Below are 72,089 nucleotides of genomic sequence, written 5' to 3' on the forward strand. Positions count from 1 at the left end.
CTTTTACAAAACAACACAAATATCTGGTAATCTGAATACCCATGTTTTCCAGACTTAGTTATTTTTTCTACTGGATAGTCCTTTGCTAAGTGATTTTCTTATTGTTCAGTTGAGCTGATTTTATGAAGATAAGGGTCCTTGATTTATTAGCTCAATGACTCACCTTTAAAAATAGGACCAGTTTGGTTCATACTTCTTCATTCTCCTTTTTTTTTAGCTAATTTCCCCAATTGTTCTTTAGTATTTCCCAAGTCACCTTTTCATTATATCTATAAGCCCTATCATTGAGAAGGGGGTGAGAGAGGTTAAATATCACAAATCACTGATCTCAATCATGATGGTTGGACTTACCCTTTTTTGCTTGTCTCAAATTGTAGAAAATTATATCTTCATACTCAGCAATATATCACCTGTTACCTCTCTAATACTATAATACTACTGAAATGCATCTGGCTAACTGAACAACATTTTCTGGAAAAAAAAAGGCAAGGAGATAGATAGATGACAGATAGATAGATAGACGATAGATAGATACTTTTCTACTAATTTTTCTTAACCAAAAAAGCACAATCCCATGTATTTAATGCATTGCGAGATTATACTACTGAAGAAATAATTCAATAACTGGCATCTCTCCAAACCCATAGTAATGGAAAAAAAACATTGATATTCATATATTTATAATCTTTGTGATTTTTAATTTGGACAGGGTCATGGAATATCTATTGTTTGCATAATGTTAAATTACAACAGGACCAGTCTTCACCCTACCAGCTTTCTACTGCTTGGCATTCCAGGATTGGAGGCTGTTCACATATGGATTTCTATCCCTTTTTGTCTAGTCTACCTCGTGTCACTAATGGGAAATGTTGCCCTTCTATTAATTGTCAAGACAGACCACAAACTACACGAACCTATGTACCTCTTTCTATGCATGCTTTCAGTGGCTGATTTGATTCTTACTTCTTCTACACTTCCCAAGATACTTAGCCTCTTCTGGTTCAATTACAGAGAGATCTACTTTGAAGCCTGCCTCACTCAAATGTATCTTATTCATTCTCTGTCTACTATGGAATCTGGATTTATCCTGGCCATGGCTTTTGACCGCTACATAGCCATTTGCCACCCATTAAGACATTCCACTATCCTGACCCCTGCAGTGATTATAGGCTTCGGTTTGGGCATTGTCTTTAGAGGAGCTGTACTCCTCAGTCCACATCCCTTTCTACTGAGGTGGCTTTCCTACTGCAGAACTAATGTCATCTCCCATACGTACTGTGAGTTTATGGCTGTGATAAAGCTAGTTTGCACTGAAATCAAGATTCGTAGAGCCTACAGCCTAATTGTGGCATTCCTGACAGGGGGATTGGATTTCATATTGATCATCTGTTCTTATGTCCTTATTCTTTTTACTGTCTTTAATCTGCCTTCGAAAGCTGCCCGCCTCAAGACCTTAAGTACATGTGTCTCCCATGTATGGGTCATCTTAGTGTTTTATATACCAGCCTTTTTCTCTTTTCTCACTCATAGGTTTGGCCACCACATCGCTCCACATATCCATATTTTTATAGCCAATATATATCTTCTTATTCCACCTATGATGAACCCTATTATTTATGGTGTAAAAACCAAGAGAATCCGGGAGGGATTCTTTAAATTCTTAATAATCAAATGTGTTTGAAAGCATATATTGCTGCTTTCAAGATTCTCCCTTTGTCTTTTTCTTTTAAACATTTGACTGATACTTTAGGTAAGGATATCTTGTTTTCATTCTGCTTAGAATTTGTTGAGCTTCTTGTTTGTGAGGATTGAAGGTTTTTTGGTTTTTTTTAATCAATTTTTGAAAAATTTCAGCCATTATTTCTTCAAATGTTATTTCTGTCTCTCCTGTCCTTCTAGGATTTTCTTTATAGGCTTTTTTTTTTTTTTTTTTTGTATCCTACAGGGGTCTTTGAGACTTTTTCATTTTCTTCTTCTTCTTTTTTTTTTTTTTTTTTTTTTTTTTTGCTTTTCAGGCTGAATAGTTTCAATTGGCCTCTCTTCAAGCTTGCTTATTCATTTTTTTCTCTAAGTTTAAATATGCTTTTGAGCACCTATTGTGAATTTTACATTCATTTATTATACATTTCCATTATATTTGGTTCTTTTTAAATAATTCCTATTTATACTCTGTTTTTGGTGACACATGATTCTCAAACTTTTCCTTTTCTTCTTTAGACTTGGTTTATTTTAGTTCTTGGAACTTATTTGTAATAGCTGATATCAAGTCTGATTCGTAAGCAAGATTTTTACTTTGGGTGGGTTTTGTTTGTTTGTTTTCTTTTGTCTTGTTTTTGAAATCTTGTGCAGGCACTATGCACATGGGTAGGTGGCCTTCTATATTCCTAAAAATATGTTGGAACTTTTCAGATCCTCCTATGGATATCTCATTCTCTGTTTTTATTTGTTTGCTTGTTTTTGTTTTGTTTGTTTGTTGGCTGGTTTGTTTTGAGTTTTATAGTCAGTCTTTTGTTAACCCAATTAGTAAGTTTGTCTTAGGACACTTTAATGTTAAACAATTGCCATTACAAATGCCTTTTTCTCATAGGTTGATTTCTGGGTCATGTCAAATGAAAACAAGCCTTTTGAATAGAGCATTTTTCAAGCTTCCTGTTGTGTCAAATAGTGACAGTTTATTTTGATGGTGATTTTTGGACTGCCAAACCAATTTTGTCCCTTCTTTTGGATGCTGGGATGCTGGTTTTCAAAGATATAGAATGCATTTCTAAAAACTTTAAATGCCTGTGTCGATTAACTTTAATATCTGTGTCATTTCTGGGTCAGTTTCAATTGATTAATTTTTCTTACTTATTATGAATTTTGTTTTTCTATTACTTTTCATGACTTATATGTTGGAATGGATTATATATATAATTATATATGATAATATATAAAACATATATAAACATATAAAATATGTAAAAAACAATATATATTTTACCCTGTGGGATGCTAAATTCTTTTTTGTATTTCTATGTTTTCAGGCTTTGTTCTGGGACTTGATTAGATTGAATATTGGTCAAGCTTGTCAGGTTTTGTTTTAGGCTGTACAGTGTGAAACCAGAGCAATATTTCATCTAGTACTCATTTTGTCTCACTGTTTGGTTTCCCTGTATTTTCCTATATCACAATAAATTATGAAAAATTCCTCAGTGACTTCTCAAAAAGGGTTGGCTTCAAATATTGTCCCAATTTTGTGTGTGTGGTTTTGGGTAGATTGGTTCACAGAAGTTTTGCTCCAACTAATCTGAACTATTTAGTTCACAATGAACTAAACAGTATTGAAGTAATTTTTAAAGCAGTCCTTCTGAAGAACAAAGAAGTTGTCTCTCTGCAGATTTCTTCTCTTTGGTACACTGATTTACTGTTTCTGTTTTATTCTTCCAAGAATCCCAGATACAGGGGCACCTGGGTGTCTCACTCAATTAAGCATCCAACTCTTGACTTCAGCTCATGTCATGATCTCATGGGTTCATGAGTTCAAGCTCCGCATTAGGCTCTGCGCTGACAGCAGGATTCTGTATCTCCCTCTCTCTCTGCCCCTTCACCACTCACTCTCTCTCAAAAATAAAAATAGAAATAAATTCCTTTTTTTTTCAAAAATTAAAAAAAAATGTTTATTTATTTTTGAGAGACAGAGAAACAGAGGATGAGCAGGGGAGGAGCAGATAGAGAGAGACACACATAGGAAGAATCCAAAGCAGACCCCAGGCTCTGAGCTGTCAGCACATGATGCAGGGCTCAAACTCAATGAACTGAACTGTGAGATCATGACCTGAGCCAAGCTTGGAAGTTGGACGGTTAACCGACTAAGCCACCTAGGCACCCCAAATGAACAAACAAACAGAAATCTTAAAAGAAGGAGAAGGAGAAGGAGAAGAAAGAAGAGGAAGAAGAGGAAGGGAAAGAAGAGGAGGAAGAGGAAGAAGAAAAAAGAAGAAAGCTGAAAGAGGAAAGAAGAAGAATCCCAGCTCCCGATCCTGAATTTAAGAATCATGTTGTACTCTGCCTGGGCTCTACCTTTCCCTAATGTGTTTTGGTAACTTTCCCTATGCAGTAAGCTTGGGCAATTGAAAGGATAACCTCATTAGTTTCCCATCCCACAGACCATTGTCTTTCATTATCTGATGTCCAATACCTTGAGTGCCTTTACTTCATATATTTTATGGTACTTTAATTCTTTCATGCACATTCGTGTTACTCCAACTTGTCCAAAAACAATTGTCCCCACATATTCCTTTAAGTTCAAATTTAGAAATCCTCAACCATCTAAATTCTTGTATCTGATTCTTCACTATACAAATTGTGAAACATTTTCCCATACTGTTCACTAATTGAGTAAACACACACAGACACACTCGTATGCACATACAAACACACACAGTGTATCTGTATAGACTGATATAAAATACTTCAGTTGATAGGGTGCCTGGGTGGCTCAGTCGGTTGAGCATCTAGCTCTTGATTTCAGTTCAGGTCATGATCTCACATTTTGTGAGTTCAAGCCCCAGAAAGGGCTCTGTGTGGACAGTGGGAAGTCTGCTTGGGATTTACTCTTTCCTTCTGTCTGTGTCCCTCTCCTACTTGTTCTCTCTCTCTCTCTCTCTTTCTCTCTCTCTCTTCCTCTCTCTCAAAAAAAATAGATAAACTTAATAAAAATTATTTAAAAAATTTTTTTAACATTTATTCATTATTGAGAGATAGAGAGAGACAGAGCATGGGAGGGGCAGAAAGAGGAGGAGACACAGAATCTGAAGCAGGCTCCAGGCTCTGAGCTGTCAGCACAGAGCCTGATGCGGGGCTCAAACTAACAAACTGCGAGATCATGACTTGAGCCGAAGTCAGATGCTTAACCAACTGAGCCACCCAGGTGCCCCCTAATAAAAATTATTTTAAAAATATTTAAAAATAAAGCAAATACTTTGTTTTAAATATACCTTTATTAAAAATAGAGCTGCTTTTGGAGGATGTTGCTTTCATCTGCATGAACTTTGCCTTTATTTTTATTGTAATGAAATCTAGACGTAATTACCAGTCATCCATGGTCAGTGCTTTATTGCTATCCATTTTTTATTAAGTTTATTTATTTATTTTGAGAGAGAGAGCAGGGGAGGGGCAGGGAGAGAGGGGGAGAGAGAATCACAAGCAGACTCCACACTGTCAGCACAGAGCCTGACGCAGGGCTTGAACTCACCAACAGTGAGATCATGACCTAAGCAGAAACAAAGAGACGCTTAACCGACTGAGCCACCCAGGTGCCCCTGCTATCCATCTTTGTATGTCAAATTTATAGCCTAGACCAGCTGACATAATTGGAACTCCCTAAAGGCAACTGGGTGTAGGGTGTAAGGGATTTCACTTTCCAATGAGGAAATCTTTAAATCCAATGAGTCTCAGAGGAGGACAATCTATGTACCATTTATTATTACCACTTCAGTTCCCATCATGATTAGTTGCCACTACCACTTATTAACGTGATTATTATTTTATTCATTGTATTAAACACCATAACCATATTAATTCATTTAAGCTTCATATAGACAATATGATATACGTACTACTAGTATTCATATTTTAAAGTTCAGGAAATTTGAGATTGTAAAGATGAAATTATATGAAAACAGTTATACAACCAATACTAGCAGAGCCAACTCTGAAGACAGGTCTTCCTCTACAGCATGAGGTTCATCACATTTTACCTAAAGACACTAATGCTGGTGTTAACACCAAAGGGAAGCTCTGTCCATTTAGAAGCATTAGCCACTTAATTCCCTCCGTTTCCAGAAGACTAAAAGCCTTTCGTTCAAAGTATTCTAGATTATTTTGGTAATCAGAGATGTAGAAATATATGTCTGCATATCTATCTGAATATCAATATATCTATATCTTTGTAATTAAATATTTAAAAAAAGAAGAGAAGAAATAGGATATGGAATCCCTGATATTTAACGCTATCTATGGAGTAGACTCCTGGTGTTAGTAACACTATGCTTTCCTTGTACTTTACACATCAAATAGGGGCCTTTTACACCATGCTGACTGAGAAAAAGGAAACAGGGAATTTTGTCTTTAAGAAGGGAAACTCAGAATCTGGGATAAAATATGTTATATAGCACTATATATATATATTTTTTTCCCTTCCATTCAAGTTGACATATTAAATCTCACAGTGCTAAATGTGTTCTTTTGAGACATCCTTAGTCGCTCTTTGTTTTATTTTGGCAAATCATTTATCCTATGAGCTCTAGTGAAGCTATCTCAATGGATAATATAAACATCAGAGGCAAAATAAATGGTACAGTGGATGGCAAGGGAAGTCTGCAAGTGTAGACTGGTCAGAGAAGACTAAGGACAGGAGAAGTGGTGGAAAAGGGGACAAAATGCCTCATTATGTTTTCTGTGTTGGCTTATGTCTGGTATACCTCATCCATTGGTCATCAGCGTTTGCTAATTCTAATTTCACAGATTCCTTCCAATGCTAGCAACTAAAGAGCAACAGGGAATTTAATTACACTACTTGACATTGTTACCTAGTCCCTCACATCCATTTGGAAATGGAAATCCCAGGCTTACATTTGAAAGGCAAAATTAAATAACGAAAGTAATAGTAAATAAAAAATGACTTTTTATTTGTCCAACAGTAAATGGGGAATTTTGTTGTATACATTATTAATTTTCATATTACATAACTCCTGAAAAGAAGATATTATTATCTTCCTCTTTAAGATAAGGAACTAACATCAACTAAGCTGTTATAACTCATGCAACGTCTGGGGAAATATGAAATTTTAGGGAATATCTGGGTAAAGATGATCATTTCAGGTGATTATGGGGCAGGCACTGCATGGGTAACACTTTATTCACACTGCTTTAAACAATACTGACTTATAACTCTGTTGGAAAATGTGGGACTATAGAAAGTTTATTCAGCTTCATGCTGTGAAGACCGATGTTTTCCTTATACAATCTGCAATGTTCAGTTCCACAAAAGTACAATTAAACAATCATCATTGTGACCCTAGTACCCACACACTCTTTTGATTTTTCGTTCCTGAGGTTAGTCCTCTAATGACTGCAAAAGTCTCAGAAAGCTGTAATCTGTCTGGTCAGTGAGATTCCTCTAGAAGAACAAAGAGAGACATTCTCATTGGTGATCATTGACAGCCATCCCCATGGGGCATTCGTTTTGCATAACCCTCCTAAAACCTATGGCTCCAGAGCAAGAAGCAGCAGGCAGCTGGTTTGTCTTATAGGCGTCTGCAAGATGAATGCAACCCCAGGCAAAACCCAGCCAGATGAAGAAAGAGGACTACGTGAGACAGGCATTTCTACTCGAGAGAAAAACAGAAGAATTAAAAATACTTAATAGTTTATATGACAAGGATAGTGAGCAACAAATGGACTCCAACCATAGCACAGACGCAGCATCAGGAAGGTCTCCTGCCATGCCAGTCTTTACTTCCATGGCTAAATTGTAGGGGCATCTACAGGGTCTCCCATAGAGGGTAAGGTGACTAAAGGAAAGGCAGCACTTAGGGAATTTAAGATGGAGACTATTTATAAACAAGAACAGAATTAATTAAACGTAATATTTTATGGGCTTACTGGTGCATGCAACTGAACAAAATGTTTTCTAAGTTTGAAAGATATTTGAGACCAAAAGTAATGGTAAATGAGGTAGTTAAACTCTGAAGTAGTGCACACTGCCTGCCACTCTGGGGATGCATCTGAGAGGTATGGCTAGATGCTTTGTTTAAACTTTATAAAGTGAGAGTAACATAAAGATCAAGTAAAACCATAAATCAAGGTCCGTTTAAATGGCCCAAATATTCATATTTGTCTTTGCATATCAGTCCGATCACATTCACAGAAATTGATTTATGCTAGGTTCAGTAAGTGTTTTCAATCCAAAATAGCAATTTGCTTTTATAGACAGTTTCTAAGTAAAACGACAGTTTTCCAATGAAGAGAAAAAATAAGCCTGATAGGAGAAAAGATGTTTTAGAGACATAATCAGGGCAATAACTATCTAGTTTTCACTTGAAAATCAGCCTCTTTTTGTTCTTATTTATTTGTGTAGTGAAACTATCAGCAAAATAAATCCATGCTGTTTTCAGTAATTACGGGGCGCTGTTTATGAAGTGGATATACGGAGCAAAATATGACTTTAGGTAGTGTGTTTTCTTTCCCTAGGGTAACGTTTACGCTTTCTTTCACTTTTTGAATTTTAAGATTAAAACAAATATTACTGGCTAATTCCAAAATCCTCACCCTCCATACCTGTTTCTGGCACAAACTTTCCTTCCTTCTATAGATTATCATAAGATATGGGTCACATATTTGAGGTACAAAGAGTATTTTTTTAAATATTTATTTCTTTACTTTTGAGAGAGAGGGAGCACAAGCAGGGGAGGAGCAGAGAGAGAGGGAGACACAGAAACCCAGGTGCCCCACGAAGAGTTTTTTTTTTTTAATTTTTTAATCTTTATTTTTGAGAGAGAGATAGAGAGAGCATGAGCAGGGGGAGGAACAGAGAGAAAGGGAGGAACAGAGAGAAAGGGAGGCACAGAATCCAAAGCGGGCTCCAGGCTCTGAGCTGTCAGCACAGAGCCCGATGTGGGGCTCGAACCCATGAACCGTAAGATCATGACCTGAGCTGAGGTCGGACGCTTAACTGACTGAGCCACCCAGGCACCCCAACTACCATTTTACTCCATTTGCTTTTAAGATCTCTATGATTTCTGAAACTCTATTAACTTTTTAAAAAATGTGTCTATATGGAGATGCAGTTGATTTATAACATTGTATAATTTAAGGTGTACGGTTGTTAATTTGGCACAGTTATATATTACATTATGATTACCACATAGCATTAGCTAACACCTTTAATCATATCTTTTTTATCATTTCTTATTTTTTTATCTCATTTTGTATATTTTTATTATTTTATTACCATTTCTGTTTTGGAGTTAGGAAAAATTAAAATCTAATCTCTTAGCTACCTTGAAGTTTATAATAGCAACATTTTTGTCTATAATCATTTTGCAGTGAATTAGATCTCCAGAACATATTACTAGTTGCAAATTTCCACTGACTCTTTGTTAACTTTTTAAAGTTATTCCTGATTTTTAAAATCCATTTTAAAGTCTCGCTCAAATCAAATTTCATTGTCCACGGACATCATGTGATAGAGTAATTGTGTACTTCCTCTGGCACCATTTATACTTCTCAGAAGCTGCAGAAACATCTGTTGTGGTGCTTGAGCCGCTGGGACTCTCCAGTGGAGCTATAAAATCTGAAGTTAGCATTTCATGAGGGAATAATTCAAATCTCTGAATTCCTGGCTTTAATTCAACACAACACAATTAATCTGGAGGGATATAGACAACTTGTCTATGTTTACTCAAACCTAAGACATGAGAGAGGCAGTGATGAGGGTACTATAGCATATTGATGTGAAGAAGGACTTTCTAGAACTCAGGCATAAATATTCAAAATTACTTTGGACTCTTGAGAGTCAGCTGTGCTGAAAATAAACTGAGAGCATGCAATAGAGGAAGACATGGTGGTCCCTCTGAAGATAAGTTGGAGACTTCTCTGGATTGCCTCCTTGTTGACAGGTAAATTGGTGTAGTCCCACCACATAGAACTAGCCACTAATAAGTTAGATCAGGATGCTCTTGGCATTTTCCCCAATCATCCTTTAGAAATTCTAGTCCACAAGGTACCTGGTACCAACTCTGGAAAAGTAAGTGTATGCAGGTATATTCTCTGGGCTTAAGAATAATTTAGTAAGAAATAACATACTAACCATTAGTTTCACATTGAACAGCTGGTATCAACTGAGATGTTGGAGTGTAAATTTTATATTATATATTTGTATATTAGATATTATATTAATATTGTATATATTTATTTATATCATATATATATATATATATATTTGTATGAATTATCATGAAAGCATGGACAATCTGCCAGAGTAACATTTTTCCAGGGATCCTGGAAAATCCAGGGAGCATATTTTTTGGATGTAAGGTCAATGACTTTGTTGCTATCTTAAAGCTATTATGCATTTAAGTGGTCAGATGCTGGTTCTTTTATGGCCAGAAATTCACCAGGGCAGCAAATTTCAAAAGTATTGTCCTTTGAAGCATTGCAAGTGTGGAATGCTTATTATTCCTTCATGTCTTGCTTTTAAAAATCTCTATTTAGAATTTATCTCATGCCAAATTCTCCAACACCATAATTACTTTGGAGGGGTACTTCTCAGAGGAGGCATTGTTACAGGTTCCTTGTTAGAATGCGAGGAACTTGAGTTATTTATCAGAAATTTTGCAAAAGGAAGGAAGGAAAGAAAGAAGGAAGGAAGGAAGGAAGGAAGGAAGGAAGGAAGGAAGGAGAAAGAAAGAACGAAAGAAAGAAGAAAGAAAGAAAAGAAAAAGAGATTTTGCTCAACCTGGCTATCACAGACAGAAGGAGAAGACTTAGTGTCAGGCAGAATGTTGTGGAGTTTCTGAGCTTAAGGAGATAGTCTTTACTCAAGCTAGTCCTTAATGAGATTAATAGCTGACAGTGAGTAATGCAATACATGTAATTTCAGAGAAGCTCACCAAGGAGGACTTAAAATATGAATAAAATTGCTCAGTTGCACTTTTACCTAAGTAATCCTACTGTATATTTACCAGAGTATATATGCACTTGACCACTCCAGGGACAAAGGAAGGAAAGAAAGCAAGACTGTATCTTCACGTAGCCAGAATCACCATGATTGACTTTAACTCCACTGCATTCACCAATCCTAGTACCTTCTTCCTGATGGGCATACCTGGCCTAGAATATTTGCATATTTGGTTAGCCATCCCTTTCTGCTCAATGTATATTGTGGCGCTCATGGGAAACATACTTATCCTTTTTATCATCAAAACTGAGACTGTTCTCCATGAACCCATGTTCTATTTTCTTTCCATGTTGGCCATCACAGACCTCATCTTGTCAACCTCCACTCTTCCCAAGATGTTGGGTATGTTCTGGTTCAATTATCATGAAATAGGATTCCATGCCTGTCTCACTCAGATGTTTTTCATCCATGCTTTCTCTGGGGTGGAGTCAGGGCTTCTTGTGGCCATGGCACTTGACCGGTATGTGGCAATCTGCAATCCGCTGAGACACAGATCCATTCTTACAAATGCTGTGGTGGCTCAAGTTGGCATAGTGGCACTTCTACGTGGGTTAGTACTAATGACACCACATCCATTTCTGGTAAGGAGATGGCCATATTGCCAGTCCAATGTAGTCCCCCACACATACTGTGAGCACATGGCTGTGGTGAAATTGGCTTGTGCTGACATTTCCATCAATAGTCTTTATAGTTTGGCAGTCATTGTCTTAATTGTTGGGACTGATGTGACATGTATCTCTCTGTCCTATGTACAGATACTTCGTACTGTATTTAATCTGCCTTCTAATGATGCCAGGTTGAAGACCCTCAGCACTTGTGGGTCCCATGTGTGTGTCATCCTCACCTTCTACATCCCTGCTCTTTTTTCCTTCCTCACCCACCGTTTTAGTAAGCATATACCACGCCACACCCACGTCCTGCTGGCCAACATGTACTTGTTGGTACCACCTATGCTGAACCCTATCATCTATGGAGTAAGGACCAGACAGATCCAAGAATGTGTCCAACAATTATTCATGACTAAAATCAGCTGAGAATTCTGGGTCTTATTTTTCCACTTATTCCCATCCTCCTGTAATTCTTTCGTATAAATTTCTTGGATTCTAGCTTCAGCAAGACCAAGTATTAGAATCTTAATTCTTACTATTTCCATAAGTGGAAGTTATATTTAACTAACATGCACATGTAAAACAGATACAGCAATACCTATGTCATAAGTTAATGGTTACAAAGTGTTTACTACTGTTTCTAGTATATTGTAGCACCTAATAAAGATATTATTTCAGTCTGTGAAATAATTCTGTGTGTTATGTGTTTGTTTTCTCAGTGTCTTTATGAAACATGTTTATTAGTTTATTTTATAAGATTAACCAAATAAGAACATCAATCTGACTGTGGCTTTTTTTTTTTTTTAAGGTTTATTTATTTTTGAAGGAGAGAGAGACAGAGCATGAACTGGGGAAGGGCAGAGAGAGGGAGACACAGAATTCTAAGCGGGCTCTAGGCTCTGAGCTGTCAGCACAGAGCCTGATGCAGGGCTCGGACTCAAGAACCATGAGAATGACCCAAGCCAAAGTCTGACGCTTAACTGACTGAGCCACCCAGATGCCCCTTTTTATCTTTTTTAATGGGGGAATTTTCACCTAGATAATCCAGATGGCAGTCTGCATTGGGTTGATTTGTCCTCTCACTGTAACCATAGGGAAAGTTGGTGAGAGATGGGCAGAAGAGAAAAATGTTGGGTAAGCCATAGAGCTTTCAGCTTGCAACTTATGAGAAGGGTGCATGTTAGAAACTCCCTTGAGAATTGATATGGATTGCAAAGTGAGTCATTCCCACTGCTAGTGCAAACACTGTGTATCTTTCAAACTTGTGGAAAATTTCAAAGAATTAGAACTGTTATTCCTGAAATGAGCAAATAAAATAAAATGATGACTGATTTTGCATTCATCTATCCACTCAGTAAGTATCTAGTATCTGTAATGTGCCCAACACTTCTATGGGCATAGAAGACATGACAGTAAACAAAAGAAGCAAAATTATTTCCCTTAGTGAAGCTGATAGGCAATACGTAAAGATGGTAAATGAAAGTAATTAATGTATACTGATTATAAGGGGGACTTTTCTAGTAATATTTAATGTTACAAATTTTAGTCTAATCTACTTCTGGTTGTATCCCACACCTTTTGATTGCTGATGGATACTGAAAGAGGAATCTTAAATTTTCCAAATACAATAGTGGATCTGACAATATTTTCTTTCATTTCATCAATTTTCTTCATGTAATTTGAACTCTGCACTTAAGTGCATATGCATTTATCTTCTTTTATCTTGATATAATACCCGTCTTTATCCTTGACAGTATCTCTTATTCTGAATTCTACTTTGTCTTATATTAATATAGCCACTTCCTCCTCTTTTACATACTGTCTGCATGGCATGTGTTTTCCAACTTTTTAATTTAACCTATCTATGTATTTATATTTAAAGGAGTTTTTTGTACACAAATACAGTTGGATCTTGTTCTTTTATCCGATTTCACTATCTCTGTCTTAAATTGGTGTGTTTAGACCAGTACCATTTAATGTGATTAATGATATGGTTGAGCTTAAGTTTACCATTTTTGTATGTGTTTCCCATAAGTCTGATCTGTTTGTTGTTCTTATTCATCCCCTCCCCCCACTGCTTACTTTTGAATTTAAATAGTTTTAGTATTGAGTTTTAATCTATCTATTGGTTTTTGGCTATAATCTAGTTTATTTTATTTTATTTTTTAGGGATTGCTCTAGATCACAGTTTTCCAACTGTGACACTGTTACTATTTTCAGCCAGATAATAATTTGATGGAAAGTTTGTCCTGTGCACTGCAGGATGTTTAGCACCTTCTCTGGTCTATGGCTGCTAGCTACTGCTAACAACTAATGGTATCTCTAGAAATTACCAAATGTCTGACTGGGAGCAAATAGGACTGAGAACCACTGATATACAGATTGTGACATACATACCTAACCTTTCACAATTGACTTAGAGTTAATATTTTACCACTTCAAGTGAAATGTAAAAGAACCTTACTTTTATGGGATCCTGTACTTCCCTACGTGTTGCAGTTGTCAAATGTACATCTGCATGCATGGAAACCCCACAAAAGCTATGTAAAAGTTATCTTAAACAACTGGAGCAAGTGAGTTTCATATTTAACCATATAATTATAATTTCTGTTGCTCTCCCTTTACTACTGATCTCCTAATTTTCAAATTTGTATAACCTCTCTTCAACCATAAGTCATTTTAGAATTTCATGTTGAGACTGGCTGCTGGTGATGGATTATCTCAGATTTTCCTCAGCTGGCAAAGCCTTTATTTCATCTGCATTCCTGAAATATATTTTCTCTGTGTACTGAATTTTGAGTTAACTGGGTTTTTTTTAATAAATTTTAGCGCTTAAAAATACTGTTCCACTGTCTTCTGGACTTTAAGCTTCCTTATGAGAAATTACACTCATTCAAATTGTTCATCTTCACATAATGACTTATTTTTCTGGCTCTTTGCAATAAATTTTCTTTATCTTTGATTTTTACCAATTCAATATGTTCTTTCTATATGTATGCTGTTCTTTAAGTTTACTTGTTTAGGGATCAAGAAGTTTTAAAAGTCTATGAATTTATATCTTTTACCAAGTTTAAAAATAATTTCCTATTGTTTCACTAAATATATTTCTCTGCCCAGTATTTTTTTTCCTCCTTCTGGGACACCAGTGACATGAATATTAGAGATTTTTATGTGTTCTACATCCTTGAAGTTCTGTTCATGATTTTAATATTTTTTTCTCTATTCTCCAGATTGAATCATTTTCTTAATTGAGTTTACACTTTCTTCTTCATTCTGCTATTGAGCTAATCTGATGAATTTCAGATTTAAGACTTTTACTTATAAAATGATGACATTGTTCTTTTTTTATACTTTGTTATCTCTGTGTACGACCTCTCTTTCACATCCTTCAACAGTGTTTACCTTTAAGTCATAAAGAATAATTGTCATAACTGCTTTAGAGTTTTTGTATGACAGTTCCAACGTCTGACTGATATTGGGATTGGAATCTGTGGATCATTCCTTCCCTTGATAGTCACATGTTTTCTGGTTTTTCATATGTTTAATATTTAAAAAAAAATTTATCATGAACATTTTGAATATAGATCTTGTTAAAATCCTTTGTATAAGGTTGATTTTATCTTTTCCGGGAAATCAATTTGGTTATGTTCAGACTGCAAGTCCTATCTTGCTTCCTGTGATGGTTCTAATGGATGCTTTTGTCCCTCATCCTGAGATTTGGAGATGGTTTATATAGTAATTGAGTTCTCAGTGCCTTTACTGTGTTTTGTTGGATCTGTCCTATGCATGTGCAGCTCAGGAGTAAGCTCATAGTTGGTGTCAGTTCATATACAGAATTTAAGGAGCTACTTATTCAGCTCTCTCTTCTCTAGGATTCTTTTCATATTCTGTAGTTGTCAGGAGTCACCTCTCACGTCTGCATGACCAGAAAGACAGCCTTTCTGGTAGAATTTAGCGGTATGTATCACCATATCATCAAAACGGGTACCGCCCTTGGGGAAGTAGGAAAGGAAGGAAGGAAGGGGAAAAGAGAAAGAAAGAAAGAAAGAAAGAAAGAAAGAAAGAAAGAAAGAAAGAAAACAAAGGATAACAATAAGAATTTCATACACATTCTCAAATATTAGCCTTCTCTTTTCTTCCCTTTCCCCCTTCCTTCCTCCCTTCCTTTCTTCCTTCTCTCTTTCCCTTTTTCTATCCATCTCTTCCTTCCTCTCTCCCTCCTTCTTTTTTTTCTTTATTTCCTTATTTCTTTATTTTCCTTATTTCTCTTTCTTTTTTTATTTCTTTCTGGCCAGAAAGATAAACCTTCTCTTGGGGTTTTAGCTGTTTGTATTATTCTGTGACTGAGATATAACTTTCAGTCAGATCTAGTAGAAAACAAAGAAGAAATAGGAGGATCCTCCTCTTTGTCTCCAGCTCACAGACGCATTTCTCCTGATTCTCTGTCTAGAAAACAATGAGGTATATCTTGCATTTTTGCTCCCTGTACAATCTATTGTCTCTCTGTTGGATACTTGCTTTCTAATCAATGGAAGGAAACACATAGGGGAAAAATTTTCTTGAGAACCTACATGATACAAGTTGCTTCTTCAAAATTTACTTCCTGTTTTGACTTGATTGATTTGCTAACTTTATAGAAATCTGTGGCAACTGTTTTGTATTTTGTTCAGATTTTAGTTTTAATCTGTTGGAGAAATTGGCTATAGTGGACTCATTGCATTTTGGCAAGACTGGCCTGTATTATCAATACAAAATTTTAAGCATAAATATAGTAAAACAGAGATAAATGCTATGGAAAAAAATAAAGATAGCAGACTGAGAGGTTATTGTGTATGTGGTGGAAGGTATATTTCTATTTAGGGTTATCAAGAAAACATCATTTAGTAGATGGTATGTAAGAAGGTATTTGAAAACAACAGAAGATTTAACAGGGCAAACTCTGATAAGAGGAAATAGGAAGAAAAAAGCACTACATTTTTCACTGTCTTTTAAATCTAAAAGAAATGAGGAAGCGAATATAGTTTGAGAGTCATATGGAGAATGCAAAGGAGAAATAGTAGAAGAAAAAGTTCAAGGATATTTCAACCCCACATGTAGAACACCCAGGTAATGCTAATGTCTTTGGCTTATATTATGAGTAAGAATGGCAGTCACTGAGGATATTTTTCATATGCTTTTACAAATTTATTCCTTTCTGATATACAGTAGTGTGAATACATTTAAAATATACAATTTAGTATATTTTTCCATATGTATTCAACTGTGAAAGATTCCCAAGATAATAAACATACCTTTTATTAAATTTCTTCATGTGACTATGAAATACACACTTATTGTCTTGTCCTGAAATCCATCCTGCTTTCCCAAGCAATAGTAGTTCATCTGTAGATTAGTTTGGGGTTTTTTGTTTTGTTTTGGTTGTTTTTTGTTTGTTTGTTTTGCTTTCAAATTTTATATAGATGTAATTATACAGTATGTCTATTTTCTTCTGGTATATTCTTTTTTCACTAAGCATATTATTTTAAGATTTATCCACATGTGGTATGTATCATCAACTTATTCCTTTATAATTCTGAATGGTATTATAGTATGTGGATATACCTGAGTTTTTCCATCAAGTCATAACTGATAAATATTTGAGTTGGCTCCAGTTTTTGGACATTGTGAATAAAGCAACTCTGAATGTATGTGTATAAAACTGTCTGTGAACGTATGATGCAATTATCATAGGTAAAATTACCTAGCGGTAATAAGCAAGGTTGCAGGATACAAGGTTAATATACAAAACTCAATTACTTCCCAGACTTCTTGGAAAGATGGCAGAGTAGGAGGACCCTTGGCTCACCTCATCCCACAGATACAACTAGATATCACTCACATCAGTGGTAATACCCCAGAAAATGACCTGAAGACTGACAGAAGAAACTCCACAACTAAATATAAAGAAGAGACCACACCTAAAAGGGTAGAAAGGCAATGCAGTTGGAACTAATAGACTTTTGGAACTGTCCACAAGAGTGAGGGATGCTGCAGGCATATAGAGGGGAAAGAATCAAACCCTCACAGCAGGGGGGCCACATGAAGAAGACAAATCACCATAACATTACTATAACACCAAATTCCTACAACCAGAAGGACTTAAAACCTGGAATTAAAAAACAAACAAACAAACAAACAAACAAACAGTGTGTTGGCCTCTGGGAGAGCCTGGAAGGAGAGGACACTGAGTCCTTGCCCTTAAAGAGACAGCACAACAAACAACCTAGAAGCAGCAGTTTGAAAGACGCCTAGGAGTGAGTTATTTACTAATCTCAAAATGTGTCCCGGAGGGATAGAAATCTCTAGGGAACTCCTCCAGGAAGACAACTGGCAAACACCATTTCCCTTCCCCGGGGTAAACACAGGGTCAACTGTGGACTTCCAACCTAACTTGCTAGCACTGCCTCACCCTCCACCCCTCCACACACACACTGTTGTTCCACCAATCCACCCCTCTGGGCAGCCTGCCTCAGTCTGGGTGATGTAGGTGCCCTGGCACATGGCACCCTGCTGCATTGTACTTCAGCAGATCTGCCTTCGCCAATATGCTATCGGCAAGAGCCCATACAAAGAGGTGCCATAGACCAGGCAGTGTGCAAGCAGCACTAGAGTGTCAACACCATTCCTAAGTGAGTCCTGACCTAGAGAAAAGGAAAGATAACCCCATATACCAGTTCGATAGAGACCCAGCAGTGGGCTGAAAGGAGACAACTGGTCTAATTGCAGGCTCCACCCAACAAAAAAAAGCTTCTTAGGACACCACAGGAAAAACACCCTTTGGTGCTACTGTGTCTCTGGAAAATGCCTGATCTGAGTCAACTAAAGCCCACGGTATCCCCAGACTGGCCCACTAACACCACAGGGACCAAACACTGCCCACAAAAGGTGAAGAGAGCCATTGCAGATGACTGGACTGAAGGAAAAAGTGTCCCAGCCACAATAGTAGGGCACACACATCACACATAAAAGACACTTATGAAGTGCCAGTTTCCAGTGAACAAAGGACACTGCACAGCAAAGCACTACAGGACTTCTTCATAAGGCCATTACTTTCAAGTGCAGGAGATATAGCTATCTTTTCCAACACACAGAAACAGACACAGAGTTAAACAAAATGAGGATACAGAAGAGTATATATCAAAGAACAGGACAAAATCATAGCAAAAGACTCAAGCAAAATGGAGGTAAGTAATATGCCTGATAGAAAATATAAAGTCATGATCATAGAGGCACCTGGGTGGCTCAGTCAGTTAAGTGTCTGACTCTTGATTTCAGCTCAGGTCAAGATCTTGCAGTTCATGAGTTTGAACCCAGCACCAGGCTGTGCACTGATGTTGCAGAGCCTCCTTTGGATTCTGTCTCTCCTTCTCTCTGCCCCTCCCTTGCTCTCTTGCTCTCTCTCTCTCTCTCTTGCTCTCAAAAATAAATAAATAAACTTTAAAAAAGTCATTATTATAAAGATACTGGACTTGAGAAAAGAGTAGAAGGCATCAGTGAGACCCTTAACAATGGAATAAGAAAGAACCAAACAGAGATGAAGAATACAATAAATGAAATTAAAAATACTCTAGATGGAATAAATAGTAAATTTGGCAAAGCAGAAGAACAAACCAAACTGGAGGACAGAGAAATGGAAAGTAATCAAGCAGAGCAGGGGAGAGGAAAAAATATTATGCAAAATGAGAATAAACTTAGAGAACTTGGTGACACCATCAAGTGTAATAATATTTGCATTATAGGAATCTTAGAAAGAGAAGAGAAAGAAGAGGGATCAGAAAATTTGCTTGAAGAAATAATAGCTTAAAACATTCTGAATTTGGGGACGGAAACAGAAATCCAGATCCAGGATGCACAGAAATTGCCAAACAAAATCAACCCAAAGAGGTCTATAACAAGACACATAGCAATAAAAATGGCAAAATGTATTGATAAAGAGAGAATTTTAAAAGCAGTAAGAGAAAAGAAAGCAGTTATAACTGCTTTTCCCTTATGGGAAAACCCATAAGGCTCTCAGCTGATTTTTCAGCAAAAACTTTGCAGGCCAGAAGGGAGTGGCAAAACATATTCAAAATGCTGAAAAGAAAAAAAAAATCTACAACCAATGGAGCACCTAGGTGGCTCAGTCAGTCGAGTGTCCTACTCTTGATTTTGGCTCAGCTCATGATTCCAGGGTCTTGGGATCAAGCCCTGCATTGGGCTTTGCACTTGGCATAGAGCCTGCATAAGATATTCTCTCTCTCTTCCTCTGTCCCTCTCCCCCACTCATGCTGCTTTGTCTCTCTCTGTAAAATAAAAAATAAAAAATAAATAAATAGGAAAAATCTATAGCCAAGAATACTCTATCCAACAAGGTTATCATGAAGGAGATATAAAGAGTTTCTCGAACAAAAAAAGTTAAAGGAATTCATGACCCCTAAACCACCCCTACAAGAAATGTTAAAGAAGAATCTTTGAGTAGAAAGACCATAAGCAAGAGTTAGAAAAGCAAGAAGCACAAAAAGCAGTAAAAATAAGCATATCTATAAAAATCAATCAAGGGACTCACAAAATAAAAGGATGTAAAGTGTGACACTTTTTCCCAAAAAGTGGTGGGGAGGAGAGGAGTAAGAATGGGTTCAAACCCAAGCTACCATCAACTTAAATATAGACTGCTATATATGGAAGGTGGTATATACAAACTGAATGGTAACCACAAATCAAAAATCAATAAAGATATGCAAAAAATAAAGATATAGCCATCTAAATATATCACTAAAGAAAACCAACTTACTGTGAGCGAAGAGAGCAAGGGAAGAAAGCAGAAAAGAATTACAAAACAACCATAAAACAGGCAGAAAAATGGCAATAAATACACACCTATTAATAATTAGTTCGATTGTAAATAGACTAAAAACATCAATTAAAAGGCATAGGGTGATAGAATGGATTTTAAAAAAAAAGACCCATCTATATGCTGCCTACAAGAGACTCATTTCAGACCTAAAGACACATGCAGATTGCAAGTGAGGGGATGGAAAAGCATTTATCATGCAAATTGATATGAAAAAAAAACCAAGTCAGCAATATTTATCTCAGACAAAATAAACTTTAAAACGAAGATTGTAACAAGAGACAAAGAAGGACACTATACAATCATTTAGGGGGCAATCCAACAAGAAGATGTAACAATTATAAATATTGGGGCACCTGAGTGGCTCAGTTGGTTGAGCATTTGACTCTTGATTTTAGCTCAGATCATGATCTCACCATTGTGAGATCAACCCTTGCATCAGACTCTGTGCTGGGTGTGGTGGAGCCTGCTTAAGAGTCTCTCTCCTCTGCCCCTCCCATTCACGAGCTCTCTCTTTCTCTTTAAAATAAAAACAAAACAAAAAACAATTGAAAATATTTATGCACCTAACAGGAAAGCAAACATAAAGGGGCACCTGGTGGCTCAGTCAGCTGAGCATCAGACTCTTGATTTTGACTCAGGCCATGATCCCAGGACTGTGGGATCAAGCCCCACACTGGGCTCTGCGCTGGGCATGCATCCTGCTTGGGATTCACTCTCTCCCTACGCCCCTCTCCCCTGCTCTCATACAAACTCTCTCTCTCTCTTTCTAAAATAAAAAATAACCAATAAATTTTTTTTAATGAAGGAAATAATTGATAGTGATACAATAACAGTAGGGGACTTTAACATCCCACATACATCGATGGACAGATCATCCAAACAGAAAACCAACAAGGAACCAGTGGCTTTGAATGTCACATTGGATCAGATGTATTTAACAGATATGTTCAAAATATTCCATCCTAAAACAGCAGAATACACATTCTTTTCAAGTGAACATGGAAAATTCTCCAGAATAGATCACATAGTAGCTCACAACACAGGCCTCAACAGATTCAAGAATATTAAAGTAATACCATTCATCTTTTCTGACCACAATGTTAATGAAACTGCAAATAACCACCAGGAAAAATCTGGAAAGGCCAAAAACACATGATAGTTAAACAATATGCTACTAAACAATGAATGAGTGAATGAAGAAATCAAAGAGGAAATAAGAAAAGTGCATAGGAACAAACAAAAATCAAAATACAATGGTCCAAAATCTTTGGGATACAGCAAAAAATTTCTAACAGGGTAGTTTAGAGCAATACAGGCATACATCAAGAAGCAGGAAAAATCTCAAATAAACAGCCTAACCTTACACCTAAAGGAGCTAGAAAAAGAAGAACAAAAAAACACAAACCTAGCAAAATGAAGAAAATAATAAAGATTATACTAGAAAAAATTGACATAGGAACTAAGAAAATAATAGTTTCATTATTATTATTGAACTGTTGTTCAATGAAACAGTTGTTTCTTTGAAAAGATCAATAAAATTGATAAATCTGTAGCCAGACTTATAAAGAAAAGAAATAAATCAAATAAACAAACTCACAAGTTAAAGAGACAAAATAATAACCAACACCACAGAAATACAAATGATTGTAAGAGAATATTATGACAACTATATGCCAATAAAGTAGACAACTAAGAATAAATGGATAAATTCCTAGAAACATATATCCTACCAAAACTAAAGCAGCAAGAAATAAAAAAAAATATGAACAGACTTATTAGCAGCAAGGAGATTGAATCAGTAAAAGAAAACACAAACAAACAAAAACAAAACAAAACAAAACAAAGAAAACAATAAACAGAAGTCCTGAACCAGATGACATACTGTCAAGATGTTAGATCTTCCCAACTTGATGTATAGATTTCTTATAATCCCAATGAATATCCCAGGAAGTTACTTGTGTATACTGGAAAACTGATTTTATAGTTTATATGAAGTGGAACAAGAGCCCCAGAGTAGCCAATGCAATATTGAAGGAAAAGAACAAAGTTGGAGAAGTTACACTTCCTGACCTGAAGACTTTCTGTAAGTCTACAATAATTAAGACAGTATGGTATTGGTAAAAGAATAAATACATAGGTCAATGGAACAGAATAGAGCCAGAAATAGATCCCCATAAATATAGTCAACACATTTTTCCATCAGTATCTTTAATTTTTGGACATCATAATAGTGTGTTGTATGTCACTGAGATTTTAAATAGATTTCCTAATTACTAATGATACTGAGAATGTTTTATGCAGTGATTTTCAATCTGTATATACCTTTTGATGAAAAATTCACTAAAATATCTTTTCCAATTCTATTGAATGGTTAGTTTTCTTTAATTTTGAAACTACTCTGTGTATACTAAATGAAAGTCCATTATCACATATTTAATTTGCAAAATTTTCTTGAACTCTGTAACCTGTGTTTGTATTCTCTTAATTGTATTTTGGAAAAACAAAAACTCTTAAATTTTATGAAATTCAGTTCAATAATTTAAAAAGTATATCTGATTATTATTCTTTAATATAATGTGTCCTAGAAGTTTTTTTAATTTTAAGTTTTACATTTAAATTTATGATCCACTTTTACTTTATTTTTGTATGGGATGTAAGGTATAGTTTGGGGTGCATATTTTTGTATATGATCATCTAATTGTTCCAAATCTATCCATTTTGTATTGAATTACCTTATCATTTTGTTGAAAATCAACTAAGACTATATGTGCAGGTCTATTTGGGGGCTTCCTATGCTAATTTAGTGATTAATTTTCATATCTTTATGCCACTAGCATTCTGTCTTTATTACGTCCTCCAATTTTGTTAACATTGTTCAGTTACTTTACATTTCTATATAGATTTTAGAATCAGCTTTTCAATTTCTATAAGAAAAAGTCTGCTGGAAATTATATTGAAATGTGATTAAATCTATATATCAACTTGGAGAGAATAGAAATATCCACAATATCAAGACTTGGATATATGATGATTGTATATGTCTCCTTTTATATATGCCTTCATCAGTTTATCTTAGCAATACTTTTTGGTTATCTCTCTTCAGGTCTTACTTTTCTTTTTTTATCAAATGTGTCCCTAAATATTCTCTTTTTAGGCTATGGCAAGCAATATTTTTATTTAACTTTCTAATAGAATGCCATTAAAATAAGAAATTTAACTGTTTGTATAGTAAACTTGTATCCTCTGAACTCGATAAACTCACATATTAGATCTAGTAGGTTTAGTATGTTACATAAGATTTTCCTACATAGAAAAAAACAGATCATCAGGTAATTTCTTCCTAATATCAATGATTTTTATTTCCTTTTACTCACCTTAATGCATTGGCTAGAATCCCCAGTACAAAAGCAAATAGACATTATAAGAACAGGCAGCCTGGTATTTTTTTATAACAGAGACAAAATATTCAGTCTTTCTTCACTGTGATGTAATCTGTCAAATTTCATAGGCTTCCTTTATCCTATTTGTAAGTTCCTTTCTCTTTCTAGTTTTCTGAAATTTTTATCAGGAATTCATGATGGATTTTGTCAAACGTTTTTTATGCATTTATTAACATCACATGTAGTTACTTTTGTCTGAAATTATGGGGGGAAACATTAATTGATTTTTAAATGCAAAAATTTCCCCTGCATTTGTAAGATAAGTGCTTCTTGGTCATGATACAGGATAATGTTATATATCATTAAACTCAATTTGCATAATTTTGTTAATACTTTTTACAGCTGCATTTATGAAGGAATTTGATAACTAATTTTATTTTCATGAATGTTTTCCTCTGCCTTTGGTATCATTATAGAGGTAGCAATATAGAATGGGTTCAACTCTTTAAGAAGATAAATTGAGTGATAATTAGCATGCACATTGCAATAACCCTCTGAGTGAAATTAAGAAATAGCTCCAAGATGAAAGTAACATTGGCAGACAAATAGGTAGTTGAAGGACATATTCTAAAATATTGATGCATGAATATTTCCAAAACTTGAAAAATTTTATACCACCAAAATCTCCTTTTTTATCAAATCTGTACATAAATTTTACTGCTGGCATGTCCACATGCATTCAAGAATTTGATTACATCTTTTACAAGGCCCCACAATCTTCTCTCACCTTCAGTGAGAAACAGTAGTATATAATCTATTGAAAAAATGGAAATTACATAAAGGCACCAATGAGTGTGAGTTTAAGAGACTATAATAAAGGCTGAAGTAATGTCTGAATGACCTTTACATAATCCCAATTTGGGACACCCTGAGAGATGTACAAGTTGAAGGTTAGCCTAGAAGAATTTATTAATTTTTGAATACATTTGGGTCATTCTTTATTTACAAATATTTTCACAACTCGGTCCTGAATTTGCTTTGTCCTGATTCCATAAATGACTGGATGTAAACAAGGGGGAACAACCACATACAGATTGGCCAGAAGGATGTGGATGTAGCAAGGAATATTACTACCAAATCAGTGAGCCATAAAAGAGAAAAATGCTGGTGTGTAAAATGCTAAAATGACACAGACATGGGAGCCACATGTGCTGAGTGCTTTGAGTCTGGCATCCCTGGAAGGAAGGTGGAAAACAGCTCGTAGGATCTGAACATAGGAGAGGGCAATAAGGATCAAGTCAGAAATCAGGGCAGCAATGGTATATAAGCCATAGATGATGTTGACCCTTATGTTAGCACAGGAAAGATGCACGATTCCCATGTGTTCACAGTAGGTGTGAGGAATAATGTAGTATCCACAAAAGGGCAACCATTTGAGAAGAGGGCAGAAAGGGATGACAAGAAGGACTGGCCTCCCCACTACAACAGAGGCCATGATGGCTACCACTCTGTTGGTGAGAATAGTGGTATATGTCAGTAGGTAACAGATGGCAACAAAGCAGTCAGTTGCCATGCCAGCAGTACAACGGATTCCATGCCAGTGTAGGTATGGATAAAGAACATTTGGATGGAGCAGCCTTCAAATTTTGTCTCCCTGAAGTTGAACCAGAAGATATCATCTTGGGAATTGTAGAAGTGGAAAGGCCTAGATCAACAAAGGAGAGAAGAGCCAAAAATTAGAACATGGGTTGATGAAGACTCTGCTCAGTCTTGATCACAACCAGGATTGTGACATTTCCCACAAGTGCTATCAGATAAACAACAAAGAAAGGGAAAGCAATCCAGATATGGAAAGCTTCCAGACCAGGTATACCCAGCAGAAGGAAGGCAGAGGGATTTGAAGCAGTGTCATTGACAGAGGACATCCTGCTGAGAACTGTTGGAAAATATTCTATGGTCTTCTTCAGTATTTCTGGGGAGACATAAGGCAATATATGGTGTTTGGATATCACTATATATAGTAGCATACCAATTAGACACTAAAAATCATAATGGAAAGTCATTTGAGGACAATTGACTATTAAATTCAAATTATTGACTATCCCACTTAATATTCCATGGGAACTGTAGAAGTTAGAAACAGTCTTTTCTGGTGGTAGTGTGGTATAGTGATCCATGATCATCTTTAGCTCATTCTTTTGTGAAATCCTCATCTGTATTCACTAGTACCAGCTGAAAATGCTGCCAGTAAGCAAAACTTGTATTACATTTTCAAGTTACTTTGATTAGTTGAGTGGAAACATAAGAGAAAACTACAATATGTTGTGAAAAACTACAATATGTTGAGGAATTGGAATGGGAAGAAACTTTGGATATGAGGATCAAGAATGTCTACATATAAGGCTTATTTACCTGTCATAGTCCCTTCTTTGTTAAGTGTTACTTTTCCCTTTATTTGCTTTAATGAGACTGTGTTTGTATATATATATATATATATATATATATATATATATATATGTATCTTTTAATAAAATGGTGCTTTTATGCTATGGTTGGTGAATTTATTATTAGTATTTTTCTACTTTTACAGTAAAAAAATTCACCACATAAACAACTCAAAGAAAAGATAATTTTAAAACAAGTAAAAACTAGTAATTAAATTTAGCATCCATATATGATACTTTAAAAAAGAAACTTTAAGCAAATTAGGCAAAAACTAAAAGTGGTTCAATTTAGTGAAAGGAATATATGAAAAATCTGCAGCTAATATCATACTGAATGGTGAAACACAGAAAGATTTGTTTCTACGATTGGGAATAAGACAAACATATCGACTGGCATCAATTATATTAATATTTTACTGGAGGTTCCAACAAGGTCAATATATCAAGAAAAAATAAATAAAAAGACAGTAAGATTGGAATGAAAGAAGCCAACTTTCCAATTCATAAGTCACATGAACACTTAGATAGAAATCAAAGAATTTAAAACCATTTAGCTTATCAATCAGGTATAGAATCAATACTTTTCTATATACTGTTAGCAAACAATGAGAAATTAAAATTTAAGTTAAAATTCTGTGAAAATTCATACTACCACTTACAGTGGCATCAAAAGCATGGAGTAGTTAGCCATAAGCACTTAAAATTATAAAACATGACAGTAATTAAAAAGACCTAAAAAAGTTTTAAAAGTGGTTTGAAAGACTGAAATATGTTAAGATGTCAGTTCTTCCTAAGTTGCTTAATAAAACAACTTCAATCAATAACCAAGAAATTTAAACTCATTCTAAAATAATTATATGAATACCCTAAATTCATTGGAAAAAGAATAACAAAACATCGGAACTTAAAATAAAAGACTTCAAACTTTAAACAGTATAGTAAGTCATTATGATAACAGACAAATAGATAGGGAGTGCTTAATAGAAAGAACAGAATAGACATATTTTACATCTTCAGTTAAATGTTCTAAAATGACCAATGTAGTAATTCAGTGAAGATAGCACAGTTTCTTATACCAATAATTCTGGTGCAACTGAATATGTATTTTTTATATATATATGTGTGTGTGTACACACAGACACACACACACAGACACACACACACACACACACACACATATAGAACCTTGATTCCAACTTCACAACAAAATCAAATATTAATTACATTTCTAAAATAGAACTAAGTATTAAAAACAAAACAAAACTCCAATTTTAACATGTGTGAAATCAAAGGAAGAAGAGTATCTTTGCAACCCAGTAGGAAGTAATATTTTTTTAGAACACAAAAGCAATACCATAAGAAAATAGCCTTGTTACATGTTATTAAATTTTGAAATTTACTGTTAAGTGGACTTAGAGGACAAAGACTGGGAGAAAGCATTCACAATCCCTTACTTCTGTAAGAGAATTTGTGTTAGGAACATACGACAATGCTTATAACTAACAAAATAAGAAAACAAGCAATGGGAAAAGGAGAGACCTACACTGGCACTTAGCAGAGAAAAATATACAAATGACACTGAATGTCTCAAAATTATTACGCTTCAGGAATTGTACATTAAAACTAACATGACATCTTGTTACATACCTACTAGAATGGCCAAAATTAAAAAGCACAACACCAAATTTTGGCAAGGATGTGGAGCAACAGATTCTCCTAATTACCTATGACTGAACTCCTAAGAGCTTACTCAAGGTGAGGAAAGCATATGTCCACACAAAGACTTGTATAAGAATGTTTGTAGCGGCTTTATCCACAACTGCCCTGTGTGGAAACAACACAAATACTCATCAACAGTGGATAGACAAATCAATTTTGGAATGTTTACCCAATGAAATTCTACTCAGCAATAAAAATGGATTCACTCTATGTGCAACAACATAGATGACTCTATATCATTATATCGACTGCTACTAGTTACTAAAGAGTACTAATTACATAATTTCATTTATATGAAGATCCAGAGCATACAAAGAAAATGGGTACTTGGTTGGCTCAGTCAATAGAGCCTGCAGCTCTTGATCTCTGGGTTGTGAGTTTGAGCCCCATCTTGGGTGTAGAGATTACTTAAAAATAAAATCTTTAAAAAAGTGGGTACTGAAAATATCCATTCACTGGTTGCCTGAGGATTGAAATGGGTCACAGACAGATTGGGAAGGAACAAAGAGGATTTTTTGAGGTGATAGAAAAATATTATTCTTTATAAAGGTGTGGGATATATAGGTATATCCTTTTTCAAAACTGTACAGATAAGACTTGTATATTTAAACACATGCAAATTTTACTTTAAAAAATCAAATCCAAGCCTGGAGAGAATAGAATGTTTACAGTTGTTGACATTGTATGATGAGAGCATTATGCATTTGTGTTCATCTGTAGATGTTTGAAATGCTCCATAATTAAATGGTTTGATACATAAAACTAGTGAAAATAAGTGCCATCATTTTATGAAGTATGGTACCATTTGCTTTAATAGAATATTCTGTTTTGGAGCTTATTTTATTTTATTTTATTTTTTTAAGTTTATTTATTTTGAGAGAGAGAGAGGGAGAGAGTGAGAGGGAGGGAGGGACAGAGAGAAGGAGAGACAGAATCTCAAGCGGCCCTGTGTCATCAGTGCAGAGACCTATGTGGGGCTCAAACTCACAAATTGTGAGATCATGACATGAGCAGAGATCAAGATTCAGACACTTAACCAACTCAGCCTCCAGGGTGCCCCTGGAGCTTATTTTAAATACAGAATTATTTACCTCAATTAATACAGAGCTAAAAATCTTAAAATCCAACTAAAATATTTCACAGCCCTACTCAGGGAGCATAAAATAAAATAAATAACCTATCTTAAGGTTATGATTTTGTTTGGAATAAACTTAACATTTATTCCTGATATTTTCTTTTTTATTCATACTCACACATAAGCTTTTAAGTCAAATGCTAACCATGGTATATTCTTTATGATTATTTGCAAAAGTTCACTGATGATCAAAATTACTCTGAATAATGACATCCGATGGGAAGTATACAACCACACAGCATGCTAGCAGTATATCCGAGGATGTGCCTTAACTATTCCCTCTGAGCTTTCTTAAATGTATCATTTGTTTTGCTAGTAGTATGGTATTTTTGTGCCCTACTAAAATTGTTCAAACATCTTCCTGAACACACTCAATCAAATTTCATATTACTCTATTATTAAAATTCAAACTTATTTTAGGAAGCCAGAGCCTTCATCAACTGGGAATGTACCAATTGAGATGGCCTTTGAGATGTGTATTTTTCTCTACTTCAGATATGTACATAGGTATTGTTCTGCTTTATTTGACTGACTTTATGCCAGCAAAAGTCAATCAAAGAAAATAATACTTACCAAACACTGTACTTGATGCTTTATAAATATTCTCATTCAAATTTCAAAACAACTCTCTGAGGTAGATGCTGTCATAGCAGATTTAAAGTCAAATTTAGTATAAATCTGTATAAAGTATAAAACCAAGTATAAAGGTAAGGTTAGGAGAGTCTAAGGCATTTGTCTTAGATAACTCATAAACATAAGTTGTATGATTAGAAGTTGAGTACGTGTCTCTCTCCCTGTTACTAAATTCACCTTGAGCAATAGTGTTTTTGCTAAGGTAAATATAGAAGTATTTATAGAGGTAAATTTATAAGTTAAAAAGAAAATAAATCTTCTATTTAAAACTGTACAGCTATTTAAAGCCTATAGATCCATGAAAGTTACTTTATATAGTAAAGTATGGAAATTACTTTATATAGTAAAATATTCATTTTTTCTTCCTGTTTTATTTTCTGTAGTGTTTAACAGTCAGACAATAAAATAAAAAAGATAATGTGTGTTCTTCAAGAATAAGAAGAAAGAGGTTGACAATTTAGACCATTAATCATCTGATCTAAACTTGGTGGGGGTCCAGGGTGTTCCCAGGGCCAGGAAGAGCTAAGACTGGAAGGAAAGAAAAGCCTGAGGATTTCAGTGGACCTTGGCAACTAGAGCAATGAAAATATGCTGACTTTTTGGGGGAGGGGAAGGGTTACACAAAGCAAAAGCAAGTGAATTTCAGGGAACTATTTTTGGCTAGGAAAAGGTGTTGGAATTAAAACATGGCAAATACAACCTGTCATTCTCTAAGACTGTATCTCAACTCTGTTGTTGTGCTGATGATACCTGGTAATCATGCTGATGATCTGGTAATAAGTACATCCATTTGAAACTGGAAATTTCAGTGGTTTAAAGTTTAATTAAAGAGAATCATAAATGTGAAGGTCAGACTTTTGAGGCTACTTGGTGAAAGCTTCTTTTCTGTTAACATCCAGAGAGAAAGTCAGTCCTCTCCTTTGTATCTGTGGATTTGCAACCATTTCCATGGTTCTGGGTTCTGATCATTCACCCAGGCTAACATTTGCAGCGAAGTCCACCATACCATAGAGTGCCTGGGTGCTTGCTTTCTGTGGGGCAGCTGAAAATAAAGGGGCCTTTCATCTGTGATATATCTGTAAATGGTACTACCTGGCACAACTTCCCAAAACTCTCCTCAGTGTCTACTGTGCTGAACTGCCCTGCCTATCTCAACTTTTTCATGGGAGACCTTCCACAAGTATAAAAATATAACCTGGGCTACCTTCCCAAGGACAATGTTCTGCCTCCTCTTGCAGTACCAGGCTGGCCTTCCTGCCCAAGATCCCCTACCAGTAAAATTATACATTATATGGTTATTTTTTTATAATTAATGAACCAATATTAACTAAAGTTCATATTTTATTAAAGTTCATATGTTACTCAGATTCCCTTAGTTGTACCTGGATACCAAATTACAGTTACTAGTGATACCTAGTTAGTTCTGTTAGGTTCTCTTGACAGTGACAGTTACTACTCAGGCTTTTCTTAATTTTGATGACTTTACAGTTTTTAGAAGTACTAGTTAGGTTTTTGTAAAATATCCCCTAATTGAGATTAGTATGATTATCTCCTCCATGATTAGACTAAAGTTATATTATTGGAGAAGATCAATGAGGTATACTATTACTTATGTCAAAACATATCAAGGGTATATGCTATCAACATAGTTTATCACTATTGATATTAAGCTTCATCACCTGGCTGAGGATGTGTTTGTCAGGATTCTCTCTCTCTCCCCCATTTCCAAGTTTACTCTTTGGCAGTAAGTTGCAATGTGTAGCCCACAAATTAAACAGTGAGTAGTTACGCTCCACCTCCTTTAGAATGGAGCATCCTCATAATATTGTTTGGGAATATTTTGCATGAGAGTTAATCTAGTCCCTTAGTTGTTTATGTATTCAATCATTTATTTTTATCAGTATGGGCTCTAATATTTATTTTATACTTTAGACCGTAATCCAATACTACTTTATTTTTTCACACTGGCCAGCTTTGGCTATTAGGAACTCTTTCAGTTGACTCCTGTGTCCCTTTGACTTAACCTCACAATTGTGTGGGTTTTTTTGGGGGGGAGGAGGGTCACCTCCTTACTTTTGGGACCATAAATTGCTACAGGTGTATCCTATATATCACCTGCCCCAATCTTAGATTGTGATATTTCTCCAAGGATTACTGATTCCTTTAATTGGATAATGTTACTGGAAACAAAGTTTTGGTGCTGGGTGTGCTTTGCTACTGGACTGTCATTGGTTTAAGACCCTCTCAGCTGGCAGAGCAAGGAAATATATATGTGTATCCTAGCCTGTATGTACACACATATATAAATATCCATCATCTGTTTATCTATCATCTTTCTATCATCTGTTGTCTATCTAATACTAAACATAGTAATGGCTAACTCTAATCTGTCACCACGAGAATTATTGTAGTATCCCTTCATGTTTCTCTGTAAACTGCCGTTCCAAAACTGAGAAACCTGGTCCCCACTATATGCCCTACAGTTACATAATTGTTCAATAACACTATGCATATGTAGCTGTATTAGAATTGTTAACCTATAACTCTATGGGGAAAAATTATCCACTAGAATACAATGCTGTATGTATAGGTCTTTTGCTTTTAGTCTCACAGACTCCACTCATTTCCCGAGTTAGGTTAAAACACTTTCCCCATCCATTTTAGTGAGGTTTTTCCCTACATTTTTAACACACAGTGTTTCTCATATTTTTGTATTTCATCATGGATTCCCCTGAACTCCTTGTTGATTTTTTAAAATTTGCATACATTAAGATCATCTTTTGTGTTCTAAAATTCTAAGAGTTTTGCCAAATGCATATCATAACCCACCTTTATAGTATCATATAGAACCTAAAACCTTCCATGTGCTTCACATATTCAACATCTCCCCACTCTTGCTCCCCCTGGGATGCATGGATATGTTTGTGGTCTCGATAGCTTTGCTTTTTCATAATATAATTTCACTAGAGTCACCCAATATAAAGCCCTTTCAGATTCACTTCATTTACTTCAGAATATGCATTTAAGATTCATTTGTGGTTTTTTCATTTTTTGGTATCTTATTAATGCTGAGTATATCCATTGTAGGAGGTACTACAATTTGGATATTCATTTACCTATTGAAAGGCATCTTGGTTACTTCTAATTCTTTATGAATAAAGTTGCTGTAAGTATCCATGTGCAGGTTTATGTGTGGACATAGTTTTCAAACCCATTGGGTAAATTCTTTGGAATGTAATTGTGAATCACATGGTAAGACTATATTCAGCTTTGTAAGAAACTTCCATATGTTTTTCTTTTTTAAATAATTTTTTAATGTTAACTTTTATTTTTGAGACAGAGTGCTAGTAGGGGAGGGACAGAGAGAGAGAAGGAGACATAGAATCTAAGCAGGTTCCAGGCTCCAAGCTGTCAGCACAGAGCCCAATATGGACCTCAAACTCACGAATTGAGAGATCATGACCTGAGCTGAAGTTGAACACTTAACCGACTGAGCCATTCAGACATCCCTCCATATGTTTTTCTAAAGTGACTGTGTCAGTTTGCATTTCCACCAAAAATGAGTGAAAAGTTCTCTTGCTTTCTTTGCACCCTGACCTACCTTTGATATTGCTTTATTTTTAATTTTAGCCATTGTGTGAAGTGGAATCTTATTGCATTTTTTAATTTGTAATTCCTTAATGGAAAAATATGCTGAGCATCTTTTCATGTGTTTATTTTCAATCTGTATATTCTATTTGTGGGGTGTCTGGACAAAATTTTTACTCAAGCTTTAACTGGGTTATTAATTACTTTTTAAATTACATATGTTTTAGTTCTAGGTTTTAATTTTTTTAATCACATTGACGGAGCTCTCCTTTATTCCTTGTTTGCTTCATATTTTTATTATAAATATGTGCTGTTGCCATTAAAAAAAATTTTCCTTTAACCATTTATATGATCGATATGATTTTTCTTCTGTAGGCTGATGTTCTAGGCTACATTGTTTTCTGAAGGTTAAATCAGTCTTATATACCAAAAATAGACACCATTTGGTCATGTTGTATAGTTATTTTGATAAATTATTAGCTTAAATTTACTAACATTTCATTGAGGATTTTTTCATCTGTTCATGAGATATAAGTTTGAGAAATGGTCTATATATATTTTTGGACATCTTTAACTGATTTTGGTGTTAGGATATGTCCAGCTTCATAAAATGAGTCCATATTCTTTATGATTCTATAATCTGGAAGTGATTTTAGAGGATTGACATAATTTCTTTAGTGTTCAGAAAAATTCATCAGTGAAACGATCAGAACCGGATTTTGGGGGGAAGTTTATTAATTAATGATGAAATTTATTTAATAAACAGAGATATCTAGAAATTTAGAACTGTAAATTTTCTTCTGTGAGCTTTATATCATTTATATATATTCAGTTGACTATTGAGCAACATGAATTTGAACTGCATGAGTCCATGTGGATTTTTTTGTAAACACAGTACAATACTGTAAATATATTTTCTCTTCCTTATGATTTTATTAATAACACTCACTTTTCTCTAGCTTACTTTATTGTAAGAATACAGTAGATAAAACATACATAAAATATGCTTTAATTGTTTATATTATTGGCAAGTCTTCAAGTCAACAGTGGGCTGTTAGTAGTTAAGTTTTGGTGGGAGTCAAAAGTCATAAGTGGATTTTCAACTGCATTGGTGTTGGGGGGCACAGTGCTTGATCCCCAACAACATAGGGGTTAGGGGCACTGACCCTATATATACTGTTTAAATATATTTTTAGTGTTGTTGCCACTAAACACTGCTTAGCTTTTAGTTGTAGTGCATGGAATTTATATCAAGAAAAGTTAGGGGATGATTTGAGACAATGAACATTATGACTATAAAAGACACAGTTAGGACATGAATATAAAGAAACCATTAAAATTTTAATAGAGAACATCACTACTTACAGATTAGCATATCTGAATCCTGTTAATCAGACCAACTGGAAATATGTATGAACTTTCCCTCAAAAGGTAGCACATTGAATTTAGTTTATTTGAGGGAATCATGTTGGTAATCCTGTGTGGCTTTGAAGGTAAGGGGTCATGTATTGAATGGAGATTTAAAATCAACTTATAAAAATAAAAATTTATAAATGTAAATAAATCAATTTTTATTTTATTTTGTTTGTTTTTTTGGTTTTTGGTTTTTGTTTTAAGTAGGCTTCATGCCCAGCATGGAGCCCAGTGCAGGGCTTGAACTCACAACCCTGAGATCAAGACCTGAACTGAGATAAAAAATTGGACACTTAACTGACTGAACCACCCAGGCACCCCTGTATTTTATTCTTAAATATTATTAAATTTGATCTGTATTTAAAATGAGATGCAACATTCAAATAAAGAAAACATAGGGAAGAATGCTTCTGGGTTCACTTTTGACAAAAGAGGACATCAAAAACTCAGAATGTGCATCTTTCTATACCTAAGAGAAAAGAGCATTTAATGTGCTCACAGGAAATAAATTCTTCAGGTAATCATATTTAGATACCCCTGTGTCATCGTCCATTAACTCCTTTCAGAAACTGTTTACCGAACTCCATGTTCCTTGCTGAAATATAATCTTTCATACTTCCAAATCCTGAAGATACATGTTCTGGCTCAGTCACGTTGCAAAGTTGTACAATCATTTTCATACCATCACATAGTAAACATGCCATCAGGAAATTAGTTTCTAGCCTCTGAGCAGTGATTTCTATGTTCTATTTCATTATTTTTATGCACACATCAGTTTCTGCTCACAACAAATTCAAGAAGAATAATAAAAAGATATTTGATCCTTAGGAGTCATAGAGGAGATATGTCCCCATAAGATTACACAAAATACTTGTAAATATATCCAGAAAATTCTTGTAAAGTAAGTGACTGAAAATTTAATCTCTACCTGAACTTGTCTAAGATTCATCTACTTTTGCAAAGCATCAAGTCCCAAAGGATGCATGTATGTTGCATTCCACAAATAAAGAGGGATTTGGAGAGGACAAAGTGGTCCTATGGATAACAGGTTGCCTAAATACACTTCACACACACACGCACCACACTCCCAAGGAAAAATTCTGATTAAATATGACTCAAAACCACTGTTAGAATTTTATACACTCAAGCTTCTCTTAAAAACAAGAGTTTCATCCTTTAACACAAGTATTGTTTTCAGGTACTTTCACTTCATGATTCTCCATAAAGGTAGGAGGTGGCATACTGAGTGCACATAGTGCCTACAGGTTTTCATGAAGAATAAGGAAGAAGGTGCTGAAATGAAAGGTGAAAACCTGAGACATTTTTTTAACTGCACGAAGTATCCCAGTATTGTCCTCAGAGAAATCAGACACAAAGTTTTTAACTGAGAAATCTATGAAGATCTTTCTTATTTTATATTCAAATTTAGTTATTTTTTTTCTGAGAAAGCAAAGCAGTTGACATAAACTGATTGTGCCCAGCTGGAATACTATCGTATTTTCAAATACAGAGAGATAGAGGTTCACTAAATCTCCCTAGTTAAAAGGGAAGGGGCTTTGAGTGCGATGTTTGCCCTACTGTAATGGAACCCTATGGTCAGAAGAATATGCATTCAACACCAATATGAAGAGAAGGTATTGAGATTAAAGAACAGACAGCATTCTCCAAAGTTTGTAACTTTAGGATCTTCAGGATCTTTTGATATGAGGAGCATTTAAAAAATAATCAACCCAGAGTAGAGTAAAATTAACTTCCTTTAGTTATATCCACACCTTCAAGAGCTAAGGAAACAAGAGACTCTACTGGGAGGTGAGAGCATGGATCACATGCTCACGAATCTGCTTTGTCCTCACACCGTAGATAATAGGATTGAGGGCAGGTGGGAAGACTACGTAGAGATTGGCAACAAGGATGTGAACATAATGGGGAATTTTCTTGCCAAACCGGTGGGTGAGGAAGGAGAAGAGACACGGTGTATAGAAAACACACATGACCCCAACATGTGACCCACATGTGCTCAAGGCTTTGTGACGAGCATCTCGAGATGGGAGGAGGAAAACTGCACGGAGGATGTAGGCATAAGAGATTCCAACAAGTACCACATCCAAAATAAGAAAAGAAGCCACAAAAAGCCCGTAAATGGCATTAACTCGAATGCTGGCACAGGCCAACTTGGCAATGCCCATGTGCTCACAGTAGGAATGCGCAATAATTCGAGTCTCACAAAAGGGCAGACGATGGGTTAGGTAGAGAATGGGCAACATGAGCAGGACAGGACGCATTATAATGCCCACACCAATGCCTGCTAGCACCCGGGGTGTCAGGGTGGTTGTGTAGTGGAGTGGTACACAGATAGCCACATAGCGATCAAAAGCCATGGCCAACAGAACAGTAGACTCCATTCCTGTAAAGGTGTGTATCAGGAACATCTGAGCCACGCAGGCTCCAAAACCAATTTCATGTGCATCAAACCAGAAGATACCCAGCATTCGGGGCACTGACGATGTGGAGAGGGTCAGATCTATGGCTGATAAGATGGCTAGAAAGTAGAACATAGGATCCCGCAGAGTACGGTCAGACCAGATGATCAGCAAAATTGTAACATTGCCTAACAGAGCCATTAAGTAAATGGAGCAAAAAGGTAGGGAGATCCAGCCATGGAAACCCTCAAATCCTGGGATGCCCGTGAGAAAAAAGGTGTCTGGGTGGAAAGTGGAAGTATTTGTGTGGAACATCTTGCCATTGATGAGAAGAGAAGTAGTTGACTACCTCTAGAAGGAAAAAACAAGAGCTATGAACACATTTCTCAAAAGTCTCCAGTAGGCTTAATTTTTATCTGTAGCTTTCTTATTATGAAAGCAAATACTAAAACTTGAGTTCAAAGTAATATGTAGGCACAGACTGAGCACTCTACAAATGGAAGAAACATTAACTTTATGAGAAGTATACTTCTCAGGTTTTGGACATGAATATCATATTCATTTGCTGAAAACCCATATAAGACCTGGAATTAATTTTAAAAAACATGAAAGGACTTATATTGAGATATCAATCCTCTTTGAGGGCAAAATACACTTTACTTAAACACATCAACACAAAAGCACGGAACAACAGATACGGACACCCGCAAACAGAACATGACAATACATATAAGAATATAAGATACCTAGACCTGTAGAATGATAGGAAATACAGTAAGACTTCTTAAATCAGTTTGTTCTGCATCAGTTGTGACATAGATATATATGTAGAAAATCAGACCCAAAATGAAGAACTGTGTTTCATTAATGTGTCCCTCCATATTTACTCATATGCTCCCACAGACATGCTGTACTGTATCTGAGATATAATAAGAGTTGCACAAAGATAGACAGACACTGTACTATACAAAGATAGGAAAACACTGCCGCTGGAAGTCACCTCCAGGACAGAAATGCATCTCTTTGCTACAATATTCTGATAGGAATTAAATTAATAAAGAATCCCAAGGTTTCCATTGGTTGCCAAATTCTCAAGAATGTCCTAAGATATCCAACAATTCTACCTATCATTGCATAGGTGTGTGGGGGAGAGTTTGGGGGGAGGGAGACAGCGAAAAGATATATTGGAAGGAGAAGCATTGAGAAAAGTAAAGATTTGTTTCCAATGACAATAATGGTGGTCAACATCAGGCTTAAGAAATCCATGCTCCTGATTTACCACACTCTAGTTATGAATGCTCTCTCTCTCTTTCTCTCTCTCTCCATTCTTTCTTCCCTCCCTCCTTATTTTCCTTCCTTCCTTCTTCTTTCTTTTCTTTTTTCTCTTTCTTTCTTTCTTTCTTTCTTTCTTTCTTTCTTTCATCTTTCTTTCTTTCTCTTCCTGTCTTTCTGTCTGCCTGTCTGTCTTCCTATAGAAAAAGAAAAGAAATATAAGAGAGCACTATAGAAAAAAAATAAGGAAGGGATAGGAAGAGAAGGGAGGAAAGGTAAAAAAAAAGAAGAAAGGAAAGCAAAACAGAAGGAAACATAAAGGAAGAAAGGTAGGAAGGAAGTTGATCTCAGCTCCAGTTGACTCCTGAGCAGAGTGACAGAGAAAAGTCCAAATTTGGGGAAATATTTTATTAATGACATTAAAAAAATAGAGACTCTCCAGTTATGTAAGTACTGCAAGACTATAAATGTTCATCTCCAGGCTATTTATTTATCTTCTTCCCTCTTTGTAATCAATTTTAAAAACCTGCACTTAACTCTGGGCCCCTGATGAGCATATTTTAAAATTATTGTTATAGAAGACCATGCCCTAACACACAGATATCACTGAGAATTGAGGTTGTTTATACCACAACTATAAGTTCCCTCTGTAGATGGTTATTTTAAAAAATCTAAGTTGTCTTGGGGTGCCTGGATGGCTCAGTCAGTTAAGTGTCCAACTTTGGCTCAGGTCATGATCTCACAGTTCATGAGTTCGAGCCCTGCCGTCTCTGCTGACAGCTCAGAGCTTAGAGTCTGGTTTGGATTCTGTGTCTCCCTCTCTCTCTGCCCCTCCCTCACTCATGCTCTCTCTCTCTCTCTTTCTCTTTCTCTCTCTCTCTCTCTCTCTCTCTAAAAAAAAATAAATAAAACATTAAAAATTTTAAGAAAAAAATCTATGTTGTTTCAGCATAATCCAGTAATGACCTCTTTCAGTCAGGAAGTCTTTCTATGGTAGTAAGATAGAATATAGTAGCTTAATAAATTTAGCTGTAACCTGTTCCTTAATTGTTAGACGAGAGTCTCTGATCACTATTCATCTCCATCACACATTTAATAGGAAACTCACCTGCAGCAGGACTAGGGCTAGAGAGCTCTGGTATATCCAGTAATGGGAATAAGGTTTTATACTACCTATATTTAGGGCCCTTGGGGGCCTGTCTGAACACAAAGCCAACTTAAATCCCCTGCATGAACCATAGCTAACACCACAGAATCTCCTGAGAAAGATTCCATTATCTGCACTTAGGATAAAGGGACTGATGGAGAAGCAAACATCTTCCCTACATCCCCTACACATCTTGTCAATAGAAAATCAGAGATGCGAAACTAATGCTACCAAATGTGTTCATATGAAATATGACATGAACAGAATCTCTTATTGGGTAAATTTTGCATCTTAATTTTATTAGATATCATAGCAATGCACGTTTAGAACATAATTTACCTATATATATATATATATATATATATATATATATATATATATAAAACTATATATATATAACTATATATATATATATATATATCCCCTTCCCACATCCATGTCTTACTACTCATCAATAATATATCGTAGCTATCGAATAAGACAAAATATCTTATTTCTATCCTATGTAGTGCTAGTCTTACTGGCTTTATTTATTTATTTATTCATTAAAGATTATTTTGATTTTTTTTTTAATTTTGAGAGAGAGAGAGAGAGAGAGAAAGCATAAGCAGGGGAGGGGCAGAGAGAGGGAGACACAGAATCTGAAGCCAGCTCTAGGCTCTGAGCCATCAGCACAGAGCCTGACACCACGCTTGAACTCACCAACGGTGAGACCATGACCTGAACCAAAGTTGGTGCTCGGCCAACTGAGCCACCCAGGTGCCCCAAATAGAAGTTAATAAAAATTAATTTAACATAAAAATGAAAAAAAAAAAAAACCCATGAATTTATTTATTTATTTATTTATTTATTTATTTTAAATGTTTACTTATTTTGTGACAGAGAAAGAGAGAAGCACATGAGCGGGGCAGGGGCAGAAAGAGGGAGAGAGAGAATCCCAAGCAGTTTCTGCACTACCCGCATAGAGCCTGACACAGGCTTGATCTCACAAACAGTGAGATCATGACCTGAGCCAAAACCAGAAGTCAGACACTTAACCAATTGAGCCACCCAAGCGCCCCACATGAAATGTATTTAGAGACATGAAATACATGGAAACCAAGGAAAAAGATGCATTACCCTAATATTACAAAATAAGGCCAAATATATTTTCAATGTAATGAATAAAAATAAAGTGAAATTACATTATTTAATCATAGAAAAATATAAAGGGCACCTGGTGGCTCAATCAGTGAGGCATCAACTCTTGATTTTGGTTCAGGTCATGATCTTGGGATCCCTGACTTCAAGCCCCATGTGGGGCTCTGTGCTGACAGCATGAAGCCTGCTTGGGATTCTCTCTCCCTCTCCTCTGCCCCTCTTCCCCCTCATGCTCATTCACACTCACTCTCTCTAAAAAAAATAATTGTTTTAATTAATTTTTAAAAAGAGTGAAAAATATAAGAACACCACTTACCAAAATTTCTATTAGGATGGTGACACAGTAGGAAAATCACTGACTGGGAGGTGATATTCCCAATACATATATTGGTTAAAACACTTATATTAATAACACATTAAAATAGTGAATTGAAATTATTATTAATATATAAAGAAATGATAAAACAATGTAAAATATAAGAGCAAATACTCTGGCACTTTAAAGGAAAATAATATCCAATGAGCATAAGAAAATTTTTTCATCACTGTTACTCATCAGGAAAATAAAGCACCATGCTATACCTACAACCTTTCCAATATGGCTGAAAATTAAGACTGCTAATTCCAAGTATTCATAAAAATAGGAGCATCTGCTGACCACTTTGGAAATTGGAAGTGTCTGCTAATTCTAAATATTCCCAGCAATTACTATTACATAAATGTCCAAAGGAAATGAGTGATTATGTTCACCAAAATACATACACAAAAATAGGGATTTTATTCAGAATAGAGAAAAAAATTAAATAATTAAAATTATTCAACAACAGTAGAATATATAAATTAATTGGATTTATTCATCAAAGAAAATACTATCAGGGCACCTGGGTGGCTCAGTCGGTTGAGAGTCTGACTTCGGCTTAGGTCACAATCTCATGGTCTGTGAGTTTGAGCCCCACGTCGGGCTCTATGCTGGCAGCTCAGAGCCTGAAGCCTGCTTTGGATTCTGTGTCTCCCTGTCTCTCTGCCCCTCCCCCACTCATGCTCTGTCTCTCTCTCTCTCTCTCTGTCAAAAATAAATACACATTAAAAAAATTTGTTAAAAAGAAAATACTATCTATTAAGAAATAAAACAGCACAATAAAAACAATAAGAAGCAAACCAAAAGAAAATACAAATGAATTACTATTACACGCAAAATGGATTAATCTAACAGAAATCTTGTAAAGCAAAAAATAGACACATCAAATTGTGTTAAGATTTTGATGCTTGAATGTTTTTATGTGAAACTCTGGGGGCAAGAAAAAAGACAAAAAGAAAAAAGAAAAAGAAAACACCACTATACTATATCTGCATGAACTAGAAGATAAAAATAAGAAGAGATGAAGTGAGTGTTAAACTAAGGAATGAGTGAAAATTGGAAATATGCAGATAATCATAATGGCTTAAGAGGTAACAGAACTATCAAGAAAAAATCACTGTTGCACATCTGCCAGATTGTAGTCTTATTAGGATCCACATGGTAAATGCATTGAAATAAGCAAAATCAAAAATACAATGCTTTTAATGTTTGCTTTTTATTTTCCTAGAATGTACCAATTATTCTATGCCCAGAGAAATCAACTTACCCTTCCATACAGCTTGACTGTGCTCTCTTTCCTGATTGATCATCACCCCCCTCATATCTCTCCCTGCCTCCCTTTCATTATATACACACAGCCCTCATTGTTTTCATTTGGAACGTCATATAATGTATGCTGATCTTTCTCATCTACTAGGGAGCAAATTCCTGAAATTATCATGTACATCCTTATGAATACCCCAGTAGTTGGCACAATATGCTGGGTAACGTTTCTTATTAAATTTTGTTGAAAGAATGACTGCTATTGACCTGAACAACATAAGTCATTTCAAATAAAAAAATGTAGTATTATGGAAGATAAAAGCTAATAACATGAAATTATAGTATTTAATTTCAATTTTATATTCCTCAATGAGGAAATATTTTTATATGATCATAATTTATGCATCTTGATTAAATGGGTATGGCCCTAGTTGTGCAAGAGAAAAAAAAGAGTCTGTAATCAGTGTTTCTATTGAGGAAAGCACAGGGACATTTGGCTCTTAACTCAGGAAGTAAAAATCGTGAAATAGTGTGCTAAGGCCACATTAGAAAGGCTTTCAAGAGGAAAGAATTTTGAATCAAGTTTTTAAATCACTATTAATGTGAAATTGGCCATTTTAGAAGAAGTTGCATAACAGAATATTTTCCATTTTGTAAATTCCCCCAACATTGTGTGTATGTGTGTGTAAATCTATCTTTATGTGTTCATATACATATATACATGTGTGTGTGCAAGCACATGTTTAGGAGTGTGTGTGTACGTGTGTGTGTGTTTAAGAAAAAATGGCACAATGAGTAAAAAAAGAAGTAAAAATATGTATATTCCATTTTGCATTAATAAATCAGTTGAGTTGGAAAGATGTGCTGTACGCACTCACTATTTTTAGAATTATATCATTTATTCACCTCTTTCTGATGTAGTATAATATCCTATTATCAGTCTGTTTTTGTACATTTTTTTAAATTTTGGCAATGGTAGCTTACACCAATGTACACGTTTAATGTCAACTTTCTTGTATTACATTGTGACTAATAGTAAGTACGTGCATTCTTTTATTCTTACTTAGATTGATTCATTCAGCATACGTTTATTGAGTAGCTGTGTGAGTCACACTATAAGTAACTAAGTGGATAAATAAAGTAATATCAAATTCCTTATCGCCCAGGAGGAGAGAGGATGAAATGTACACATTGCAAGTGATTACAATATTAAGTTGTGAGTAAGAGAATGGAGCAGAAGTGCACAGAAGGCAAAGAAAAGTGAGTATTGCTCTATCTTCAACAGTATGAGGATAGTTACCCTAAAATGTGCATACATATAGAAATTCACTCCTATGTGAACCAATGTTTTTCTTTATCTGAAACAAGATTTTATTTGAAGAGTGGACTTTGAAAATTAAAATGCAAATACCAGAAAATTGGTGTGCCATTAGTATTTAGCGAATGAAGGAGACAGGCAATAGGTCTTAGAAAGTAGGTATATTTGGAGTGTAAAGGGATTTATGAAGGAATAGGCATATCTCTGTAAAGCAAAAACCAAGGATGTTAATTGTGATATGAAACCTGAAATTAGGAGGATGTTTGGCATGGGCAATGTAACAAAGGTCCTAACATCACATGCTGGTCACTAGGAATACTAAATAAGATGGTGCCACTGGAGACAGAAAACAAAATACCTGAGAGATATTTATGAAACAAAATCAGCTAGTCTGGAAGACTGGAAGGGGCTGATGATAGAGGTACTTCAGAGATAGAGTGATCACATACAAGAGATCAGGCTACAGAAAGTTAGAAAAAGGAACATATGAGTGAGATCAAGAGAATATGAGCCAAAATAACAAAAGATTGTGGAGATAATGGAGATAACTTGCCTCACATTACACAATGAGGAAGAGAAGGATAAATGATGAAAATAATTATTTCCAAATTAAAAATTTCTGTTTTAAAGACTAAGAGGTAATACCAAATATATACATGAAAAATATAAATGTCATTTTTGATGGAGTTAGGTAAAATGAGCATTTTGAAAATTTTCCTTAAATAATAACTTTAAGAAAATCAAGTTTTTATTTTTTTTGTTTGTTGTTTCATTTTTTTTCAAGTATTTATAAAATATCAACAAATTAGTTGTGGACTAGTATCTTGTGTGTGTGTGTGTGTGTGGGTGTGTAGTACATATGCAATGCATATATTATATTACATACTTTTTGTACTTTGCGTCACTTTAGCTTCAGGTTATTTTATGTGAGGGTGGTATTAAAATAAAACCTATAAACACCTCTTATAGAAACACTGTTGCCAAAGGTGAGAATAATAAACAAAACATAGTAACACAAATAATGATAATACTAATGGCTAACAATTATTTTGTATTTATTGCAAACAACATCCTGGGAACTATGCTGATGACTTTACAAGCATCCTATAATTAAGTCTTCATGCTTAATCTCTGAAATGAAACTATGACTGTATTTGGAAAGTAAAGAAATTGAGGCCACTGAAACTTACGCATCAAAGATAGAAGTAGGAGTGGAATCAAGTTCTGTTTAACTGTTCAAATCATATATGAAAAGACAGGACAAAAGGAAACAATTACAAGATGACTCTCAAAGCAAGTGAGAAAACCAATAGAACCTAGGAGGTGACAGTGGGCAGCCTCTCCAAGGCTGCAGGAGGTTTCTTCCTTCAAGTTTACATCAGAGTTGGGTCTATGTAAACCTAAATATATTTGTGAGAAACGCCACACAAAAATTAGGAGGAAGGTTTTTGTAGCCACATTTATTTCCTCACTTCCTTTCTATGTATAAAACCAGGACTTAATCTATGATATGATTCTGGATCTTTGCAGTATTTTGATGAAATCACAGGATATCACAATACGGTTTTTGTAATGCAATGAAAATTTGCATAATTTCTGAAGAGGAAAACAAAAGAAAAAGAAGAACAGATAAGGGGGGGATGCAAAATAAGGAGAGAGAAACCAATACAGGGACACCTAGAGATAAAAAAGGAATAAGAATCATCAAAAAAAAGAGCCATATAAATGATAAAGGGTAACCAGTACATGTCCAAAAAAATACGGCATGCCCTATAAATTCTACTTTAAATCTACTGACACCAGTTATTAAAAATCACATATAAAGACTCTGATATGCCCTCACTTACCATATAAATTGGATAACAAAGCTTAAGCTTTCAGTCTCTGAATTCATTAAAATATTTACAGAATGGACCCCCTTCCCCCTAAAAAAATAAACACTGTCAAGCACATTTAAATTTACTAAATTTAATATCACAAGGTGTTTCTCTGCTCAGAAGTTCCATCTATATACATATTCCTTTTTAATTCTTTATTTTTGCAATATTATTTTCTTCACACGGTCATAAATCTGTTTGGTTCTGACTCCGTAGATGACAGGGTTGAGCATTGGTGGCACTACGACATAAAGATTGGCCAGGAGTATGTGGATATAGCGGGGGACGTTATGGCCAAAGCGATGTGTCATAAAGGAAAAGAGGGCTGGTGTATAGAAGGCAAGAATTACACAAACATGAGAACCACATGTGCTGAGGGACTTGAGTCGGGTTTCACGGGAAGGAAGACGGAAAACGGCATGGAGTATCTGAACATAAGAAAGGGCAATGGCTATGATGTCAAATACTAGGATTGAAATAGCACCCAGGCCACAGATGATATTGATCTTGATGCTGGCACAAGACAGGCGAGCCAGACCCATGTGTTCACAATAGGTATGGGGAATGATATGATTCCCACAGAAGGGTAGTCGCAAAATAAGAAACACAAATGGAATAACAGAAATAAATAACCTCACTAACACACCAACACCAATCACAGAGACAACCTTGTTGGTGAGAATGGTGCTATATCGAAGTGGGTTGCATATGGCCACATAGCGGTCATAAGCCATTGCCAACAGGACTGCTGACTCCATACCAGTGAAGTTGTGGATAAAAAACATCTGGGTGAGACAAGCATCGAAGATTATCTCCCTGAGACTAAACCAGAAGATCCCAAGCATCTTGGGGATGGTAGCTGTGGACAGACCCAAATCAATGGTAGCCAACATGGCCAGGAAGTAGAACATGGGCTGGTGTAGGCTGCTGTCAACCTGGACCACAAACAAAATAGTGAGGTTTCCTATGAGTGCAATCATGTACACAGCGCAAAAGGGAAAGCCAATCCACATGTGGACAGTTTCCAGTCCTGGGATCCCCAGCAGCAAAAAGAAGGAGGGATGAAACTGGGTGTCATTGGGAAGGGACATCTTGATAGGTAACGCATAAGTCCATGTTCTTACAATTATATGTTCGTTAATCCTCAGGACACAAGGTAAAACTCTGCAACATTTTAAACCTAAAGAAAAATAAGATCATACAATTTTGTACATTCTCTTCTTCAGTTAATTCACACAATTAAAAATGTACAATCAGAAATCCATCTCGAGCAATGTGAGGAAGTGAATTCTCAGTGAAAACCTTTGGAAGCAGTTATGCAGTGGATTATAATAAAACATTTTTCATAATATATTCATCTTTGTTAGCAACTTTCTTTTTTCTTTTTTAATTTGCAATGGTCTCACCACTGGTATTAGGCTAAGATTTTGCCTTAATACCTACTTCATTAATTATCTTCTGTCATCACCAACATAATTTACTTTCAATTTTGGCATATACAGAGTTGTGCTGGCCTATGTAAATAGTTATTTCTGTTGGTTCCATTTGGTTAGATGGTAACACATAGGTGTTGACATACAAGATGGGTAACAAGTGTTAATGAACACAGATTCATTAAAATATAGTCTAAACTATTAGAAATAAGTCTTTAGGATTAAAATCCATCCATTTGTTAATATTTATTCATTATTATTACAAAATAAGAAGCAAATGTGGTGAAAACAGAAGCAACTACCATTTTTTTATTTAAAAAAATTTTAACGTTTTTTATTTATTTTTGAGACAGAGCATGAACGGGGGAGGGGCAGAGAGAGAGGGAGACACAGAATCGAAAGCAGGCTGCAGGCTCTGAGCCATCAGCCCAGAGCCCGATGCGGGGCTCGAACTCACGGACTGCAAGATCGTGACCTGAGCTGATGTCGGACGCTTAACCAACTGAGCCACCCAGGCGCCTGGCAACTACCATTTTTGAAGGTACTGCCTATTACGTTCCACGTTGTCGGCACCTATGCAAGTACCAGCTCTAATCTTTATAAACACATATAGAAAAACATAGTTAACCATATTTTTACATGTGGATCTGAACCTTAAATAGTTTAAAACCCTTGCCAAACACTTGAAGTGCTTGTAGTTCTGGAGCTGCGGAAAGAAGGTAGAGAGGAAATAATTAAATTGGAATGGAGAGAGATTGGAAATAAGGAAAAGCTGACTCGTGCCTCAGTCACGTCAGAGCCACACAGCTTCCCTTTGTCCACACACATTCACACAAACAATCTCTTTTAAATTCACATCCCTCTGAATAAGAGATATCAGTGTCTTCATTATAAATCTCAGGCAGTCATTATTTTAAGAGTTAAGATGCATGACAAATATGTTGAAGAAAAGACCAGGTGGTATATTCTGAGCAAGCTGAATCTATCATATCCAAAGCTACCCAAGCTGTTCTACATGTTCATGTACTTTATGTCATTTGTTAGAGTATTTCTGAAGCACTTGATCATTCATTACATGTAATTGTTTTCTGGTAAAAAGTGTCTTTTCATGATTTTATATCATTGGAGGATTCCAGAGGAGCAGTCGTAATTATGATCCCAGTTTCAGTTAGACAATCAGGGTATTAGCCAGACATTGTTGTATGAGAAGCAGAGGCAAGAAGTGTCATGCCTGTGATAAACAACTAATAGAGGGAGTAGTACCATGTGGGTGAGGAAAGATGGAACTCCTGGGAAGAAATGGTAGACATTTGAAAAGGAAGGAAGCTAAAAATAATAGATATTATTTGTTTTTTTTTAAGTTTATTTATTTATTTTGAGAGTGAGAGAGCACGCAAGAGAGAGCATGAGTAGGGGAGGAGCAGAGAGAGAGGGACAAATGGGAATCCCAAGCAGGCTCTGCACTGTCAGTGCAGAGCCCCAATAAGGGCTTGATCTTATGAACTGTGAGACCATGATCTGAGCTGAAAACAAGACTCAGAAGCTTAGCCTACTGAGCCACCCAGGTGCCCCTAGATGTTATTTGTAGGGGATGCTCTGTGACATGACTGTAAGAATAGTCTCTTTTCTATAATCCTCTGGCCTTGTAATGGAATGGTGAATAAAAAGGCATGATGTGATCAACACAAGAATAGAAAGTAGGATTCAATTATGGGAGCTAAATTTTCTGTGATTTATCAATGTAAGCAAAGTGCCAATGGCAGATTCTTTTATTAAATAATTTTTTTATATTCTTCAGTAACATCTCAGAAGATCAAAATTGTAGGCAATAGTCTCAGAAAGCTACAAAAACAAAACCCAAACAAACAAACAAACAAAAAGGGTGATGCCACTTTTCAAGTAGATTTAAAATCAGTACATTTATCTCTGTCCTCATGGGATCATTTTTGGGGTTTATTACGACACAATACTTTACAGTGCTTAAAAGCATGAGCTCTATAGTTTGACCAATTGTGTCGAAACTCAGTTTCCTGACTTAGTCACTCTATAATCAAAGGAGACTAAATAACAAGCACTTTTCATCTATAAAATAGAGATTAGAGATAATAAAGATTAAAACCCTAAGTATGTTGTTAGTTTTAAACAGATAATTTTTTAAAACACTCTGAACCATGTTCCAAAGATACTAATTATCCATCATTCTTTAGATATCAGGCAGACTAATTTTTCTAAAATGCCCATTGAACGGATTCAGGCTGAAATCCAAATGCTTTTACTAGAATTATATGGTTTTTCCTAATGTAATCCTACTCATTCTCTAAACTTCAGTCCTTGTCCTCTATCCCCTACACTTGTCCCATGGCTCTTCTCTTCCTTTCCTATCCCTCTCTTTCCCTTCAGCCATCACTGTGACATAAGGAGGCTCTGTGAGCTGGGAGATGGGGAAGACTCACCAGAATGAGCACCAGGAGAGAATCCTGTCTCTGTTTTATCTCAACCTGCTCAGTCTTTATGAGGGTGCTGCTCTTTGCCTGTGAGGAGCCTTTAACAGGAAATTCCCTAGAGCCAGTTTTGTAAAAACACACAAGGTCTCTGAGGAATCTAATTTCTAATTCTGACTCAAAAAGAGAGAACCAATACGGAGCTATGGCTTCTGAGAAAATGAAGGCAGAATAGTGAGGTTTAAGTCAGCAAGATGACGGAATAAGAGGACCCAGGACTCTTCCCAATACGAAAACACAGATTTAACAAGCATTGATGGATGAAAAGACCTATACGAGAGTTCCGGAATTCAGTTGAGAGATTACAGGATCCTGGTGGCTCATACAAGAATATACAAATGGAAAAGGATGAGAAGAAAAGTTTCACCTGACCCACATCCCCTCTCCCCCAACCTGGCACTATTCTGCGCCAAGAGAGATTCCCTCAGCCCATGAGTTCTCCCGTGGTGGAAAGAGTGTGGTGGAAAGAGTGAGCAAGTCTGCCCCCGCACACCTATATGTGTATCCACACAAACATAGTTCTCATTATTCTCAATAGCTATGTTCTATAACACTGAATTATGTTCTTGAACACTGAATTAGAAAATTTGGAACCATTGCTCTTAGGGGAAATGCAGAGTAAGATTCCTACAAGCATCTTGTCACATTTTTGTCAATCAGCCAATACATAAACTTTTTTTAAATGTGTGTTTCTGTGAAAATACACCTCCCTTAATACATAGTTCTTACAAATGATTAATTGTACAGTCCTTAAATGATTGAAAACCGGGGGCTTTGGAGGCCACTTATGTTGGCTCCTTCCACAAAGTCTTTATAAGACAAGCCAGTCTCATTAGTGTTGATACTTGTTTTCCACTTACTGCTTACTGCTTAATGCCATTTAATAGGCATTTGAAGAACTCATCTGCAGCCTCCTGATTAGCAGAACCTGCCTGAGGCCTGAGCTCCAAGTTTAACATTGTATATTCTTTGTTGCCTTTTTTTTCCAATATATGAAGTTTATTGTCAAATTGGTTTCCATACAACACCCAGTGCTCATCCCAAAAGGTGCCCTCCTCAATACCCGTCACCCACCCTCCCCTCCCTCCCACCCCCCATCAACCCTCAGTTTGTTCTCAGTTTTTAAGAATCTCTTATGCTTTGGCTCTCTTCCACTCTAACCTCTTTTTTTTTTCCTTCCCCTCTCCCATGGGTTTCTGTTAAGTTTCTCAGGATCCACATAAGAGTGAAACCATATGGTATCTGTCTTTCTCTGTATGGTTTATTTCACTTAGCATCACACTCTCCAGTTCCATCCACGTTGCTACAAAGGGCCATATTTCATTCTTTCTCATTGCCACGTAGTACTCCATTGTGTATATAAACCACAATTTCTTTATCCATTCATCAGTTGATGGACATTTAGGCTCTTTCCATAATTTGGCTATTGATGAGAGTGCTGCTATAAACATTGGGGTACAAGTGCCCCTATGCATCAGTACCCCTGTATCCCTTGGGTAAATTCCTAGCAGTGCTACTGCTGGGTCATAGGGTGGGTCTATTTTTAATGTTTTGAGGAACCTTCACACTGCTTTCCAGAGCGGCTGCACCAGTTTGCATTCCCACCAACAGTGCAAGAGGGTTCCCGTTTCTCCACATCCTCTCCAGCATCTATAGTCTCCTGATTTGTTCATTTTGGCCACTCTGACTGGTGTGAGGTGGTATCTGAGTGTGGTTTTGATTTGTATTTCCCTGATGTCTTTGTTGCCTTTTGACACATTTTCTAGCCAGCCTGTGCCAGCCTAGAAGAGTGATTGTTATTCAGACCTGGAATGATATAACTGAATACCTTTGACCTCCTCACACCAGGGTTGTCCCACTAGGCTTTTTTTTTTTTTAATTGTCATCTCTTGAATCCACAAATTTAACCTCTTTTTCATCTTTTCCATATTTTTATCTCACACTACCTACCGATGTTATTTTAGTACTTTCCAGAGTGACTTCACACACAGATAGACAAGTTTCCTCTTCCTTTATCAGGGTATATATTATATTTTTGATTCATTAACCTTGAACTCACAACCAACAATGCTATAACTCACACTTGAATGGAGTTTATCTAAGATTGTTATTTTCTCCGTAAAGCACATTACAATCTTGCACTTATAAACACTAGAAAAGTATTATTTATACCAGTAAACTCCATAAATGGTAAGATATTTACTTATTCTAGTGTGCATCAGCCGTATGCATGGGGGCCATTTTAAACAGTGGAATCAACAAAAAACACAAAAATATGAAAAATATGGCATGAAACAGATTGCAAAAGCACTTGTTTATAGCTGAAATGAGAAGTCAGAACCTCACCTTATTCAATCTCTGGGAATGTGACTGTCAGGCAACTCAAATATTTACCAGCTCTTTTCATGCTGCAAATAACTGTTAAAGTGCCATGAGAATTTATTTGACAATAATTTAAGTTACAATTTAAATTGTATGGAGTGAGCAAATTTGCAAGTATGGAAATCCCCACATAATGGAGCCCTGCTGTGTATTTGTAATTTATATGACTCATATCTAAGACGTCCACAAAGAATGTAAGTAAATGTAAAATTAATCTGATAAAATTCCAACCTCTACAATTTACAGATTGGTGAGATTGACACAAAAATGATGTAAAAACTGTTCAGTGCTCTCAAAGGAGCCTGAAATACATGCAAAAGCATAGTAAATCTAGATGGCTGAGAGGATTGCATGTTTATTAAAGTTGTCAAATTTTCCACATTAATGTTTACATATAATTCAACTTTCACCAAAGTCCCATTTTGATTAATTTCATATAATCAAATAAATCTTCCACAAAAATTATTCTGATGAATTGTGAAAAGAATAAGGTACATGTCACAACATGTTATTTAGACTCTGATATAAAATTTTAAAGTCTAATATGACTTAAATATTCAAATGTATATGAATATGAAAATCATGGAATAAAATTAAACCAAATATCAAAGTGACAGTATGGTTGATGTTTGTTTTGTGTTTATATTTTCCTATATTAAAAATAAAAAGACAGGGGCGCCTGGGTGGCGCAGTCGTTTAGGCGTCCGACTTCAAGCAGGTCACAATCTCGCGGTCCGTGAGTTCGAGCCCCGCGTCAGGCTCTGGGCTGATGGATGGCTCAGAGCCTGGAGCCTGTCTCCCTCTCTCTCTGCCCCTCCCCCGTTCATGCTCTGTCTCTCTCTGTCCCAAAAATAAATAAAAAACGTTGAAAAAAAAATTAAAAAAAAAAGACATTATTTAAAGGAACTAGACACTTATCTATCCTTTTGTGATAAATACACATGATGTATTTAAGAACAATTCCGGGACTCAAGCAATCCTGCTGAGAGGTGGGCTCCAGAGACACTCCAAAAAACTCACCTTCCCTCTCCCCACCCTTGTTAGATTCTCCTGTTATTAAGATGTTAGTGCTAAAGACTTAGAACCTGAGTTCTGAGCTCAAATTGAACTCCCAGCAGTTTCTTCTCTTGACATGTGGGGAGGCCACCCCCACTCTATGCCCTTGAGAGCTTTAGAAATCAGAAAACATGTCTATAACGGAGCTTATTTGGAAATGCTATAAGTCTTGAGAGAACTAAAATGTTCCTCAGACCAAGATGCTCATCCTCATCCTCACAGGTCCCCTGGTAGGTAAGGCACTGTTTGGTCACACTCATTTGTGTCATGGGCTGGCTAAGTGGACCATAGCCAAAGAGAAGGTTTCAGGGTTCTAATAGAACAAACAAGCTCTATAAAAAAAATATCTTGTATAAGATTTCTTGGGGCACCTGAGCCTATTTTGCTTTGTGGCACCTGAATAGACTACCTACCTCTGTTTTACCCTGTATGGGCTGAGATTAGGCTGCAACTTTTATTGAGAATAAATTTGTGCATGGGCTTCTCTGCTTAGTTCAGTACATCAGAGGGAGTCTGATGAAGGAAAGGATGGGAGTATAGATGTGTCAGTTCTTTAGCCTGAGCGAATCTATGGTATTTGAGCAATGTTTCATACTGCTCATGTAGTCATAAATGCATTATGCCATTTTACATTTATAAAACCTTAAGAAGTGCTCATCTCCTAAAGCTTAATGTAAAGATTACAAACTTTGTAATTATACTTTAGTAGGGTTCAAATTCCACATCCTTGAATTCATAGTAGAATAGCTTTGGGAACGTAAATTAACATTCTTAGGGTTTTTTTTAAAGCTGTATTATGAGTATGGTTATCTACCAACCCCCTTCCTTAAGGATTGAATGGGATAATGCCTGCAATGTTAGTAATATAGTACCTAATATATGCCAATGCATGTTGATTAATTTTTGTAAGGAGATGTATAGGGGTGTAGAATTTAGCCAGAAGATATAATAGGTTTTTTTAAATTTTATTCCTCCCCAAAAGCAGATGTAAATTTATTTTCCTCTGAACCTTCTTTTTATCCATCCTATAATCAGACAAGGAATGAAATGCTGACAGAATTCAATTTTGTTAGAAACTAATCCCTGGGTATGTCTTAAAGATTTAATATTAGAATCAGGAAAACTGTTAATGCACTATAGTGTTTGAAGATAGTGTGCACTATAATAAATTTATAGTGATTCCACTGGTTGTCTTAAATTTATATTGAAATTATTTACCAGAAAAATAATAACATTCCTTTGTCTTTTCCTTTTCTGTTTTTCTTCATTCTTTGGAACAAGCAAATATATGAAAGTACATGGCCTCTGCCAAGTATTTTATTTGCAATATATATATTTACAATATAATATATTTATTTGCATTATATATATATATTTGCAATATAATAAATGAGAAAACATGCAGAAATAGACAATATGACAAAAAATAGAAGACAGGTAAGTATACATATCATAGGAACACTTGAGGGATATCAGTGATGGTTCAAAGTTCCCAGAAAAATAATCTCACAGGAGCTGATATGTGAGTAGAGTCTTCAATTCTAACCAAATTACTAAGGGTTTGTATGTGTGAAGAAATGCTATGACAAATAAAGACACAGGGTTACCACCTTCATGAAGTGAGTAGATGACCAGTTCTCCAAGGAGAGAAATATAAGAAAGGTATTTCAAGGGGTTAGAAAACTTGCTAATATTTTACAAGACATAGAAAGCTACATCTTCTTTGTAACTTCTTGGGTTGTACATTTTTCTGATAAATACATTTGTAACTCTGTATTATTTACTTACATACTTTAAACAGAGCCCATATTTTAGACCTCTCCTACATTGAATGTATATCCTTTTAAGGTTATTTCTTATGTTTATAAAAGTTTTATTATAAATGTGTGTGTCTACATCCACACCCATACATGCATACACACACACACACACACACATATGCTTAATTTTTGCATGTGTGTCAATGTTAATGGAAAAATAAAATTTATGCTTCCTTTTTTCATTTTTCTGTCAGTTTTCAAAAATATACTTTACTTATTCTAAGTGCTTCTGAGTATTCTAAAATATAAATATACCACAGATTTTTAAGTTCAGTATTACTTTACTGATGGGCATTTTGAATGTTTCAATATTTATTCTTTTACAGGAACTTTTACAATGAAAATTACTGTATATACTTCCACATGTATATATGAACATTGTGCACTGAGATGGCACGTAGTTAAATTGGTCTGTCCAAAACTTTGTTTTTAATAAGAATGATCACTATACAATTTTCCACTAAGAGCAGGTTCAATTTTCTCCAATCAATTGGGCATAAGGATCGCTCTTTAGCCCAAACCTCACTAATGCTTGTTTTCATCATTCCTGAAATTCTGTTGGTTAAAAAATCCAATTCATTTCCTGACACATTGTTATCAGCCCCACTCTGGCCATCATGCTGAATGAGTTCCATGTCAGTGTGAATGAACTTCCTCCTGGTCCTTCCAAAGAAAGTCACACATCCTCCCAAATTTTGGTATTCCCTTCTCAAAGCTATACACTATCACTTGGCATCTTGGCATGAACTAATATGACTAAAATCTAAAAGAAAAGGTATATTTTCTATTTAAAACTTCCTATCATCCCTCCTGCCTTTCTAACCTGTGTCTTACAACTGTTTCTAAGTCCTCCAAACCCATGACTCTTACACATTTTTCCTCACATGATTCTACAAATACATGTATCGTAATGAAAGAAGAAGTTAGTTGAAGGAGCCATTACATACAGTGTGGTTTTGATGAATTAATAATACAGAAATTCCACTAAGCATCTAAACTTATTTTTATTTTTTTATGTTTTTACTTAAATTCCAGTTAGTTAGCACACAGTATAATATGGGTGTTATATGTAAGTACCGAATCACTTATCACAATATACCTGGGACTCTTACATATTTTTTAGCATATTACTTTTTACATATTACTTTCTTCTCAGTGTGTAAAAGATTTTGGATTTTCACACATTAAGCTCCAGTTTTTGGTGCCTAGATATTTTCCCTCATATAGCATCCATAGATCAGCCACATTGCAATTACAACTGTGAAATAATATCTGATAATCAGATATGATGATAAAATAATTCATAAATATTTACAGACATTGGAATTATTTCATGACCTGCAATTCCCTGCATTTTGGTTTACTTAGCTCATCAAAGGTTTCAAAATTTGCAAGCTATTATTTTTGTTTGTTGTAGAGGAAAATACACCAAGAGAAAGCTAAAACATCAGGCACTTGTTATGTCAGCATACAATAAGACTAATGTCCATCCATCAACCTTCATCCTCATTGGCATTCCTGGGTTGGAGGCTGCCCACATCTGGATCTCCATCCCCTTTTGTGTGGTATACCTTTTGGCCCTCCTGGGAAACTGCTCTCTTCTGTTTATCATTAAGACAGACCCCAGCCTCCATGAGCCAATGTACCTCTTCCTCTGCATGCTGGCTGTGGCTGATCTGGTTGTGTGTACTACAGCTGTACCAAAACTTCTTAGCCTTTTCTGGTTCCATGATGGAGAGATTCGCTTTGAAGCCTGCCTCACTCAAGTGTTCCTGATTCACTCTTGCTCTACCATGGAATCTGGCTTCTTTCTGGCCATGGCTTTTGACCGTTATGTAGCCATTTGTAACCCATTAAGACATTCAGCTATTCTGACACATGCTGTAATTGGGGGGATGGGTCTAGCTATAGTACTCCGGGGCACAGCACTTCTCAGTCCTCACCCCTTCCTGCTACGTTGGCTTCCCTACTGCAGAACCAATATCATTTCCCACACCTACTGTGAGTTCATGGCCCTCATCAAGATTGCCTGTGCTGAGACAAGAATCCGTAGAGCCTACAGCCTCATCGTTGCCTTCCTTACTGGTGGTCTGGACTTCATATTGATCATTTGTTCTTATGTTCTCATACTGCACACTGTCTTCCACCTCCCATCCAAGGATGCCCGATCACACTGCATGATTCTGTTTAAATGAAACTTTAGGGAAGAAAAATTAGTGTTGGGGTAGCATTTAGGCATCCATGTTTTAAAGTTCTGTAGGTGATTTTACATGTGGCTAAAACTGACCTACACCTGGAGCAGCTGGGTGGCTCAGTGAGTTAGGCGTCCAACTCTTGATTTTGACTCAGATCATGATCTCACAGTTCGTGAGTTTGAGCCCCACATCTGGCTTTGAGCTGAAAACGCGGAGCCTGGTGGAGGTTTCTCTCTCACTCTCTCTCTCTCTCTGCCCCTCCCTGGTTTGTTCTCTCTCTTTCTCAAAAATAGACACACAAAAAAAAGTGATTAAAAAAAATTGACCTGTGCATTGAGACACAGAGACATTAGTTGACCACAGGGAAAATATTTTAGTCAAGTACCTCACCCTTCAAGCTAAAATGTGAGGCAAATCAACATTTGTTAAGCATTCACTTAAATAAGCTGTTTATTGTAAGTTTATAGATATAGATATAGATATATATTAGCTGTTTATTATAAGTTTTATATATATATATATATATATATATATATTACTTAACCCTGATATTTTTTAGAATTAATTATCATGATAAGTAACTCAACAAACTTGTATTCAACGGGCTAGTTTAGAGGAGCTAGGATTTGAAGTTTGTCTAGCTCCAAAGCCATAATTTTCTTATAATGTCACAATGAATCCATATACAGCCAAATCAATGCGTGGGACTCCTAGGAACACAGCACCTCACAGGCTGAGGTATCAAAATTGTTGCTACTGCTCAATTCATTCTCCATTACCACATTCAGTTTCAATCCATTTAGCTAATATTTACTTGTTCATCACAATTCACCAAGGATATAGAAATGAGTAAGGCAAGGTTTGTAATCAGTTTCAGAGTCTCAGAGGTACACATGATCAATATAGCCTTTCTTCTCCATATGATTCCTGAAAATACTGAAACTGAAGAAAGGTGTGGCTAATGTGAGTTCAAAATATCATCTTTCTTAGTTATGAAGGACCTAGTCTATTTTGAAGGACCTAGTTTGGTTCAAGAGTCAGTGAACATTCTATAGAGTGCCTGGGTGGCTCAGTCAGCTGAGCATATGACTCTTGGTTTAGGCTCAGGTCATGACCTCAAGGTTCATGAATTCAAGCCTTGCATGGATGTCTGCACTGACAGTGTGGAACCTGCTTAAGATCCTCTCTCTCCCTCTCTCTCTGCCCCTCCCCTGCTCACATTCTCTGTCTCTGTCTCTGAAAATAAATAAATAAAAACATTTTAAAAAATTTTAAAAAGAGCCAGTGAACATTCTAACTAAACCCCAGAGTTAGGCATATATTCTGAATCAGAACAGTTATACTTACTATATGGAGGAACACCAGAGAACATATGACTGCCTTAGAAAGTTGGGAGGTAGGAGGGTGTGGAGAGAGAGGTCTTAATAAAACTTACTGAGTTTACTCCCACCAAATTTTCAAGTCTACAGCTTCTGCCTAGCACATAGTGAATAAGGGTATATATAAAATAAAAAAAGATGGACTTTACGATACATGAACATCCAGAATAGGCTAGAAACATTTTGTTCCAGCAGTCTGATAAAGTTGATTCAGACATGCAAACACTTTTAGTATAACATGGAACACTTATATAGTGTGTACATTCTCATAACCACTCCTGAATTCTTTACATATATTAATCCATTAAATTCTTGTGCAAACTAAAAAAGATTTGTAGCCTTAATATCCTCACTTCACAATATAAGAAAATGGAGAAATGGAGAAATATTTGGCTTTCTCATAGTTACAGATGGTTAAAAAAGGAGACAGGATTTGAACCTAGGAAGTCTGACACCAAGTTTACATTCTCAGCCACTACACTGCATTTAGTCACATTATACTCTGATATAGCAATGTGACAAGTGCGATGATAGACGTAGAAGGACAGATAAGTAGTCATCCAAGGCCATGGAGTTTAGAAAGTCAAAAACAGTTCCAGAAGATAAAGACATCAGGAACATCAGATAGGCAACTAAACTAAGTTCCCTGTGGATTAGGTCAAGTCAGGTAGGTAGAGTGTGGTGTGGGGAGTGAGGCGAGGGAGTGTTAAGAGTGGTGTCCAGTTTGAGTTTTGGAAAGTCAATTCTGCTTTCAGTCATTTCACTTCCTAGAGTTTATCCCATTTTCTTCATCTAACAATCAACCAATTTGTTTATTAACCAAGTTTCAAGTTTCTAGAATGATAGTTTTCAAAATTTAGGCTTGAAGACTCTTAAAAATACATATTGCTTAGGCCCACTCTAAAACTACTAGATTCAAAATGTCTATGGTGTATCCCATAAGTAAAATCCCATTTAATTTTCCTCAGTCATTCTGTATATTTATAATTCAGTGATCCACAGTCCATGCCACAGTTGTAGGAAGCAGAGAATCAACACATAGCTGTTCTACTCAGAGGATACAACATGATTTAAAATTCCTACCAAGATTTATACTCTTTACCTAGAATATAAAAACTTGGACAGAATGTAATTCAAAACTTTTTGACAAAGAAAAATATTGCTGGATAATCAAAAAACTCACAATTTTCGGGGTGCCTGGGTGGGTGGCTCAGTTGGTTAAGTGTCCAACTTTGGTTCAGGTCATGATCTCATGGTTTGTGAGTTCAAGCCCCGCATCTGGCTCTGTGCTGACAGCTCTGAGCCTGGACCCTGCTTCAGATTCTGTGTCTCCCTCTTTCTCTGTCCCTCCCCTGCTTGCCCTCTATCTCTCTTTCTCAAAATTAAATAAGCGTTAAAAAATAATTTAAAAAACTCATAATTTTCTTGGACCTGTCAGAAAGTTGAAATCACAGAGCAACTAACCCAAAATATAAGGAAAGATTGGTAACTCCAGAGAGAGATGGAACATGATTCTGTGCTCACCAGGTGCTAGATACTATACAAGCCATTCTACAAAAAATCTGTTAAAATTTTAAACCAAATTATTCACAGCTGAATATGAACCTGTGTGAGAATACAAAGTGTCTGGGAGTCTTGTGTATATGACACAAAAGGGACTTCACACCCTTTTCGTTTTTTTTCTCCCTAGACCTAGACCAGGTACTCATTAGAAAGCCTGAGTGCAGGACTAGAGACAAGAGAAGGCCTTCATCATAGAACAGACCTGATGGAGGCAAAAGGCAAATAGCAGCCACCTGAACGTAAGAATGACCCCTCATCCAGTTTCTCTCCCCTAAGGAGCAAAAGCGTTTACCCTGGAGGAAGAGGACAGCAGAGACCCATTGCTGCTGAGACAAAAGAGCAGAAACAAACTTTGTAGCCCAGGGTGAGGCCTGTTCCCCAGAAACTGTAGGACACTTCTAGGGAAGGGGCAGGATGACTGAGAAGGCTGTACTTTCAAGACCCAGGGACATAGCAGCCCAGTTGGCCATGCTGTATCTTCTGGCTCTCACTAGTAGACTAGCAGGGTTCGAGTAATAAGTAACAGTGCTCTGTTCCTGAGGGAATGTAGAGGACATGAAGAATGGCATGATTTGTACCACAGCAACAAAGGGAAGATCTAATACTGATAGTGGGTTGGACATCAGGCAAACCTAATTCATCAGCCCACACCCTGAACAAGAGTAAAGTTAGAGGAATGTGATACGTTTACTGAGGACATTCAAAGAAAAGACATGAAGAAATGAATTACTTGAATAGTTGTTTACCTATCAAGTAAGTTGAATCCGGAGTTAGCAACCTTCTAACACAGAAAACTCCAGGGCCAGGTGACTACATTGGTGAATTTAGTCATTGAAAGGTTAAATACAATTCTCCACAAATTAGCCAAAACATCTAAATGGAATGAGCCCTGACCAAATCACTCAAGGTATAATTGAGGCCATATCATTAAAATCCATTTCATAAGCAGAATAAATAGATAGGGGATGAGCTCAGTGTCACAACAGGATTGCAGGAAAAGCTGCTTGTGCCTATAATTTTACAGCATAACTGATTGTTTCAAAGAATCCCAAGTTGGGTGGGATCCCAAGGATGTGATGCTAATTAATATAAATTCCCACTAAGAGTTTATGATGTCATTTTTTATACTATAGTAAAAATAAGTAGGATTTTTTTTTCTAAAGTGCATGCTACAGAATATTAGTGTCATAGGTTGGTCAAAGGAACATTCTGAAGCCAATATCACCCTAAAATTTCAAATGAATGAATTTTAAAATGAATTTTCAAAATCCAAATTTCAAATTAAAAATGTTGAGAAATCCCACAATAAAAATATAGGTAAAAATTTAGTTTTATTGGCCAGGATTTGCAAACATAATTTCTCTGAATCCTTCACACAAATAATGCCAATAATATCACCTAGAACTAGAGAACACTGAGAGGTAGCATATGGAACAAGAGTTCCATGTTTAAAACACACACACACACACATACACACACGTACTCACTTGGCTAATACTGTACTTGGAACATCACTAAAACCTTCTGCTTTCCTTAAGAGGGAAACTCCTCCATGAAGTGGCAAAAGACACAGAGACAGTACTTTTTGAAAAATAGTTGTTTGAAAAGAAGTATCAATAAGCCAGATTTTATAAGTATTCATCCATCAAGTAAATGGTACAATTTAAAACCAAAAGACTACCAACTTTTTGCAATTCTATTCCTGGTAGAAAATAGCCAGTTTTCTTACATGATTATGGTATTCATAGGATCAATTTCACATCTTCTGACATTAACATGGTAGAGGCAAGAGTAACCCATGCTTTTTGATAGGCAGTCCAGCCATATGGGAAGTGTTTGAGCATCTATTATTTTGGGGACCAGCACTAGTAACGGTGATGAACTATTTTTGTTTAAATTAGGATATGAAGGAATTTATGGTGTTTTTATTATTTGTGTGGTATTTCCTTTTTGGAGGGTTGGTTTTGCTTTAAAATGATGCCAAGTGTGGAATGCAATATGTTCGATCATAATGGAAACAGAACAAAGAGTTCTTTTTCTTCCACATGAGGAATCTGAATGATTTCCAAACAATGGAAAATGATAAAACACTTTTACTCATGTGTTAGACATGGGCCTAACTTTCCATTTCTGGGTTTGAGAAGGAGGGTGACAGGACTCCCCTAAGATAGGCCTGTGTAACTTTCAAATGTTCTCTTTCTGTTCTGAACATAGAGAATTAGTGCTGCTCCCTTCTTAAATGGATTATTTATAAGAGTTATGGTTTTTTCTTGGAAAATACCTTCAGCACCTGTTCTCTAATCTGTTCAGTTCTGACACCATAGATTACAGGGTTGAGAGCTGGTGGAATGACTACATAGAAATTAGCCAGAAGGATGTGAATATAACGTGGTATATTCCGGCCAAACCTGTGGGTCATAAATGAAAAAAACGCAGGGGTGTAGAAAGCCAACATGACACACACGTGAGAGCCACAGGTGCTGAGCGCTTTGAGCCGAGCATCATAGGAAGGCAGTCGAAAGACAGCATGAAGGATCTGGGCATAAGAAATGACAATGGCTATGATGTCAAACACCAGGTTAGAGATGGCATATAAGCCATAGATGATGTTGACCCTGATGCTGGCACAGGACAGGCGGGCAATGCCCATGTGCTCACAATAAGTGTGAGGGATAAGTTGGTGCCCACAAAATGGTAACCGTAGGATGAGTGGAACAAAGGGTATGGCAAAAGACAAAGGCCTCAGTAGAATTATCAATGCAATGATGAATACCACCTTGTTTGTCAGCACCAGTGTGTACCGAAGAGGGTTACAGATGGCCACATAGCGATCATAGGCCATGGCCACGAGCACAGCCGACTCCATGCCAGTGAATAGATGGATGAAGAACATCTGGATGAGACACCCCTCAAAGGAGATTTCTCTCAGGCTGAACCAGAAGATTCCAAGCATCTTGGGGATCGTGGATGTGGACAGGCCTAGGTCGATAGATGACAGAATGGCCAGGAAGTAGAACATGGGCTGGTGGAGTGTGCTCTCAGTCTCAATCACAGAAAGGATGCTGATATTCCCAAGAACAGCTATCAGGTACACAGCAAAGAAAGGGAGACCCATCCAGATATGCATGTGTTCCAGCCCGGGGATCCCCAGAAGGAAGAAAGAATATGGATGAAATAGGGTGTTATTAAGTGAGGCCATCTTTCTGGGATAAATTTATAGTGAAATATATTATAAATCAAGTACCTCTCATTCACTGAGTAGGTCTCATCCTTGCTTAGTGCACAGAGAAAGAGGAGAAACCAGTGAAACATTTATTGTATCTACCCATATCACTGCATCATAGACTCAAAAGCATACAAAATTGAATGGTAAAATGAAGCCACTTGATTTCAGTGTACTTCATCATATCCATTCAATTGAATTAAATATTTTTACTCAACCAAAACTGACTGAGTATCTAGTATATATGTGTCAAGCTCTGTGCTAAGACTGATTACAAAAGATGAATTAGAAAAAAAAATGAATTAGAGAAGGTTCCTTTTTTAATGAAAGTTAAAGTTTTAGTGGTTGAAACAGTTATACAAATCAACCATTTAAATTAATAGAATAATTATTAAGATAAAGGTGTTCCCCTGATACTTAGGTGCACAAAGCATTTTTCTTAAATTTATTTATCATTACTTTATAGAAAAATTATTTGATTTATGACTACATACGTTATGTACAAGGTAGGGACATAACATAAACATAATGACAGCCATTATGATTCCACATGTACAACATTTCTGAGCTGAACTTATATAATTCACTCTTCAAAGGAACTGTAAATGTAGCAAACCAGAACTTTGTAAGACAAATTTGGATCTATGTAGGCTTCTCACTAAGTCTCCCAAACATTTTTCATGCCATAATCATCTTCTGATCTCTCCTTTCTTGCTGGTGCAGTATAAGGTGCCTTGAGGTTTCAAAATGAAGCCACACAGAACTTCGTTTTAGGATAAACCTCTTAATCTGGATGGGTCTGCTGAGAATGGAATATACATATTCTTCTTCGTTTCTGTCCTGATGATAGGCAAACCCTTGCCCTTTAAGTGCCCTCCTGCTGATGCCTGTCCAGAAAGAAATGCAGATTTATACATGGAAACATAAACATTTATGTTCAAGTTTATAAAATATCCATAATCATCAGGTAAAGTGAGTTAATTTATATAAACTACTCTTTGAAACTAAATTCATCATTTCTCTTACTATATAAGTTGTCACAATATATACACCTTAATAATTTTAAGTACATTGTGATTAGGAGCTCTTGCTTGCTCTTTTATAGATAGATGATAGATGATAGATAGACAGATAGACAGGTGATACATCGATCGATCTACACACACAGAGAGAAGGTCTGAACTTAGAAGTGCTCAGTAGAAATAAAAATTATTAATTTAAGGATATTACCATCATCAGGAAAGTAGATCTAATCCATACCACCAGGAGGCTATCTTATTATTAACATGAGAAGTTTGGAAGAACTCAGAGGTCTAAGGTAAAATGTATTATTGTTATAGATCACCTTCGATGTACTCCACTCCCTTATAGATAGAATTGGACCTTTCCATTGTTCCTCTGCTCAGTGTTCTGTGAGACTCCTAAGTACTGTGCCAAGCAGGAACAGGTGACATTAGCCAGACTGACTGTATTAGAACAGTACTTATGGGGATGGAAGTGTGTGTGTGTGTGTGTGTGTGTGTGTGTGTGTGTGTGTGTGTTGCAAGGGTGCATTGCAGCTTGGGTCTTGGACAAATTGCTTAAGAAATCCTAGAAACGGTTTGCTCACAGGTACAGGAACGAGACAGTTAATTAGTCAAAGGCAAGCAAATTACTAGATTGAGAAAATAGAATAGGGATTTCAAGAAAGAGAGAAGAACTATATAGAAAACCATCCCTAATTTGAACAGGGATGACTATAGGCAAGGAATGGCATTAAAATCCAGGGGATTCGGGAAGAGGATGAAGTAGAGTCCTATAATCAGATCTCTCTTCTGTGATTTTGGTTCAGCTAATTTAGAGTTTAGTGTATGAGAAATGGCATACTGTTTAGAATCAGACACTAGGAACTGAAGCCAGTGTCTGCATGCCATGTGAATTTGGCAAAATTACTTATCTTCATTGGGTCCATGATTCTTCACCCTTAAAATGAGGCTGAAAGGCCTACATAGCAGGATTCTTGCTAAGTTTGCATGACTCAAGATGGGTCATCAAAAAAGTGTAGTTACAGTTACTGGTTAACCTGTTGATAAGAACATGATAAAGTAGAGAGTTTTTGTGGAAGTGGTTCTGACATATCTCAGGCCTTCGGGTAATCCATACATCAGGGGTCAGCAGACTAAATCCTGATCTTCACTTTATCCACATATAAATATTTTGATAGGGTTTCCAGCCTTTATAATAGAGTATATCTGATTACCATATCCTTAGACATTTTCACAGACATTAGCATTACACACTTGGAGGCCAAACCATTCCAAAATGATCAGTACTGCCTTTAGTTAGAAGCAAGTAACAGGTGGTTTGGTGTGTTTTACTAGGTTGTAAGTTGTGAGAGAGAATTTCTGAATAGCCGAAGGTAAATTCAATTATTGTTCTCCCTCTGGGTCAAAAATGGACTCAGGATGGGGATATTTATCCAACCTTTAAATTAGACTAGAAAGGATTGAGGGAGCGATAACAGTGAGAATGAGACAGAAAAATTGAAGAGAAAGAACTTGGTACATTAGTGAATCATTAGGCTGCAGGTCAGTGAAGAGCTCTATGCACAGAAAGAATGGCAGAGGTGTCAAGAGATAAAGAAGCTGCACACAGAGATGGCGTAGGAGGTATTGGAAATGAAAGCAGAGGTTGCTCACATGCATATAAGAGATTACGCCAGCACATTCTTACAGACAGTTCCCTTATCCCCTCCCTTCAGTTAGGAGGTTTTCCTGTTCCCCTTTCTATCAGCTATCCCTCTTTCCCTTGTGCTCAGCTGGCCACAGATAAGGACCCATACTTCTAAAGCATTACTTACCAGCAAAGACTCCTGGAGAAGTTAGCAAATCTCCCCTAGCATACTTTTGAGCTCCATTTGCTTTGGTGGGAGGATTTTTTATATGGTTGCCACAGCCTCTAGAGTGAGAACTTAGCATGTCTTGGAACTCCTTGGGGATAGTGTGGGCTACAAAGCTCTGAGATCTGTATTGACTCCTTTCCTGGTGGAATATACCAGACATCGATAGACCATGTCCTGATTCTGGACCCAGACTCTCAAATTTATGATTAGCATATTTCCAGGGCAATAATTGTTATTATCTTGGCCTCATAAACTCTGTAAACATTTTTTCCAGCAGGGTTCCTGGAACTGGTCTTAGGATATTAATTCTGAACTCCTCAAAGGGGGTTTAGACGGCTCATACAGGCCCCAAATATACATAAGCTAATGATTGTATTAAATCTGGGTATATCTTCTTACTATTGTGCAATTGTCATATTGACTCAATATTTATCACAACTGAAGTGCTAAAAAGTAAAGAAGTACACTAAAATTGAATCATAATGGTTCAATATTTAGCGTAATTTCACGACCCTGAAGTGAAGTAATGCATACAGTTTTGCATCACAACTGAAATCTATCATGTCATTCCAGTGGACGTTCCCTGTCAGTAATGAAAAGCAGATATGAAAATCCGGAGGGCAGAAGCTAGTCATTTTATCAGTCCCCACTGACTACTTATTTAAAACCTGTACAAGTTGGCTTATTCTCTCAATCTTGATTTTGAAACCTGTAAAATGAGGACATTTGTCAAACAAGTTTTAGTGTCCTATAGTCCTAACATCATATGAAGTTATCACCCCATTTTACTGATGAGGAGACAGAAATAGAGAAGGGAAGGGGCGGTAGAGTTGAGTGTTCAAGCTTCCATCTAGAAGGCTTTTCCATGAGTAATGGGGACTGATCTTGGACATTCAGGTGGATACACCATTTCAAGGTTCATTCACTGATGAATTCAACAACTATGCACTGACCATCTGCTATGTGTCAGGTACCATTTCAGGCACTATCCATACAGTAAACAGGACAGACAGAATACCTTTTTCTCTAGTAACAGGAAGATAAGAAACAGAATAATTACATAGATGACAATATGAGCTGTGTTGAAACATAAAGCTGGGAAGTGGGGGAGATGCTGATGGTCAGGCTTAGTCATTCTAAGTAACATTGTCAAGAACGTGACGTTTATGTAAGGGTTAGGGGATGAGGGAGCCAGCCACGTGGGATTGGAAGTGGGGCGATGTCTGGGGTGAAGCATTGCCGGCTGAGGGAACAGCAGATGCAAAGACACCGAAGCTGAAGCATGTTCAGTGTCATCTAGGAAAATGCAAGTTTCACAGGATCCAGGTCTCAAAGATGTGGGCAACACTGAGAACCCTCAGACCTCCACACACTTAAGTCTCAGAGGGCCATGATCCATTAGGATAAACACCGAAGGAGATCCACATACAGTGCCTAGCAGTTAGGAGGGCTCGTGGTTACTATTACAATTAAGGAGCCATGTTTAAATCAACTCAATTCCTTGCTCTTTGTTTTGTTTTATATAGCAAAACATGGAAATAGAAAAAAAAACAGCTCAATCAATAGTTAACTTTTTTTTAATTTGCTGATACAAAAATGTATGTCTATGCCTTCTCATTCGTAATATTGCAGTTTTTAAAAAATCTGTTCAACATACCATATGACCCATAAATCTGAAGTTTTATGTTTCTTTAATTTTTGAAATTATTCGTCAATTTTTCAAATATTTTACCTCTTCATTTAGTATTTCCCTCCTTCTAAAATTCATCATCTATGTCTTTGGCAATTCTACATTAATCTTCCAATATATCCAATTTTTTGCATTTTCTTACATCTGTTCATTAGTGATAATTTAATAATTGCTTTATGATCTATTATGTGACAGTTTTTTTTAAGTTTATTCATTTATTTTGAAAGAAAGAGAGAGAGTAGTGTCCATGAGCAGGGGAGGGGCAGAAAGAGAGAGGGAGAGAGAGAATCCAAAGCAGACCCCATGCCACCAGCACGGAGCCCTACACAGGACTCGAATCCACAAACTGTGAGGCAATGACCTGAGTCAAAACCAAGAGTCAGTCACTCAACCAACTGAGCCACCCAGGTGCCCTTATGTAACAGTTTTTGTGTGTGTATGTGCCATAAATGATATTCAGTAATCTTATGTGCAGAGTTTTACCCATATTGTAGTTTTACCCATAGAGTAGATCAACTCTACTGAAGTGTCTTTTTTCCCTAAATATTCTATATAGGAATTAATTCTATGAAAGTTGTATCTGTTTCCTACTGCTCCTATAATAAATTATCACAAATTTGTTTGCTTAAAACAACACAAATTTATTAGCATACAATTTTATAAGTTAGAAATTCAAAACATATGTCACTGGACTAAAATCAAGATGTCAGGAGGGGCACCAGGGTGGTTCAGTCGGCTAAGCATCTGCCTAAGGCTCAAGTCAAGATCTCACAGATTGTGAGTTTGAGCCTCACATCAGGCTGTCTGCTCTCAGCACAAAGCCTGCTTCAGATCCTCTGTGCCCCTCTCTCTCTGCTCCTCCGCCACTTGTACTCAGTCTTTTTCTGTCTCTTCCAAAATAAATAAATAAACTTAAAAAAAAAAAAAGATGTCAGCAGGGTAGCATTCTTTTCTGGAAGATTTAGAGGTGAAACCTTTTTCTTCACTTTTCTAGCTTCTAGAAGCTTCCCACATTCCTTGATTGTTTGTCTTCTTCGGTGTTCAAGGCTGGCAATGGATGGTGTCAGTCCATTCAGGTTGCTGTAATAGAATACCATAGATTGGCTGGATTTACCATTTTGGAGATAAATCTCCAAAGTCCAAGATCAAGGTGCAGGAAGATTCAATCTGTGGTGAGAAGTTTCCTGGTTCACAGATGTTTGTCTTCTTGTTGTGTCCTCACGTTTGGGGTCTCTTTTCAAAAGACATTGGTTCCATTCCATTCCATTCCATTCCATTCCATTCCATTCTATAATTAGGCTCCATCTTCATGATCTAATAACTTCTCAAAATTCTTGACTTCAAATACCATCACATTGGGGATTAGATTTCAACATCTGAATTTGGAGGGAGGCACAAACATTGCTTACAGCAGACAGTCAAGTGTTTCTCACATCATATCCTTAGACACTAACTCTTCTGCTGCCTTTTCACTTCCACTTTTAAGGACCATTGTGATTACCTTGAACCCCTCTAGATAATCTAGAATAATGTTTCTGATTTAAGGTCTGATCATTAGCTTTAAGTCCATCTTCAGTCTAAATTCATCTTTATTTTGTAAGGTAATCTACCCACAGTTTTGGGGGACTAGGATATGAATATCTTTGGGGGACCATTTTATGCCTACCACAGAGGTTCTTTTTATTTCTTAATAACATTAAGAAATTTTTGAAATTTAAGAAATATTTGTTTATGTTCTACTTCCTATATAGTGTTTTATTTTCTTGTTGTGGTGTGTGTGTATCTTAATTACATATTGAAATCTTGGTGTTACTACTTAAAAATACCACAACTTTGGGCATTTACTCAACCTCTCCATTATACAAGCATCCTAACAGTGTTGAAGTAAAGACTCTTAATTTCTTAATTTGGGTCTTAGTATTACTTTTAGTCATAGAATATCCATTTGAATCTTTAAAAATACTCCAGTTTCTTTCTGAGTATTTCAATCTTGCCTTTCATTTTCTCAAGTATATTTAATCATACTTATTATAAAACCTGACTGAAAACTGTATTATTGAGTCTCCTATGTTTCTTCTTGTTTTTTTTTATTATTAGATGTTTTTATTTTATGTTTTTTTTTCTGTGCTTTGTTATTCTAATGCCAGATATATTGTGTAAAAATAAAGTATCAATAATTTGAAGTCTTGGATAGTGTTATATAATGCTAGGTCAGTCTAGAAGATTCCCATTTTTTAGCAGGTGACAATGGACACTAAAAGTCTCAAGTCAAAAGGCTAAGAAAAATAGTGTGGAAGAGAGATCATGACAGTGATGAAGTGAATAAATTAAAATACTTTGGACAAAAGGGACATGTCTTTTGACAACTTTTGTAATAAAAGGGCATGTTGATGAATTGGATGGGGTGGGAAGGTTTGAATAATTGAGGAAAATGCTTAGTTTTAACATTTTACCAACTGTACAGCAAAAGTTACATTTTCCAAGATGGAAATATTAAGGCAGCTATGGAGAATCCTTCCTTGTCCATGTGATCTTTGCTGCACCTTTTAGACATATAGGCAGAGATATATAGTACACTGTTTCACATATCACTGTGGATATCAGTAGAGAGATAAGGGACCGAGAGGTACAGTAGAGTTTCTAGTGTTCATACAGTTTTTAAAGCCAATTACTGAATAAAATATCTTTAAAAAGAGTATAGTATATAAGAGAAATAAAAGCAGAAGTAAGACCTAGGGTACTCATGACAATATTTAGAAATCAGGCAGTAGAGAAGGACCCAACCAATATTAAGAAATGAGATCATGTAGTGAGGTGGGAGGAGACAAAGCATGTAAGAGTAGTTTTTTAAAAAATGTATATGAAGACAAGCATTTTCAAATGAGAGAATGGTCACTTTCACACACTGCTGAAAGTTGTGTTATGAGGGAAGGGTTTGTCTGGGTTTGGTGACCAGAGATCATGTACTTGACCAGAGAGTGTTGGGGAGGATGCCAGACTAGAGAGATGAGGTGAGGTGAGGAAAGACAAATTATACACCTGATTGTTTTTTCATGGTCTGTTTTCACATATTGTTAGAGAATTCCAGTGGATCCATAATCCTTGAGGGATGATACTGTCACTCACTTGTTTTCAAGCGTTATCACCAGAAACACGTATACAGTCCTAGATCCAAGTTCTAGGATTTCAACTCTCCCCATAGGAATTTCCACTTCTGTTCCACTTTGTTGTAGGGTCCTGGGCTGAGTGTCTGATATGGATGTTTTCTGCTCTTCATCTAACACTTTGGTGCTCAGGTTCCCTTGGCAGGAATGATTCAATCTGCCAATGCAATTGGAGAGTTGCCATGAAGTGAGAGTACTGTCCTTCTGTGTCAAAGTACCAAAATACAGCTGATTATCTTCCTTCTCCTCTCCAATTACTGGGTTCTAACAACTGCCTAAGGTAGCACTCTGGCCTCAGAAATTCTCACAACTCTCCCCATTCACTTCCTTTTGTGCCCATGAAAGCTTTTCCTTTAGAGAGCTGCCCCCCTCAGTTTTCTTCTAGGCCTATCTTTTTAGGGAAATGCAAATGAAGAGTGAAAAGGTAACACCTGTTCCGATTAAAATTGGAGGAATTGATGAAGTGCATTCACCACTCTAATTCCCAGTGTGTGATGGAGGTCCTCATGGTACAGAGGTAAGACAGGTTTCTGAACACAGAGTTAAAATGTTCCAGTGGAAATGGTAGAAGTTTCAGAAGGAAGGGGTTAGATTCTGATCATATATCTCTTTAGTTTCCTCAGTGACATTTCAAAACCTGGGAAGTGCAAGATCAAAATGCCAGCTGATTTTGTTCCTGGTGAGAGCTCCCTTCAGGGCTTGTAGATGTCTGCCTTCTTGCTATTTCCTCACATGGCCTTTCTTTCTTCCTATAAAGCCATTAATCCCATCCTAAGGGCCCCACCCTCAGGACCTAATCTAACGCTAATTACCTCCAAAGACCCATCTTCAAATACTATGACATTGGGGGTTGGAAGTTCATTTATGAATTTGGTGAGTGGAGGAGGAGGGCACAAACATTCAGTCCATAATATTGCCCTGAATTTTCAGGTGTTGTGTCTGAGCCAGTGTCTTAACCAGAGCAGGTTGCATGACCTGAGAAGCCTGGTGCAAAGTGAAGTTTATTGGCCGTTTATTCAATATGCAGGGAGAAAAAGAGCTCCCCCCCACCCCCCACCATGGTCTCTCTTTTAAACAGTCATGGTGTTTTCCATGTTCTCTTTTACCTTGCTTTCTTTGGGGTATAGGAAAAACGTATGGGGTAAGTGCAAACATGCATAGGAGCACAGGGTCGCTGTCCTGTGAATGGAGCACTGGTTACAGGTGTGGATAGGAATCGAGGTCAGGAGCATGCCAAAGGCAGCCTCAGTCTCTAAGCAGGGAATATCCTGGGAATATGGGGGGGGGGGGGTATAGCCCATGAGAATGTATGAGTCAGCCTGACTCATACAGGCTTCCTTGACTCTTACATTCCCCAGCCCCAGCACCTGCCCCATTTTCATATCAGATTTCCATTACAGAAAATAAATGCAAAGATAAAATTATTTAAAAATTTGATACAGGGTAACATCCCAAATACCACAGAGATTAAACCCCAAGTAAAGGGCCCCCTTTG

General features: G+C 36.3%; 6 protein-coding genes and 1 pseudogene across 7 annotated transcripts; 3 read left to right on the forward strand and 4 right to left on the reverse strand.

Annotated features, from left to right (window-relative positions):
* The first annotated feature begins 605 nt into the window (after nucleotides 1-605).
* Nucleotides 606-1,681, forward strand: LOC106966057 (olfactory receptor 52D1-like). Its single transcript, XM_027039645.2, has one exon. It carries the CDS (start codon nucleotides 737-739, stop codon nucleotides 1,679-1,681), a length of 945 nt encoding a protein of 314 aa, XP_026895446.2. The 5' UTR covers nucleotides 606-736.
* A 9,053-nt stretch (nucleotides 1,682-10,734) lies between these two features.
* Nucleotides 10,735-11,754, forward strand: LOC106966058 (olfactory receptor 52E4-like). The gene has a single exon (XM_015062136.3). The coding sequence runs from the start codon at nucleotides 10,735-10,737 to the stop codon at nucleotides 11,752-11,754; it is 1,020 nt and encodes a 339-aa protein (XP_014917622.2).
* A 12,678-nt stretch (nucleotides 11,755-24,432) lies between these two features.
* LOC106966126 (olfactory receptor 52E4-like) lies at nucleotides 24,433-25,723 on the reverse strand (annotated as a pseudogene).
* A 4,402-nt stretch (nucleotides 25,724-30,125) lies between these two features.
* LOC106966059 (olfactory receptor 52J3-like) lies at nucleotides 30,126-37,619 on the reverse strand. 2 transcript variants are annotated; one of them, XM_053202629.1, is made up of 2 exons: nucleotides 36,343-37,619; nucleotides 30,126-31,512 (listed from the first exon to the last, which is right to left on the reverse strand). In XM_053202629.1, exons 1-2 carry the CDS (start codon nucleotides 37,245-37,247, stop codon nucleotides 31,458-31,460), a joined length of 960 nt encoding a protein of 319 aa, XP_053058604.1. In that variant the 5' UTR covers nucleotides 37,248-37,619; the 3' UTR covers nucleotides 30,126-31,457. The 2 variants fall into 2 exon arrangements, with proteins under 2 accessions (XP_053058604.1, XP_014917624.2); XM_015062138.3 differs by lacking the exon at nucleotides 30,126-31,512 and having other exon boundaries at nucleotides 36,312-37,619.
* Nucleotides 37,620-45,350: 7,731 nt separating this feature from the next.
* On the reverse strand, nucleotides 45,351-46,577 carry LOC106966127 (olfactory receptor 52E2-like). The gene has a single exon (XM_015062198.3). It carries the CDS (start codon nucleotides 46,396-46,398, stop codon nucleotides 45,463-45,465), a length of 936 nt encoding a protein of 311 aa, XP_014917684.2. The 5' UTR covers nucleotides 46,399-46,577; the 3' UTR covers nucleotides 45,351-45,462.
* A 9,251-nt stretch (nucleotides 46,578-55,828) lies between these two features.
* LOC106966060 (olfactory receptor 52D1-like) lies at nucleotides 55,829-56,694 on the forward strand. The gene has a single exon (XM_015062139.3). The coding sequence runs from the start codon at nucleotides 55,960-55,962 to the stop codon at nucleotides 56,692-56,694; it is 735 nt and encodes a 244-aa protein (XP_014917625.2). The 5' UTR covers nucleotides 55,829-55,959.
* Nucleotides 56,695-60,400: 3,706 nt separating this feature from the next.
* LOC106966061 (olfactory receptor 52E1-like) lies at nucleotides 60,401-63,102 on the reverse strand. Its single transcript, XM_015062140.3, has one exon. It carries the CDS (start codon nucleotides 62,833-62,835, stop codon nucleotides 61,894-61,896), a length of 942 nt encoding a protein of 313 aa, XP_014917626.1. The 5' UTR covers nucleotides 62,836-63,102; the 3' UTR covers nucleotides 60,401-61,893.
* Between the last annotated feature and the right edge of the window lie 8,987 nt (nucleotides 63,103-72,089).

The sequence above is a fragment of the Acinonyx jubatus genome, chromosome D1 (genome assembly GCF_027475565.1).
Source record: "Acinonyx jubatus isolate Ajub_Pintada_27869175 chromosome D1, VMU_Ajub_asm_v1.0, whole genome shotgun sequence".
Classification (NCBI taxonomy): Eukaryota; Metazoa; Chordata; class Mammalia; order Carnivora; family Felidae; genus Acinonyx; species Acinonyx jubatus.

What these genes read in the sequence shown, in the direction of transcription:
- LOC106966058 (XM_015062136.3), top strand. Translation starts at nt 10,735, where the DNA reads ATGCACTTGACCACTCCAGGGACAAAGGAAGGAAAGAAAGCAAGACTG.
- LOC106966059 (XM_053202629.1), bottom strand. Translation starts at nt 37,247, where the DNA reads ATGTTCCACACAAATACTTCCACTTTCCACCCAGACACCTTTTTTCTC. An exon ending in AGGACAAAGCAGATTCGTGA is followed by an intron (nt 31,513 to 36,342) that starts GCATGTGATCCA and finishes GGGACACAGGAG; the next exon opens with TCAACTGAAAGAGTTCCTAA.
- LOC106966061 (XM_015062140.3), bottom strand. Translation starts at nt 62,835, where the DNA reads ATGGCCTCACTTAATAACACCCTATTTCATCCATATTCTTTCTTCCTT.
- LOC106966060 (XM_015062139.3), top strand. Translation starts at nt 55,960, where the DNA reads ATGTCAGCATACAATAAGACTAATGTCCATCCATCAACCTTCATCCTC.
- LOC106966127 (XM_015062198.3), bottom strand. Translation starts at nt 46,398, where the DNA reads ATGTCCCTTCCCAATGACACCCAGTTTCATCCCTCCTTCTTTTTGCTG.
- LOC106966057 (XM_027039645.2), top strand. Translation starts at nt 737, where the DNA reads ATGTTAAATTACAACAGGACCAGTCTTCACCCTACCAGCTTTCTACTG.